Raw genomic sequence first — 72,089 nt, forward strand, 5'->3', positions numbered from 1 at the left:
CTTTGAACTAAAATCTTAAAAGGTCCTGCAGAAAAACTATGTCCAGGAAATTTAAATCAAGGAATTCTGTGATGGCACAAGATCATCATGAGTAGAGGGGCATTTGTGATCATTTAAACCTGCGTCTTTGAAATATGGCAGCATAAATTTTTTTGGGATTAAGATACCAATTAGTAAGAGGTTACAAATGGTGAGTTTTTCACATACAGTGTTAAAAAACAAACAAACAAAAAACCTATTAGTTACTTGTCCAAATGTAAATATCACATCCAACCTAATAAAAGAGCAATATGAAAATTAACATTCACTTACACACAAGCCACACCCAACAGCCAATCAGAGCAAGTATGCAAATTAGCTCCAACCAAGATGGCTAAGGACACAGGGAGCATGACAGAGGCTTGAGTTTCCCCAACAATAGTGGAAACCAAACTTCTGCAGCCCTGACCAGCCTAGGCCTCCTCTTCAGGCTACTAAGTTTCAATTCCAGAAGGTAAACAAATCCAAACAGAAATGGCTGCCTGCGACAGAGCAAGAAGGGGGCTTGGCTCTGCTCCAGGATACAAAGTTTCAATTGTAGAAGGTAAATAAATTACAGATGCCAGGGCCTCTGCTTGGGTCACTGGGGTTGTGGCTGGCCTGAAAACCACCACAGGCCCCTCGCCCAGGCCACCCCACACCCGAAGAAAAGCCCTAGCCTGATCCAGGATGCCCTACAGGGCAAACAAGCTGGCCCCCACCCATGTACCAGGCCTCTATCCTATCTAATAAAGAGTAATATGCAGATTGACCATCACTCTAACACACAAGATGGCTGCCCCCATGTGGTCAAAGATCTTGCTCCCCTGTGGACACAAGATGGCCACCACAAGATGGCCAGCAGGGGAGGGCAGTTGGGAGGGCAAGGGAGGGCAGTTGTGGGCCATCAGGCAAGCAGGGGAGGGCAGTTTGGAGGCACCATGTCTGCAAGAAAGGGCAGTTGGAGGTGATCAATCCTGCAGTGGAGGGCAATTAAGGGTGACCAGGCCTGCAGAGGAGGGAAGTTTGGGGCAAACAGGCTGGCAGGGGAGCAGTTAGACATCAATCAGGCTGGCATGGGAATGGTTAGGGAGTGATCAGGCTGGGAGGCAGAAGCGGTTAGAGGCAATCAGGAAGGCAGGCAGGTGAGTAGTTGGGAGCCAGCAGTCCTGGATTGTGAGAGGGATATCCAACTGCCCATTTAGGTGTCTAAAAGGGCAGTTGGACATCCTTCCAGGGGTCCCCAGATTGAAGAGGGTGCAGGCTGGGCTGAGGGACATCCCCCACTGGCCCTGTGCATGAATTTTGTGCACAGGGCCTTTAGTGTTTTATATAAAGACTAGAGGCCCGGTGCATGAAATCCATGCATGGAGAGGTGGGTCCCTCAACCCAACCTGCACCTTTTCCAATCTGGGAGCCCTCAGGGTAGCCCTCTCCAATCCGGGAGCCCTAGTGGCTTAGGCCCACCCTCCATGACTCTCTGCTTTTTACAGGGCCGGCTTGCCCCGTGCCCACTGCCCAGAAGCTCTCCACTGCCCAGAGGCTCTCTGGGGCTGGGGTGGGACCCTTGACTCATCACCTTGGCAACAATGCAAATGTCCAGTCCCAGCCACTCTGCATGTGTGGGCGCTGTCCAGAGGCCCTCCGCAGCCAGGGCAGAACGCTTGCCTCCTTGCCTCGGCAACGAAGCAATCATTCTTCCAGGCAGCTCCCGCTGCCCGCTATCAAAGGCCACCCCTTCAGCACTGGGGAACTTCAATAGGGCTATGGGCACCACCATCTTTGCAATGGAGTGATGGTTAATTTGCATATTACCCTTTTATTAGATAGGATTTCAGTGCCCATATTTTCCTGTGAAGTAGATGATTGATCAACTTTGCATGCAAAAAAAAATGACTAGATTTGCTTTGTAGCTAACTTCTTTAAATGGAGAATATGTTCTTCAGGGCATCACCATAAAGCCCAAATCTATTTTATACACTCATTTCATTTCAGTATTCTGTGAATAGCCAAGTTTGTGGACTCTGATGTGAAGTGTACCCACACAACAAAATTTCATTAAATTTAAACAAATTAAAATAATTGCTAGCCTGGTGTGGCTGAGTTGGTTGAGTATTGTCCCATGCACTGAAAGGTTGCCAGTTTGATTCCCAGTCAGGGCACATGCTCCAGTTGTGGTAGGAGGCAGCCCAGGAATGTTTAGCTCTCATATTGACGTTTCTCTCTCTCTCTGACAAAAAAAAGTCTTTAAAAAGAATTGTCATATTTCCCAAATACAAGCACTTATTTCACTGGGTTTCAGATAGTTGAGTATAGAATGGTATGCAAGAGACTTTTAAAGTGCTCTCTTTACTGCCTGACACATTTATTGTTATAATGCAATTATATTATAGTCTATTATATAATAGTATATTAATGCTGTTATGGGCCTCATTATTTTTCTCCATTTCATTGCAATATGATATTAGTGACTTATGTACCATAGCATATCAAATTTGCCCTCTATTTCTGACAAAACTGATGACTCACTTCACCTTTTCCAAATATACTGTTCTCTTTATTTGGACTGCTTAATCATGCATCTTTCCCATAACTATGAAAATACTGCATGCCACTCAAGAGTCAGCCTAAATGTGACTATTTCATGCCATTTCACAGAAGCATCTATCCCAATAGTTTATTTGCTCTTAACTGAACCAACCCTGAAATGTCCGTTTATTTTTTGACACATTTAATAATGTGAACTTTTAAAATTCCCAAAATGGTCTTTAAGCTTTTAGAGAGAGAGGGTCTTCTTTAAGACTACATTTTTAAAGAAGTTTAGGATCGTAACCAGTTTGACAGGAACAGAGATTTCTTGTGCTCACTCTGCTCCTACACATGCATGGCCTTCCCCAGGATCAACAATCCCCACAGAATGTATACAAGTTACAACCATTAGACCAACACTGATACCTCATAATCACCCCATGTCCTTAGTTTACTGTGATTTATTATTTATATCGTATATTCTGTGCACTTGGACAATAACATGTATCCTTCATTATAGTCTCATACAGAGTGGTTTCACTGCCTGGAAAATCCCATGTTCTGCCTATTCTTACTCCAACTGATACAAACCCCAGGAACCAATGAACTTGTAGTTTTGGCTTTTCTAAATGTTATATTATTTATAACATAGAATAATGTAGTACTCATTTTTCAGATTGCTTTCTTTCACTTAGTAATTTGAATCCAATTTGAATCTAGCATTATTCCATTCATTTGCATGGCTTAATAGTTCATTATTTCTTGATAGTTCATTTCTCTATAGTCTGATTTGAAGCTGAATAATGCTATTCCTCAATTTTGTCTTTCTCTTTTAATACTGTGTTTCCTAATCTGGATCTTTTGTCTCTCAAATTAGCCATATAATCACTTTATCAATATGTACACAATAATTTTCTGGGATTTTCATCGAGATTGCATTGAATCTATAGACCAAGTTGGGAATAACTGACATCTTGGCAATATTGAGTCTTCCTATGTATGCATATGGAATATCTCTCCATTTAGTCACCTCTTCTTTGATTTTACTCATCAGAGTTCTATAGTTATCTTTATATAAGTATTATATTTATTTTGTTAGGTTTAGATCTAAGTATTATTGAGTAGACCTCATGTTTTATGTATTTTACAACAATAAAAATAAATAACAAAGCCAGAAACTGATTTCTGAGAAATGGGAAAAGGCTTGTAGTTGTTTTTATTGCTTTGCATTCAATGGAGAACACAACTTAGAGGAAAATAATACGAACCTTTATTTGTCTCTGTAAGAAAAAAATAGACATTTACTTACACATATAAGACCAAAAAAGTAACAGATTTCTTAGTCAGCAATTATACTAATAACTAATACTTACTGAATATTTACCATTTTTCATACCCTCTTCTAAGTGTTTTACATGTACTTTCAACTCATAATTTGGAAATATTATTTTCTCCAATTCAGCTATGTAGAAATTCATGTCCTCTCTAGGTTTAAAAAGCTTGTTCAAGGTCACACAAGTGACAAATGGCTGATGTCTTGTTCCAGAATTGATGTTGTTAATGACTTCACTATCCTGCCTTTTGTAGTTTTTAAATTTTCAGTTTGAAACTATTTATACTGAATAAAAGTAACACATCATAGGTTCAGTTGATCAAAAGAGACCCTGGGAGATTACTGTTACACATCACGAGAGTTGATGGAAATTAAGTGATATATTGGTTTCTAAAGATGGCTCTCTAAAAAAAAAAATACTCTACTTCTAGAAACCAATCTGCAATGCATTACAAAAGATAAAAAGCCTAAAAGTATGCTATGTAATGTTAATGAACAAACACCAACTGCTGTAATATTTCCCAGGGATATTTTTTCAATATATTGGATTTTTCTTCCTTTCAGAAAGTGCTCCGCTTTCAAATGCTCTATGTTTTACTTTCCTATTATTTTTTATCCTCACCAAAGGATATGCTTAGAGAGAGAAATGGAGGGAGAGAGGGCAGGAAGAAGGAAGAGAGAAAATGCTCTTTGCACTTGCCCTGATCAAGGATTGAACCAGAGCCCAAAACCCAGGGAGGCATCCAGACTGGAAATCAAACCTGCAACCCTTCAGTCCACAGGATGACACTCAACTAACGGAGCCATTGGGCCTGGTGTCCTCTACATTTTAATCTGGTGCCTCAATCATATTTAGTTATAATTCCCCCCCCACACCGGCCTAAATCTAAATTTTCAAACACTAAGTGAAAGAAAACACATGCTCTACTATCCCTGAAATACTTACTGAATTCTTAAGTTATTATTAAATTATGGTCTTCAGTCTAATCAAATAGTATATTCACCTGTATTTACCTTGTTTAAGGAGAATAGGAAGGCAGAAGTGTATGATGGCCCTTTAAAATTGAATTATTTCTTTCATATTTTGTGACAGGACCAAGAATTCCTATTTTGAATCAGAATTCCTCCCTCTCTGAGTCAAGCTTTTTCATCAAAGATATAAAACCAAAGAAAATATTCAAGTAACTTACCATGTGCAACTTTATATATAAATAGGCTTTTGATGAATGTTTTTAAGGCCTAAAAGGAAACTGTCATTCTTTAATTCCAAGGAAATTCTGTCCACATTATAGGGAGTAAAGGGACTTCCCTACTTCTGCAAAGGAAGCCTAGCCAGCAGTATGAGCCAGCATTCACTGAGAAGCTTGTATGTATCAGTTCATGTAAATAGTTATCATGTAGAAACTGAGGTAGTATTGCAATAATTTTTAAGATGAAGAAATTGAGGTACAAAGTATTCAAAAAAAAGTGTTCATCACACATCTGAGAAATGGAGCAACCAAGATTTGGCTAACTGGTCTAGCTTGGTTTGTTAAAAAGCGTGGAGCGAAAGTAGGTTAACAGTGGTGACTACACCAAATACAGTTTATTATTGTATTATTATTTATCATTGTATTATTTTCCATATGAACAACTCTAAGCCTACTTTTGCCCCACTCTGCATTATTTATCTATTACAATTATTTGAAGAGGAAAGGACTAAGCATATTTCTTATTTTATAATTCAATCTATTTGAATTTATCTGCAATCCAAGAGGCAAATGAAGAGAAATTTTGAAATCGTATTAAGGATAGTCATGAGGCAGATATTATAAGAGATTATATGCATTATTGATTTTAAGTTTTAAAATAATTATAATATTTAATGCCTTGTATTCATGAGGCTCTGACTGGTAAATACTCTAATAATAACTGTACATATACAAAAAAGTATTGAATACCTACATTAATCCATACAATAATAACATATTTACAAGGCCCACCAAGGCCACTGCACTGCCCAATGCCTCAAGTCTTCACACTTTATATGTAATATAATCTCTAAATAATTAGAATAGATGATGGGTTTCATTACTAATAAATATTAGGGAAAATAGTATGAATAACTGTAGTAAACCATAATGTTGGAATTATAGTTTGTTTGCATGCCCTCCCTTTATGAAATTCCACTCATAATTTGTTACATTAATATTTCAAAATCCTCAGCAAGAAAGCAGCAAACAGCTATAAGAACACATTTAAATTCTAATCAATTTAAATTTTTATTGCAGACTTTTTATTTCAAGTTATAGATCTTAGTCTCTGTGTGAGTTTCAGGGTTTTAGAAGCTTACATAAACTAACTTATTAATGGTTATATAACTGATAATTTCTATTTCTCTTGTTGTTTTCCTCACTCTACACCATTAACAAATGTTTACAATGCCCCAGAGTTATAATGCCAATTTGTTGTATTGACATTTTTGTTTTGTTTGTTTAATTGACAAAACTTCTCAACACATAATGAAAATCAAGAAAGTTTATATTTGGATTACAAAATATTTAAACATGGCATAAAAATATATCTAAATATTACCATTAGTTCATAGAACTATGTATACTGTTATACAGTTATATCTTAAAGCACATTTATTATACTTCATATAGTTTTATACAGACATGTAACCACTATAAACACACTCATTTTTCCACACACAAAAAACATATAACTACCCCAAATTCTTAACTTTAAGAAATGTTCATTATAGAAGTAGATAAAAAATAAAGTTTCTGTTTTGAAGAGTTCTTAAACAAAACCAAAAAAATTTGTCAGTAAAGTAGTAATATTTCTAAAATTGATCATCATATTAATATTATAAGTAGTTAAAAGTAATAATCATAATTATTATTAACAATTTATGGGATTCTGTTTGCTTTATTGAGTGTTTACTAGGCTGAAAAAATATTCCTAAAGTTATTTTGTTGAGAAGATACATAACTATCATTCATGACAAATACTATAAGTTTTTTTTTATAAATGCCAGAATGTTATCATGGCTTCTTTTCAACTTTTGTTATTGAAGTATGCTCATATTAATTACATTTTTATAATAGTATTTGGTTATCAAAATACTAGGGGCCCAGTGCATGAATCCATGTATCTTGAAAAGAACTATGGGCCACGAGGCTGCAGTAAGCACAGAGACAGGTCTCAGCCCATCCTCTGTGCCCCTCTCGGTCCCTCCCACCACAGCTCCCCACCCCCCCATCCCATGTCTGCCAGCTCCTGCTGCTGCTACTCCAAAGCATTGATAGCACCAACCCCACTCACTCCTGCTGATGGTGTGGAGCAATTGGGGCCAGCGCCAGCAGTGGATGTGAACAGGGCTGGTGCTTTCAGCAAGTGCAAGTGGTGGCTGCTGCCCTGATCGCCCCTCAGGAGCAGAGGGAAATGAAGAAACCCTCAGGAGTGATCATAGCTGGGAGCTGCTGCTCACATCTGCTGCTGGTGCTGAGCAATTGGGGCTGGTGCTAGGTGCAGGCAGAGTGTGCAAGCAGGGCCCTCATCAGCAGCAGATGAAGTGCCCAGTGGGTCCACAGCATGCAGGAGCAAATAATTTTCAGTAACCACCAGAGGCTCATCCCAATGACAGCAATTGGCACCCCACCTTAGTTTGGCACCCCTGCTAACCTGCTCCACCATCCCATTGCAACCAATGCCTGCCATGTTCCACACTCTGCCACTTGCTGCTGGTACATGCCATGTTTAGTGCACGCCCCCTCGTGGTCAGTGCACATCATAGTGACTGGTGGTTTAGTTGTTCTGCCATTCAGTGTATTTGCATATTAGGGTTCTGTATATATATATATATATATATATATATATATATATATATATATATATACATATATATATGAAATTAAAAATCTGTTCTCAAAATGTATTTTTACTAATCTGTACAAAACAGTGAATATATTTTATTTAAAATTTTTGTCTGTAAAGTGTGTTAGAGCACAAATTTTCAAATTATAGTAACTCATCTGTACCCAAATCCAGGATAAACACTAGAATTCTGATGTAAAATACAACTTGAATTATGCAATTGAGATAGAAATGGTCACTTAGGCTTTTTAGTCTCTCTCCCTGAAAGCAGTAGAACCAATTTAATCAAATAGTGCAAAGAGAGTGACAGTTGAAAAGCACATCAATCTCAGTAGGTCAGGCATGACCTGAAAGACAAATTCTATCCCAATGAGTTAAAAGCACAATGCCAAAGGCAAAGGCAAACAGAAAAACTTGCTTTGCATGCCCGCTCTCTCAGAATAAAAATAAGGACAGCAGGAGTCATCTACTGGAAACAAGTGCTAGTGGGAGGGGAAGAGTGTCAGGTCAGTAGACAAAGCAGTAGAAACCCTTTATCTAACTTTAAGCCAAGATCTGAATCATTTAGATTTTAAAAGACCTTGAGAAATATTTAAAATAAAGTAAAATTTAGATACAGTGCTTTAAAGTTGTTGAGATTTTTAGATTTTTGTGGGTAACTTTTAAAATTCCATTAGAAAATTATTGAAAAATATATCGCTGAAATGAATAAGTTAAATTTTTTTGTCCAATTCATAACTTCTTACTATACTGTAACTCTTTGTAATACTGTCATTGCTAGACATAACAGCTTATTTTCAGATAATCATCATATATAAAAATACTCTATTTTTAAACTTTCAGTTATATTTAGTATACAAAAAGTTGGAAATATTTAATATACACATTTGATAATTTTGGACATTGTATACATTCATTACCATCACCAAAAACAAGGTAATAAAGATATCAATCACTTTCAAAATGTTATGTTCTGTTTGTGTGTGTGTGTGTGTGTGTGTGTGTGTGTTAAGAATGATTTGCATGAGATATACTTTTAAACAGGTTAAGAGCATCACAGCATCTTGTTAAGTATGGATTCTGTATTGTCCAGTAATTTTCAGATCTTTATAAACACAACTTTATATCCATTGAGAAACTCCAATTGCATCCTTTCATCCCTTGGTAACTACCATTCTATTCTCTGCTTCAATGAGTTTGACTCATTTTGATAGAAAATCATACAACACTTATCCTTCTGTGACAGACTTTTTGGTAGAAAATCATACATTTATCCTTCTGTGACAGACTTATTTCACTTAGCAAAATGTCATGCATGTCCACCCATGATGTCACAAAGCAAAAATTTCTGTATTTTTAAAAGCTGAGTAATATTCCACTGTATGTACGTATCCCATTTTCACATATCTATGGACATAGGGATTGCTTTTTTTTTTTTTTTTGATTTGGCTATTGGAAAAAAAAATGCTGCAATGAACATGGGGATTCAAAAATATCTCTTCAAAATTATGATTTAAATTATTTTGGATATATACCAGAGTGGCAGCACTACCCAGGTGCCTGATATAAATGCACAGCACTGTGAGATAAGAATTTAAGAAATTGCATAATTTCCTCTAACCCCCTGCCTCTAGGTATAATCATTCTTACACCTATACCATCTCATTAGCTTTGTCATCCCTGCCTTCTGACTCAAATAAATACAAATTATATATTTTTATTTTAACCTGCAGAATGCCAACATTATAAGAAACAAAGTAGGTTCTAACTTTTGACTTTAAGGGATAGAAACTAATAAAGTCATCTAAAGAAAAATAAATGATCAACAAAACAGATAAATATTAAAGATACCATTAGCTTATTTGAAATTGAAATATTATGAAATAATCTAGTAAACTTTAATTTCATCTTTTAGTCATAAATGCATAAATATTTAATCAAATGTGGAAACTAGATATTATATTCTAAATATCTTGAAGTTGCAACTTCTTAATAACATAGAAATGTCTAAATATGACAACTGTAAATAATTTTTCCAAAAATAATTAATTTTGGGACTTGATTAATATACAGGGCAGGAGCTACATACATATAATTTCCACATGTTTTTTTTTTCCCTCCAAGTGGCAGCAATAAAGGAAAATGTTAGTCAACATATTATTTTAGTTTTCTGAAATGGTGTGTTACTTAAGAATCTCAAATATGTCAAATTCTATGAGAAAAATAATTGACAAAAGTCAATGACATGAAGCAATGGAAAAAATAGTTTGATAATTATATTTCCAAGCCTTTATACCAGTAAAGAGGCAATAAGCAGTGATATTATAATTATGTATTCTAGAGTAAAACATATTTATGTTTTAATACACTTATACCATTTTTACTAACTGTATAATTTTGGGCATGTTATTTAATATCTGAGTTTCCGATAAGTATATAATAAAGGTATTACAAATATTTAGTATTAATTGAGTATATATTACATCCCAGAAAATACCTTTATAATTAGGTACAAACATTATCCCCATTTTATAAATGAGGAAACTGAGATATATCAAATAATTAAAAATCTGTCTTCCCAGCCAATGTGGTTCAGTTGTTGAGCATGAACCTATGAATTAGGACGTCACAGTTTGATTCCTGCTCAGGGCACATGCCAGGGTTGTGGGCTCCATCCCCAGTGTGGGGGAGTTGCCAGGGGAAGCCAATTAATGATTCTCTTTCATTATCAATGTTTCTCTCTCTGTCTGTCTCCCTCTCATCCTTCCTCTCTGAAATCAATAAAAAATATATTTTTAAAAATTATCTAAGATCACACAGGTTTTAAAAGTGGCAGAGCTGTGATCCATTCTCAGCTGGTTTGACTCCAAAGTTCATGCTCTAAAGGAAATGTAGCTGAAATAATTAAATAAGATAAAGGAATAATTAAATGAGATAATGCATCTAAGTTACATATACCAGTAGTAACTACCATATTTTCCGGCATATAAGACAACCCCCCTACTTTTACAGTTAAAACATAGGTTTAGGCCTATATTCGCTGTATAAACTACCACCCACTTCCGAGGCAACACCAGTTCTTTTTTTAATAGACTGCCTCTCTGACTTTGGCCAATATGAGCAGGCTTTTTTTCGGTTCAAAAGTTGTCTTATACACCGGAAAATATGGGTACTCAATGAATAATTCACTTGCATATTCTTTTTGTTGTTGGCAATTGGAATTCTGCATTGTTATTTCTAATATGCATGTCATTTTTTTATTTCAATGATGTATTATTGAGGCTTCAAGTTCCTGTATCTCTTAAAGCACCTGACATTTACATTGTAAAAGTTGCTTGACATAACTGTGCCCATTTTTAGGACTTGATTCTGCCCCTTTCCTTTGTGATAATTGTGGATTCTCTTAGACAAAGGTGTCAAATGGGCTTTTGCCAAAGTTGGACTCAGTTAAGTGTAGGAAGTAGGAAAAAAAAAAAAAAGAGTAGAGGTAAGGACTAGAGAGGAGGGCAAAGTTGTGTGCTATTCAGGAGACCAACAGACAGAACTGGAGATGATTTGGATATGAAAATAAGCAAGATCAAGTGAGGCCTTTGAGATGTCCTTATATAGGACTTCTAGGATGAGCATTAGGTTTCTGGCAAATGGCTATTTTAATTTCAAACATCTTTAATATTTTGTTGCTACTGTATATAAATAGAAAGAGTTTGGAAGCTACAAGATTGAACTTTTGGAAATGCTGAAATAAATATGAAACTTTAAGGGTAACTAGCAGATAAGTTACAGAATATTTTTACTGGACCAAAACTGTTACCACTCCACTTCTCCAAACAAAAGGCTTCTTATCACAGCTTATTTAAGGACAGTTTATCCCAATTGATGTGCTCAGAAACTAGAGAATAATGTGAGTGCGATTTTAACTGTCTCCAAATGTGGAGTTCAGACAGGTCTGCAGTGGGATGCTGCAGAGTGACACACTTCCGGTTATAGAAAAACAAATACATTGTAATCAAAAATCAGCATGAGAAAAAAAAATGGCATAGGCCTAAGTTTATGGTCATAATGTAGGCTGAGTAAGATACAATCTTTAAAAGAACACATAGCACAAACTACAGATTAGTGACAGAGAGTTATAAGGCATTTTCAAAATGCTGGAGATTTTATTATTTTTTCACATGCATTTTTCCCCAAGGGTTGTCAATCACCTTTCATAGCAGTGAAACTCTTAAAAAGTAACTGCAGGCAGAGTTACTGCCTCATTAGAAAGGCAAGGAAGAGATATTTAAAGAGTTTATTTTCTCCAAAGACAAGTTTGAGATGAGGAAGATCTGAAAGGATAAAGCAAACATTTTTAAATTATATTTTAGACTCTAGGATGAAATAAGGATCCGAATGTATTATATGAATGCATATGTTCTTTCCACTATCTGCTTCACACCTATTTATCCTTGGTGTGAGATTATGTTTATTTCTCTAATACAGAACTGATTGGGTGTGAATTCCAGCTTCCTAGCTATGTATTCACCTTTCATAAGTCTCTCCGTGGCAATAGAACATATTTGTTTGGGCCTAAGGGTTTTCTAAGTGCTATGAAGTTTTAAGAAAAGAAGTATGCCTGCAAATCAAAGTGTTTTTCTGTTTTTCTTTTTGTTTCCTTCATCCAATTGGTACCTAACCAACTTTAAAATGCCACCAGAGTTATTTTGTAAGGTTTCCTTGCCAGCATGATGACAAAGAAGAAGGGAGGGAAGAGAGATATAAAATGAAAACTTCAGACCAATCTCAATTTTTTTTCATATTTTCAAATACATAAGGTTAGGTTAGACTTAAAATATTTGTATATGCTTATATGCAGTGAGGAGCTGGTGCATTACTTTAATATTTCTGCATAATAAATTACCACATTCATTCGCAAAGCTTAAAATAAGATCCATTTTTTATTTCACATTGTTTATGGGTCAGGTCTCAGCCCAAGTTACCTGGTTCTCGTTGGTGTCAGCTGGGCTGCATTCATAGAAGCTGGATGAATCCTACTTCAAGTTTATTTAGGTGATTGGCACACTTCATTTTTTGTAGCTATGTGATTAAGGGCCTGGCTTTTTTTAAAAACTTAAATCTTCATTATGGAAAGTATTACATATGTCCCCTTTTCCTCTCCATTGACTCCTTCTAGCCTGCTTCTGTCCCCTTCCCCAGACCTTTACCACTCTATTGTCTATGTCCGTGGGTTATGTGTATGTACATACAAGTTCTTTGGTTAATCTCCTCCCACCCACTTTCACTTTCCCTCTGAGATTCCACCACCTTCCATGCTTCTATGTCTCTGGATCTATTGTATCCATCACTTTATTTTATTTATTAGATTTTACATATGAGTGAGATCATGTGATACTTGTCTTTCTCTGACTGACTTATTTCGCTTAAGTCAAATTGACAAATTGTAACGTGCCCAAAAAATAGCTTGTGCACAGATATTTTACTAATGTTGTATTATGACTTTGATAGTATGTTCTAAAGAATCTAAATAAACTTACTATAAGCATCCACAATTATTGCTTTATTATGTTAGAATTAAATAAGTAATAGTAATAAGAACAAAAAGTATTATTGATCATCAATTACCACAAGTAAAATGTCAGAAAATCTCCCCTTCATGGAAAATAAATATCTGTTATTTATTGCTAATATTACTGGCTTTTATAAATGTTGTTTATGCCTTTGGCATGAAGCATATGCAATTTTTAAAGAATATGTATCCTTAAAAATGTATAAATACATTTAAAAAATGTTTATTAACTCTACAAGTGACTTTGACTATTTTTTTTCCTAGAGTAGTGAATGTGCCTGTCATTTTAAATAAAGAAGAAACACTTTCTCCTTTGATTATTACAGGCATAGAAAGGAGCTCAGAAAAATGAAAATCTAGTGAAGTAGCCACGCCTTAATGAGTATTGTAACTTAGTTTTCTGCTATTGTAACTAAGTGATGTGGCAGATTAGAGATATTAAGCTGGTTTTGCTCTGCTGCAATTGAGACAGAACCATATTTTACTGAAATGTAAGGGTTGGGATATGTAATATCACAAAACTGCCTCATAAAACTGCATATTTTATATTTCTATCAACGTACTTCTCACATTTGGTGTGTTTTTCTATGGTATTCTATTTTTATTTATTTATTTATTTATTTATTTTTTAATATATTTTATTGATATTTATAGAGAGGAAAGGAGAGAGACAGAGAGCTAGAAACGTCAATGAGAGAGTAACATTGGCCAGCTGCCTCTTGCACACCCCCTACTGGGGATGTGCCCGCAACCAACGTACATGCCCCTGACCAGAATCGAACCCGGGACCTTTCAGTCCGCAGACCGATGCTCTACCACTGAGCCAAACCGGTTTCGGCTCTATTATTATTTTTTATAAAATTGTTCACACAGCTGTACCTTTTATAAAAACACAGGCAACTGGAAACATTTTTTTCTCATTGTGTGGTAACTAGTTTTATGTAATTGATTCAACCTAGTATTCACACTTCCATATTCCATTTACTTCTTTATTCAGTGTGTCATGACAATATTAACTCAAGATAATATCTAAATTTAGTTTGAATACAAAATACAGAAAGCTAGGAGAAATATGGGGTCATGTTATGAAATTGTTAGAAGAAAGCAAATTAAATTCAAAGGAAAGTATTATATAATATATTAATAATACACCATAATGTTAAATATCACTCTAACCTTTAGTTTCACAATTGTGATAAACAGATTAATCAGATCCCAAAAAAGAGATTAAATTCTTAAAATTTACTGAAAAAATATTTTTTCAAGTATTTTTAAAAAAGATACATTTTATCATCACATAGAACTACATAAAGGGAAATAGTCCCATACTACGACAAAATTAAATGAATAAAACTATGCAACTATAATTAATATATATTGACATAACATTAAAGGAGTTTTAGGGATAAAATATGCAGGTTTAGGGAGTTTTAAGAATAAAGAGGGTTCATGGGGGAGGAGGACTTAGGTGAGGTCTTGGAACTGTCAGAGGCATATAGTCACAGAGACAAAAAAAAAAAAAAAGAGGTGCCACAGAATAAGGGGAGAGGAAGACATCTATCCACAGAAGATAGGGAAAAGCCACAGGGTATGTGGAGAAAGAGGAAACACACTTTCGTGGAGGCTAGAGAAACGTGGACAAATGGGAGAAAGAGGAGAATGGATTTTCATAGGAGATAGAGAATTCTACCACTGAAGAGGAAGAAGGAGGGGGTCACCACATGGGGTTTGGGCTTTGAAGCTGATATCGTGACCAATTAGAAGGGAGATCAAGAGACAAATAACTGCAGCCTTTATAAACCTTAGCAAAGGGGGCATAATGGGTTACCCCCTGGATCCCCCTCCCTATGTGGGAGTCTGAATTTGCTTCCAATAAATTTCCACTCTTTTTACCTACCACTTTTTGTCCCTGGCTTCATTCCTTGAATCCATCTGGGCAAGGATCTGGGAAAGAAGTCATCCTTGCATCCTGCTCAGGCAAACAACCCCAATTAATATTATGTAGAACATGATGGCCACCTTTTCCCTTACCTATTGCTCCGTAATAGTTTTCTTTAAAACACAGTCATGTTACTTTTTTTCCACATGATTGTGGGTGAGGAAATTGGCCAGTGAGAGATTCCTCTCCAGGAAGCACTGGCAGGGGTGCTATCTTAATTATAGTCAGTTGTAACTGAGCTGGTCTGGACTTTTAAGAAAGCTTCCACTGACTTCCTGCTTTTTTTGGAAGGGACATCTGCAAGGCTGAGCTTAGCTGAGTCCTTCTCCTTTTCAAGTCATCTCAGGGCTCTTCCAAGTGCTCTAAGAAGGTAGACCTCCTCCTTACATGAAGGCTTAGAGCACATGTGTCAAACACAAGGCCCGCAGGCCAAATCCGTCCCGCCAGGCCTTGCAATGTGGCCCGCACCGCGCTGTCATCACTGCACTCCGCTGAGTTTCCATCACAATGACAGTTTATGACTGTTCAGTAAACCATTCGGCCTGCGATTTAGGCTGGATTTTAGATTTTGGCCCCTTCTCTGATTGAGTTCGACACCCCTAGCTTAGAGCTCCAAAAGGAAGGAAGCAGAAGATGCCAATGTTTCAAGATGAAGCCAGAGGAGAAACCAAGATGGTGGTGTAGATGAACATCTGGCCTGCTGCTCGCACAATTTTAAAAATTAAAACTAATAAAAAGGACATCTATCATCCAAAACCATGGGAAGGCTGGCTGAAAGAGAGGGGAACACAAGAGCTGAAACTCTGAGGAGCCTAGGTACAGAGGCACGTGAATTTGGCTGGTGGGGAATAGGGCTGGTGATGGCGACTGGGCGTGGAGCGGCTTTTCTTTTCAACCCAAAAGGAAACAAGCTCTCTATCACTTTGAAATCCAGTTTCTGGGGTCACGTGGGGGACCCAGATGCCTACAGGGAGAAGCTGGTCTGTCAGCCATCGGGTCGAAGTGAAGGCAACTCTAGCAGAGGTGCGTGCAGTAATCATTGTTTACTGTGCTGGATCACAGCGAAGCAGGGATTTGGAAACATGGAAGGGCAGGGATGGCAGACCTCACCCCACCCCGAGGCCCCGCCCCACCCTGAGACCCTGCCCTGAGGCCCTGCCCACAGATTCTATAGACCCGCACAGGCAGCACACAGCTGCTTTTATATATGAATGGCCTGTATTGAGGCAGCTTAACCAGATATAAACTGCAGCTCCAGCCAAAAAAAAATCGCCAAGTCCCAAGCAAACAGGAAAAAACTGTAGTTCTCCCTGTAGCTCTTGCAGGGTGGCTTCAGACAGTAGCTGAACTGAATCCCATTGGAGATCCAGAAGCCAGTGTTTCTAGTGGTCCATTTCAACCACTCACACCCATAAGTGACCCATTCGGGAGAAGGACTCAGTGAGCACCAAAGCCCCACTGAAACAAACCGTGTCTCCAGTGCAGCAGTTCTTCCTTTATAGACACAGCGGGTCCTCACAGACAATTGGCCTGGAGATCAGTTCCTCCCAGAGTACCAACAGCAAAGAAGGCTTAATTACACCAAGCCCACAAAGGGATATACCAAAAGTGACCACCCCAGGTGATTGGGGAAGCTGATAAGTCACCTACCACACAAAGCCACTCCATCAGCACAGAAATATGTCACGAATGGGAGATGGAGGAAAGCAAACTACTGGATGACACAGAGTTCAGAATCACATGTATAAGATTACTCAAGAATCTTCTAAAAACCTTTGAGAAACTTGATGAGCCCCACCGAACTTGGTGAGACCTTCAAGGACCTTAAAGAAAATACCAAAAAAATGGAAATGGACCAGTCAGAAATTAAGCATACATTATCTGTAATAAAGAATATACAGAAACTCAACTATATATCAACGTACCCCAAGAATCAAACCAAAGATTTGGAATATAAGGAAGAAAAAATCAACCAACCAGAGAGGCAGAAAGAAAGAAGAATCCAAAAGTGTGAGGATAGTGTAAGGAACCATCAGAACTTCTTAAAATGTACCAACATCCAGATTTTTGGGATGCCAGAGGAGAGTGAGCAGGATATTGAAGGACTATTGAAAAAAATAATGATAGAAAACTTTCCCAACCTGGAAAAAGAAATAGATTTATAAGTTCAGGAAGTATACAGAACCCCAAACAAGATGAATCAAAGGAGGGACACACCAAGAAATTTCATAACTAAAATGCCAAGGGCAAAAGACAAAGAGAGAATCTTACAAGCAGCAAGAGAAAAACAGCTAGTTACCCACAAGGGAGTACCCATATGACTCTCAGCTGATTTCTCAACAGAAACTATGCAGGCCAGAAGGGAGTAGCAAGAAATATTCAAAATGATGAACAATAAGAACCTACAACCAAGATTACTCTACCCAGCAAAGCTATCATTCAGAATTGAAGGTCAGATAAAGAGCTTCACAGACAAGAAAAAAGTTAAAGGAATTCATCAACACTAAACCAGGATTACATGAAATGTTGAAGGGTATTCTTTAAGGAGAGGAAGAAGAAGAAGAAAAGTAAAGATAAAAATTATGAACAACAAAAAGACATAAAATACATACCTACCAACAAGTGAATCTAAAAATCAAGTGAATAAAAAATCTGAAGAACAAAATGGACTGGTGAACATAATAGAAACAGGGATATAGAGAGGGACTGGACTAACAATTCTCAGGGGGAAGGGGGTCTGAGGGGTGAGGGAAGAGATTGGACAAAAATCTTACACCTATGGATGTAGACAGGGAGGGGGTAAGGGCATGGAGTGGAGTTGGGAATCAGGTGGAGGAGAGTTATGGGGGATGAGGGGGGAAAGAGGAACACCTGTAATAATCTGAACAATAAAGATTTATTATAAAAAAAAAAGAAGATAAAGCCAATAACTGGCAGTGTGTCATTTTTACTACCATAATGAGAGCCATAGGGAAGCAGACTTCAGGGGGAAGAGACATTGATTTTTTTCTCTCAATGGAGGATAATTAATGAATTTGCAGCCAGTTTTAATCTGCCATGACTTGCTAGCCCATGCTACATCTTGTTTTTTTTTATTTTCAATCTTCCCTCTGCGTTTATATATTTTTATTTAAAATAGAAAGATGGTTCGAATTAAATATTTTTACATTTGTTTGGCATGTGTTCTTCAACTATTTCACATTTTTATTAAATTTTCTTGAGGTTCTCAATGATTTTGATGAAAACCAGCTCTCTGAAACACACATTTCAAAAGAAAATTGTAAATTGAGTCTTTTATTACTTTTATTTCATTTCTATGTTCATTCATGGCAACCAAAAGTACAAAAAAGAAACAAAACACATAGAAACAGACACAATGGAACAAAATCAAAAGCCCAGAAAAAAAAATGCATGCATATATATAGTCAACTAATATTTGACAAGGTAGCTAGCTAAACCTAGTCAATGGAGAAAAGACAGTCTCTTCAATAAATGGTGATGGGGGAACTGGATATTCATATGTAAAATAATGTAACTAGACCCCTATCTTTAACCATGCACAACAATGAATTCCAAATGAAGTAAAGACTTAAATGTAAGACTGGAAACCATTGAATTCTCAAAAGAAAATAGAAAAAACAAAAAACTCTTTGACATGGATATTAGAAATGATTTTATTGTATATGAAACCTAAAACACAAGCCTCAAAATTTAAAACAGACAAGCAGGACTCCATCGTACTAAAAAGCTTCTCCACAGCAAACTGAAAAGATAATATTTGCAAACCATGTATGTGACAATTAAAAATATCTAAAGCACTCATACAACTCCATAACAAAAACAAGCAAATAATAATCCAATTCAAAAATGGCTGAAGGACCCGAGTAAACATTTTCCCAAAGATGACATACAAATGGTCAACGGTACATGGAAAGATGTTCAACATCACTACTCTTCAGAAAAATACAAATCAAACTCAAAATGAAATATCATCTCAGGCCTCTTAGAATGATTATTATCAAAGGACAAAAGATAAATGCTGGAGAGGATGTGGAGAAAAAGGATCCTCATATACTATTGGTGAGAATATAAATTGGTACAGCCACTAGGAAAAACGATATGGCGGTTTCTCAAAAAAATTAAAAATAGAACTTCCTTACTATCCAGCAATTCCACATCTGGAAAGATATTCAAAGGAAATTAAAACACTATCTCAAACAGTTATCTGCACATAGTTATAACAACACTAGAGGCCCGATGCATGAAGATTCATGCAAGAATAGACCTACATCCCCTCACTGCCAGCAATAGCTTCCCTCCAGCACCTGGGACCCAGGCCTTCACTCTGTCTGCTGCCTTCCACCTTTTCTCCGGCCCTTCTGCCCTCTTGTAGTTCTCTCCACACCCAGTCCCCCATAGCAGGTGTCCCACCCCCACCTCCCAGCTGCTCTGTGCCTTCACAGACGGGCTGCCCAGAGTTCCAGAATGGCCAGAGACTGGTGGAACACCTGTGTTCCGGTTACGCCATCACCATGTTTGTCTCATCAATTTGCATATTCACTCCTTTTTTGGCTATGGGTGCCGCCATCTTTTGTTGTGGAGTGATGGTCAATTTGCATATTCTGTCTTTATTTCATAGGATTATTTACAGTAGGCAACAGATGAAAACAACCTAGTGGATAAATAAATGTGTCTGTATCTGTACATAAACAATAATTCAGCTGTAAAAAAGGATGAAATTATGTCATTCTTGACAATATCAATGGTATGTGAGGGCATTTTTCTAAGTGAAATACAAAGGAAGACAAATACTGCATGGTATAATTTATATGTACAATCTAAAACAAAATAATCAAACAGATAAAAATAAAACCTCTTACAAAAGGAGAACAGATTTGTTGTTACCACAAGCAGGGAGTGAGAAGTGGAGAAATTGGATGAAGGTTGTCAGAAGGTACTAACTTCCTATTATAAGACAAATAAGTAATGGAAATGTAATGTACAGCATGATAACTATAGTTAACACTGATGAAAAAAATAAAAATGAAATAATCAACAACCAAAAAATTAAAAAATGAAACAAAAAAAACACAAACTCAAACAAAAAACACACCAACAACCTGTAAATTAGAAGGGGCATAACTTCTTAAGAAAGCAATTGTGATAAAAATGCAAAAGTGAAAAGTGAAGTGTGAGAAATATATGTGTGTGTATTTCCATGCTGCCTTATATTTGAATGACACATAAGCATGCAGTTCTAAGAGGAAGAGATATCCAAAAATAAAAGATAAAGAGAGGAAAAGATACAAAGCAATTAGAAAAATGAATAGAATTTAGGTACTGATATTTAGGATTTTCTATTTTTTTCTCCATGTAGTTTGTTGAATAATTTTTAGTAAAACAAACAAACAAACAAACAAATAAATAAAAAATCCAGAACTTTGCCAAAAACATAGCCAGTTTTCAGATAGCTCCTCAGTGTGACAAAGCTCCACTGAAGTTGAAAGAATTAATTCAAAGAGTTACCATCACTGTGTGCTGGATTTTACAGACAGTTCACTGGCAGCTGAACTCTGCTGAAACCACACAGAGCCAATGAGACAGAAGAAACAAAAATTTAGGACAATTGTTGCCATAGACCAGAAACACATTCTTCTATGAGAATCAGGTTCACAAAAAAGAAGAAAATGGTTACAAGTTGCATTAATTTGGCAGAAAAATGGTAACTTAAAAGACTAAATGAATGAATCTTAACAGTTGACAGGTGTCTGTTTCTGGATTGCTAAGAAAGAAAAAGCAAGTATTTTTATCTTATAGCAATACTTTTAAGTATCAGAAAGCAGCATAGATTAATTGCTGTAATGACTAGAGTCTGCAAACTTCTAATCAGCTCAGAAAAAAAGTGAAGCAAGTGATGACTACCACACCATGCATGGGCTTCCTGGAATATGATTATTCTGAAGTAGGCATTAAAGAGCAGCACTTAGCCCCACCAGCCTGGCTCAGTGGTTCAGTGTGAACCTATAAAGCAGGTGGTCACAGTTCGATTCTTGGTCAGGGCACATGCCCTGGTTGCAGGCTTGATCCCCAGTGTGGGGAGAGCAGGAGGCAGCCAATCAATGATTCTCTCTCATCACTGACGTTTCTCTCTCTCTGTCCCTCTCCATTCCTGTCTGAAATCAATAAAAATATATTTAAAACAACAACAAAACAGCAGTGCTTAGAGTAATCTGGAAGGATATCCAGTAGGGAAGATAGAATTATAGAACTTTACTGCCTCCACCATAGTTTTCCATTATATGTTGGGGAATTAAAACAATATTAAATAGAAGCTAGTTTGCACAACATTAAATCAATTTGGAATTAATAACTGCTATTCAATTAATTCATAAGTATTAGCAACTATTACCAACTGTGTGATGAGACTTGCATTGGTTAAAAAGAGAGGAAAAAAAAAAAAAAGAATAAGAAAAATTCCTGCCATCAAGGAACTCACCATATAATGGGGACTATGAAAAATTAAACCAAGGAATACACTGCAAGTAAAAATGGCTATAAACATATAATAGAGGGGTGAAATAAATACTATTACAGGAGAAAGATCTGCTCTGCTACAGATTAGAGAAAGGCTAAGAACAGGTGATATTTGTGGTTTACAGCTAAATTGCAGAATCCTACAAAGTTCTAGGCACTTAATAGTGGCTCATAATTAGCATATGAATAAATGGATATATGGACAACTGCCAAATAAAAGAGTTAAGACTGGGGGGGAAAAACTTTAAAGTATTTGTACTTGTAGAAAGGAGATGTGTAGTGGAATATGCAGAGAAAGCTTTCTGACAAAGGGACAAAACATAATCCTATCTAATAAAAGGGTAATATGCAAATTAACCATCACTCCATCACAAAGATGGCAATGCCCATAGCCATAGGAGGGCGGTGCCCAATCCTTTCAGCCCCACCCTGGGGGGATGGCCACTGAGAGGGGGCAGCCAGCATGAATGGCCTGATGGATTGCTTGCTTTGCTGATGTTGTGAAGAGGTAAGTGTTCCACCCTAGCCTTTGATGGGCCTCTGGTCAGGCTGGGGCATGGAACGTTTGTGTTGTCATCCGGTGATGAGGCAAGCATTACACACCTGGCTGCAGACTGGCCTCTGGGCTGGGGAGAGCCTCTGGGCAGCAGGCCCAGAGCAGCCAGGCCCCGCAGAAAGCTACTGGTGCACAAATTCATTCATGCACAGAGCTACTAGTAAAAGCATAACAAAGAGAACAAATGAATGTATGCAGGGGATAACATTCAAGCACTGTTATATAGGCCTAAACCTATGTTTTAACTGTAAAATTAGGGGTTGCCTTATACACCGGAAAATACGGTACATAATTTTCCTAGTATTGTAGCACATTGTTGTAATTCTTCTCTTTTGTCACTAGTTATGTTTGTTAATCTTTTACTGTACCTAATTTATAAATTAAACTTATGGATAGGAACTAAAACAATTTACACAGACATGCCTTGTTCCATTGCACTTCATTTTATTTCACCTCCATGATATTGCATGTTAACAAGCTGAAGGTTTGTGGTAACCATGAGTCCAACAGGCTATTAGTGCCATTTCCCAATAGTCTTTATTCACTTTGTGCCACTGTGTCACATGTTGGTAATTCTTAAAATATTTCAGATTTTTAATTAGCATTATATTTGTATGGTGATCGGTGATCTTTGATGTTACTATTGCAATTGTTTTGGGGTGCCATGCCCTAGAGCACATGTGTCAAACACAAGGCCCGAGGGCCAAATCCGTCCCGCCAGGCCTTGCAATGTGGCCCGCACCACGCTGTCATCACTGCACTCCGCTGCATTTCCATCACAATGACAGTTTATGACTGTTCAGTAAACCATTCGGCCCGCGATTTAGGCTGGATTTTAGATTTTTGCCCCTTCTCTGATTGAGTTCGACACCCCTACCCTAGAGGATGACAAACTTAATTGGTAAAGGTATCTTCTCACTGCCACTCCCCTTTTTTTCTCCGCCGCCTTGAACCTTCCTATTCCCTGAGACACAGCAATTTTGAAATTAGGCCAACTAAAACCTTACAGTGGCCTCTAAGTGTTCAAGTGAATGGAAGAGTCACAGGTCTCTTCCTTTAAATCAAAAGCTAGAAATAATTAAGCTCAGTGAGGAAAGCCCATGAAAAGCCAAGATAAGCTGAAAGCTAGGTCTCTTGCTCCAGTTTGACAAGTTGTGAATGCAAATGAAAATTCTTAAAGGAAATTAAAAGTGAACACACAAATGATGAGAAAGTGAAACGGCCTTATTGCTGATACAGAGGAAGTTTCAGCGGTCAGAATCGAAGATCAAAGCAGCCACAACATTCCTTTCGGCCAACGCCTAATCCAGAGCAAGGCTCTAACTCTCTTTAATCCTGTGAAAGCTGGGTGAGGTTGGAAAGTCACAGAAGAAAAGGCTGAAGCTTGCAGAAGTTGGTTCATGCGGTTTTAAGGAAAGAAGCCATCTCCGTGAAATAAAAACAGCAGGTGAAGCAGCCAGTGGTGATGTAGACGCTGCACCAAGTTACCTTGATTTGCCAAGAGAATAAAGGTGGGTACACTGTACAACAGATTTTTATCAAAATGAAGCAGCCTCCTATGGGAAGAAGGTGACACCTAAGGACTTTCATGGCTGGAAAGGAGAATACCTGGTTTCACAGCTCCAAAGGACAGGCTGACTTTCTTGTTAGAAGCAAATGCACCCGATGACTTTAAGTTGAAGACAGTGTTCATTTCCCATTCTGAAAATCCTAGGCCCCTACAGCATGCTGCTCAATGTACTCTGCCTGTACTCTACAAATGGAACAACAGATGACAGCACAGCTTGTGTACAACAAGGTTTACTAAATGTTTTAACTCCACAGTTGAGACCTACTGTTCAGAAGAAAAAAAATCCCTTTCAAAATATTACTGCACATTGACAATGCACCCTGTCACCCAACAGATCTAACTGAGACTTACAATGAGATGAACGTTTTTATGCCTGCAAACACAACATCTGTTCTGCAGCCCATGAAACCAGCATTGACTTAGATCTTCAGCTCTTGTTATTTAAAAGATACATTCCATAAGGTTGTAGTTGCCATGGATAGTGGGTTCCTCTGATGGATCTGGGCAAAGTACATTGAAAACCTTCTGGAAAGGATTCACCATTCTAAGTGCAATTAAGAACATCCGTGATTCATGGGAAGAAATCAAAATATCAATATTGATAGGAGTTTGGAAGAAATTTATTTCAACCTGTATAGATGACATCAAGGAGTGGAAGAGGTAATTGCAGATGTGGTGAAAATAGCAAGAACATTAGAAACGGAGCTCGATTATTTGACTGCAATCTCATGGTGAAACTACTGGATGAGAAGTTGCTTCTTATGGGTGAGCACAGAGAGTGATTTCTTCAGATGGCGTCTACTTCTAATGATGACACTGTGAAAAGTGATGAGATAACAACTAAGAATTTTCAGGAACTTAGTTGCTAAAGCAATGGCAGGATTTGAGAGAACTGACTCCAATTTTGAAAGTACTACTTTGGGTAAAACACTATTGAACAGTGTCACATACTAAAGAGGAATCATCAGTGAGAGAAAGTGAATCAGTGTGACAAACAATAAAGTTTTTATCTTTTAAAAATATATATTTTATTTATTTTTTACAGAGAGGGAGAGAGAGGGAGAGAGAGTTAGAAACATGGATGAGAGAGAATCATCGATCAGCTGCCTCTTGCACACCCACTACTGGAGAGGTGCCTGCATCCAAGGTACATGCCCTTGACCGGAATCAAACCCGTGACCTTTCAGTCCACACGCTGAAGCTCTATCCATTGAGCCAAACCCGTCTCGGCATAAAGTTGTTATCTTAAGAAATTGCTACAGCCACCTCAGCCTTCAGCAACCACCACACTGATCAGTCAACAACCTTCAACACTGAGGTAACACTTTACACCAGAAAAAAAAAATGTTGAAGGCGCAGATGATGGGTAGTATATTTTACTGACTTTTAACAGAGAGGAAAGGAGAGGGATAGAGAGTCAGAAACATGGATGAGAGAGAAACATAGATTCAACTGCATCCCGCACACTCCTTACTGGGGATGTGCCTGCAACCAAGGTACATGACCCTGATTTGACTCGAACCTGGGACCTTTGAGTCCACAGGCTGATGCTCTATCCACTAAGCCAAACCAGTTAGGGCTTAATGTATTTTTAATGTACATTGGATTTTTTAGATATAACACTATTGAATACTTAAAGATTACAGTATACCAGTAGTGTAATATGCACTGGAAAATCTCCCCCCCTCCCCCATCTCCTTTAATGAAACATCACTTTATTGCAGTGGTCTGGAATGTAACCCACAATACTTCTGAGGTATGTCTCCATACGGTTGGGTATTATCCATGATTTGAGGCATTGAGTAGGGGATTTTATAATATAACCCCCATTGATATACCCCCACATTTTTTGGAGAAGAGTAGGGAAATGTGGCTGAGAATGTATTAAATACAGAGGCAAGATCACAGAGTTTTCTTAACCATGACTCAGATTTTTTTCTTTAGAGCAAAGCAGAGGCAGTAAAACTTTCAGTGATAAAGTAACATGATTAAATTTTCCATTTAGAACGATCCCTGTGACAGTAAAGGAGATAGTGGATTGGAAGGCTTCAAACCTGGAAGCACAGATAAGAGCTCTGGACAGTTACAATAGTTTAGGTTAATAATGAAAGCTGATTTGTCAGTGACAAAGAGTAAGGAAAAGAGGGGAGACGAGTCTGAGTTCATCTTGTCATGGGAAATGAGAAAAAGAGATGCTTTTGTATTTCTGACTTTGGAGACTGAATGAAAGGCTTGACTTGATTCAAAATACACAGAGGATAGACATCAAGACAAAATATTGGAGGTTGGAGTAGTTTCATTTTGAACATCACTATTTTCAAGTACCTGTGGATATCCCAAGTGAAAATTCATTGTAATGCCAAAAAAAAAAAAAAAAAAAAAAAAAAAAAAAGATTTGGAATTTGGGAGAGATACATTTATGGAGTTTTATAAATCTGTGACTCATAGTGTATAGTAGACATTCTGAGCAGGATGTAGAAAAGAATGAGTTACAAACAGAAAATGCAGCAGAATATAGTGTAAAAATACCAATATTTCACAGTGGCTGGAGGATAAACCCATAAAAAAAAATTGAGAATTTCAGTGTGATTATGGCATGTAAGAGGGCAGGTAACATAAAACTCATAGTAAAGGGAGTAATATTGTTGAATGACATAGAAGTGTCAAGAAAGGAAAATTATGAAAGCTATTAATTGTATTTGTATGAAATTAAAATTGCATGTGTATAGGGATTTTTAAAATATAAACAACAAATTAAGGTAACTAGGCTGAGAAGTTTGGCATTAAAAAATGAGAAAAATAATTAGATGGACAGTATTTTCTTTTATTATTGGAGAAACACATAATGATGGTGATATTGCCCCAGCAGTGTGGCTCACTTGGTTGAGCATCACCCCAGCCACTGAGAGGTCGCCAGTCTGATTCCAGGTCAGGGCATATGTTGATGTTCCATCCCCAGTGGGGGATGTGTAGGAGGTAGCAGATAGATGATTCTCTCTTTTTCTCCCTCTCCCTTCTTCTCTCTATAAAATCAATAAAAACATATTAAAAATAATGCTGATATCAGTATATTTTTAAATTACTATAGTATAACATAACATAATATACACAAAGAAATTAAACAAAGTGATAAATTATATCTAGTATGTGGCAATGTGAATTTATGTTTAATGTTATTATTTAAAATATAATTAATATCTAGTAAGCTTTTATAAGTTTTCATCCAAACAAAAACCACATTTTCAATATTTAATAATTGAGTTCACTATATTTAATTTAAGACATTAATTGAACACACACGCACACACACACACACACACACAAACACACATCACAACAGAAAATCTATTATAATTGTTTCATGAAGAAAACACATATTGACTTAAAATTAAAGACTGCCAGGAGCAAAACACTGCTGCCAAGAGTGACAAAGATAAATTGTAATAAATTCATCTCTGTAGACTTCTCATGATTGAAGTAAATGCAAATGGTTAAAATAATCTTCAATAAATGGTAATATTATTAATTCTGTATGATATTTTTATTTAATAAATACTTAAGGGACATTTTTTTTAATCTCAAAGATACATACATTGGATATATAGTTAAAGAACTATACCAAGTGTTTTCCCAAGATTAGCAAACATAATATTCTTACCATCTTTCTCATACTTTATTAAAGCCTTAGGTCAAACTTTAAAAACTCAAGAAAGGTAAACTTCAGGTGAAATACTGTCAGTAAACATAGTAAATTTAAAGTGTCATATTTTTCTGGGGGAAATAATTATTAAAATATATTTATTTTTAAGAGGAAAAAAGAAAGATTAAAAGAAATTTCCTTCTTTGCATTTCTAGAATTTTTGTAGATATTAAAAATTGCAACCCTAACTTATGGGAAATACATGGGTAGAAGAGAAAAGAATAAAAACAAAACCTAGGAGCTCCAGAAAACTGTCATTCTACCTTAGAAGGTATTCTAAAGAGGAAAAAAGAGCAATAAACTGATGAGAAAACATTTAGGGATAAGTTGCTTTTCAGGCTGCACATTCTAATCAAGGAAATATTGCAAAGATTGGCAGATGTATTCCACCCCTGGAACCATTTCATGCTCACATGCACTAAATTACATCATTTAAAAAGTTAGCCTTACCTAACCTAATTAATGTGACAGCAGAAACAAAATTCCATTATATACCATTGCTTTTTATTTTAGTTTTTAAAAAATATATATATTTTATTGATTTTGTACAGAGAGGAAGGGAGAGAGACAGAGAGTTAGAAACATCGATGAGAGAGAGTCATTGATCAGCTGCCTCTTGCGCACCCCCTACCTGGGATATGCCTGCAACCAAGGTACATGCCCTTGACCGGAATCAAACCCAGGACCCCTCAGTCCCCAAGCTGACACTCTATCCATTGAGCCAAACCGGTCTCGGCTATTTTAGTTTTTAAGAAGTTTTCTTACAGTAAATTACTTACAGTTTGGGTGGAAAGATGCATTTAAAACAAAACAAAAAACTGATTTTACATATTAAATATAAAATTTGTTTTCTAGCCATTAAGATTCTGGTGGAGTAAAGCATTTGCCCTTTTTCACCCATTTACAACATCACCCCTCTATTCTTAGTAGTCCATCAGTAAATATTTTGCAATATACAAAGTGAAAATTTCCTTTAAAAGAAAATAGTCCACTATGAAACATTTATATCAAGGTCACCTATGTGTGAAGATGTAATTAGACAGAAACTTGTGAGTCAGAGATTTATAATCATATCCTGAAACTTAGAACGCATTACTTACTCCTGATATATTATGCTCCTAAGATTTACAAAGGCTTGGCTTATCTCAAAGATTTTTTTTAAATGCATCATCTATCATGTATTTATCCTTTAGTTGTTTTTTGTTTGTTTATTTGTTGCTGTTTTTTTTTAATTGATTTCAGAGAAGAAGGGAGAGGGAGAGAAAGATGGAAACATCAATAATGAGAGAGAATCATTGATCAGCTGCCTTCTGCATGCCTTCTCCCTCCCCTTCCCTCTCCCCCCACTGGAGATCGATCATGCAACCAAGGCATGTGCCCTTGACTGGAATCGAACCCTGGACCCTTTAGTCTGCATGTCAATGGTCTATCCAATGAGCTAAACCAGCTAGGGTTATCCTTCAGTTCTTTATATCAAGATTATTTAGCCCTGAAATTAGGAAAGTTAGGATATTAAAATACCTACTTCTTCCTGCATCAACACGGCTGTATGCCCTACCACAATCCATGGTTTTGTTGTGTTCAAAATCACAGTCCTTGTATATTGTTTATCAGTGGATTGACCTGTTTTACTCAGTGGGTGAGTGCCAGCCTTCACGGGAGAGGTCTCTCTATAATCCTCAATTGGTTTTATTCTAACAATACAAAATGAGAAGGTCTTCGAATAAAACATTTTTTTAGGTACCTGGGTTCATGTCTGGGGGAAAAATAAAAAAGAAAAAGGCAAAGGTTTCCCTTGTTAAATTTTCTCTACTGGAAAAAGAAAGGTAAATAAACAGATGGATGATTACACCAATCAGACATATAGCCTGAGATCAGGAAGCTTTTTATTTTATTATTTTTTTTTTATTTATTAAATTATTATCTGTGTACATATTTTAACACTGCTCCCCCCACATACCCTCCCTCCCCAGAGTTTTGTGTCCATTAGTTGTACTTATATGCATGTATACAAGTCCTTCGGTTGATCACTTATCTCCCCCAGATCTCCCGACTCTCCCTGGTGTAATTTTACAGTCTGCCTGTTGCTTTACTGTCTTTATATCTATCTTTTGGTTTGTCAGTTTATAATGTTTTTTAATGTCCATAAATGAGTGAGGCCATGTGGTATTTCTCTTTTATTGACTGGCTTATTTCACTCAGCATAATGTTCTCTAGTTCTATCCAGGTTGCTGCAAATGATGAGAATTCCTTCTTTTTCATGGCAGCATAGTATTCCATTGTGTAGATGTACCATGGTTTTTGGATCCAATCATCTGCTGACGGGCACCTAGGCTGTTTCCAGATTCTAGCTATTGTAGATTGTGCTGCTATGAACATAGGGGTGCATATATCCTTTCTGATTGGTGTTTTTAGTTTCTTGGGATATATTCCTAGGAGTGGGATTACTGGGTCAAATGGGAGATCCATTTTCAGTTTTTTGAGGAAACTCCACACTGTTCTCCACAATGGTTACACCAGTCTGCATTCCCACCAGCAGTGCACAAGGGTTCCTTTTTCTCCACAACCTCGCCAACACTTGTCGTTTGTTGATTTGGTGATGTTGGCCATTCTTACAGGTGTGAGATGGTACCGCATTGTTGTTTTGATTTGCATCTCTTGGACAATTAGTGACTTGGAGCATGTTTTCATGTGCCTTTTGGCCTTCTTTCTGTCTTCTTTTGAAAATATTCTATTTAGGTCCATTGCCCATTTTTTAATTGGATCATTCATCTTCCCTTTACTTAGTTGTATAAGCTGTTTGTAGATGTTGAAGATTAAACCTTTATCAGTGGTAACATTTGCAAATATATTCTCCCACACAGTGGGCTTTCTTGTTGTTTTGCTGATGGTTTCTTTTGCTGTAAAAAAGCTTTTTATTTTGATGTAGTCCCATTTGTTTATTTTCTCTTTAGCTTCCATTGCCCTAGGGGCAGTATCAGTGAAGAAGTTCTTTTGGCATACGTCTGAGATTTTGTTGCCTGTGGATGCTTCTAGTATTTTTATGGTTTCCCGTCTGATGTTTAATTCCTGTATTCATTTTGAGTTTATTTTTGTGCATGGTGTAAGTTGGTGATCTAGTTTCATTCTTTTGCATGTATCTGACCAATTTTCCCAACACCATTTATTAAAGAGACTGTCTTGATTCCATTGTATATTCGTGCCTCCTTTGTCAAATATTAATTGAGCATAGTGATTTGGATTGATATCTGGGTTCTCGATTCTATTCCATTGATCTATATGTCTGTTTTTGTGCTGGTACCAGGCTGTTTGAGAACAGTGGCTTTGTAATACAGTTTGAAGTCTGGTATTGAGATCCCTCCTACTTTACTCTTCTTTCTCAGGATTGCTGTGGCTATTCGGGGTCTTTTTTCATTCCAAATGAACTTTTGGAGAGTTCTTTCTAGGTCAGTGAAATATGCCATTGGTATTTTAATAGGGAGTGCATTAAACCTATAGATTGCTTTAGGAAGAATGGACATTTTGATGATGTTGATTCTACCAATCCATGAACATGGTACATTCTTCCATCTGTTTACATCTTCCTCTATCTCTTTTTTCAGTGTCGTGTAGTTTTCCGTGTATAGGTCCTTTACTTCCTTAGTTAAGTTTATTCCTAGGTATCTTAATTTTTTTGGTGCGATGGTAAATGGAATTGCTTTTTTAGTCTCTGTTTCTATAAATTTGCTGTTGGTGTATAGAAATGCCATAGATTTCTTGGCTTTAATTTTGTATCCTGCTACATTGCCAAATACATTTATTAAGTCAATTAGTTTTTTAATGGAGTCTTTTGGGTTTTTTATATTCCAGGAATGCAAGGTTGGTACAATATCCACAAATCAATAAATGTGATACATCACATAAACAAATTGAAAGATAAAAATCATATAGTCATATCAATTGATGCAGAAAAAGCATTTGATAAAATCCAACACCCTTTCCTGATAAAAACTCTCAACAAGGTGGGAGTACAAGGATCATACCTCAACATAATAAAAGCTATATATGATAATCCCACAGCCAACATCATACTCAATGGGCAAAAACTAAAACCATTCCCTCTAAGAACAGGAACAAGACAGGGATGCCCACTCTCGCCACTCCTGTTTGACATAGTACTGGAAGTACTAGCCATTGCAATCAGACAAGAGGAGGAAATAAAAGGCATCCAAATTGGAAAAGAAGAAGTAAAGTTATCCTTATTTGCAGACGACATGATATTGTAGATCAGGAAGCTTTTTGAAGATATTAACTGAGCTAAGATGTGCAGGATCATTTCGAGTGCACAAAGGGATGGAAAGAGTGAAAGGGCACTGTGTGGTGGATGGAAACATGTGCAGAATCTTAGACATTGAATGAGGATGGTGTGATCAATTCCAAACACAAATCAAAGATCTCTTATTGCAATAATCCTTACAACAGAAATATAAACAGAGACTTTTATTGTTCCATTCAAACTTGTTTTTCCCACACACTTTCCCATATTACACCCATCATCTACCCTACAGCAAAACTCTAGAATGATTATTAATTCCTATCTTTCTCTCATATCTCATACTCAAATGCATCTCCAAGTCTATTTGTTTCTGCCTCCAAAATATATCTAGTACCCATCCACATCTCTGCATTCCCAAGTATCCATCTAAGTAAGACCACATTTATTCTTTAATTCAATAACTGCAATAACCTTCTCTCTGTCCCCCATGTATCTATTTTTATTAATCTAGGAATTATTTTTCATGCACCAGCAAGAATAATATTTTCAAAACCTAGATAAGATCATTTAAGATCAGTTAAAACTCTTAAATGACTATCCATCACAACAAAGATAAAATCTAAACTCTTGACCTTAAAATATGACCTTTGTCTTCATATCATCCCACTCACTCATTTATTATTGCACTAAACTGTCCTGTATCAGTTCTATGATTTCATCAAGTAATTGCCCTAGAACTTTGCCTTTGCATCCTGTCTCAAAGTCCTAGCACTGGTGGTGATGTCATCACTTTTTAGATCTTTAGTTCAGAGTCTCCTCTACAGTTGTACTGAAACTCAATCTCAAATAACCTACCCCCCTCATTTCTGTATTTCTGTTTTTATCCCTTACTTTGCCTGGCTGTTACATTACTTTTACTTCCTTACACACACACACACACACACACACACACACACGCACACACACACGGGACAGCTACATAAAATACTTAGGACTAAAGCTCTAATTATAAAGAGAGATGTACATTCAACTACAATGTCCAATGTCTGTATATTTTACTCCCGATCCCCATGTAAGTTTTCATGGCCATAGTGAAAATTATTTTTTACATTATTTTCCCTTTCTTGTGTGAAGATATTTTATTTTAATACAGTGGGCTGTGGAAATAAAATGTTAAGAAATTCCTCAATGTCCAATAAAAAAGCTTTAGAAAACTTTTGTAAAATAAAACCTTTGCTGCCAATATAATTTGAAATAGTTTGAAAGTATTCTGCCATGAAGAAATCGCTCTTTAAGCTAGCACACTTACAATACATGAGAATATGTCTTTCACACAAATGTCTCTAATATGTTACTGCTGAATCAATGCTGAAGTGTTACTGAATATTTCACCATGAAAAGGTGTTAATTTAAAAAGATTTCCTGAAGAGGTTTCTTTTGTTGTTGTTGTTTTGTTTGTTTGTGTGTTTGTTTTGGATGAGGGTGAAGGCAGACAGAGGAAAATGGCAAGGTACTGGAGGATAAAGTAAATGAATAAAATTACAGAATGTCTTAGAAAGGGAAGCAAGGAAATCATGAAGTGTGAAAAGAAGGTAAGTTAGCTGTGAGGACCACTATACCCTTCATTCAGAATGAGTATGTTGTGGTTGGGCACTCACATCAAACGCTATACTAGATGACTTCTCAAATCCGTGTTTTTAGTTGCAGAGTACTATGTAATTTTGTAGTTATTATCATCTGTATTCAAAGCAGGTTTTCAACTGCATCTCCCTGAATGGGAAAAAAGGTTGCTAGGTCAGAATGTTTCATCCTAATGAATAATTTATATTACACTAAATCACATGTTGAGCTGTGGAAAGTACTACTGCAGATGAATATTTTGAAGTAAGAATCCAGCTTTAAATTTTTACTTACCTCAGTTGAAGGAGGGAAAAATGTTTAGTTTCCTTCCAAAGGAATCAGGAAGCCCTTGCAAAAGATAAATTGTCTTCTATGTCAAGTGAAGGTAATTTTATTTTACTTATAAAAGGAACAATGATCCTAATGGAAACAAAAATGTTAACCATTCATGAAATCAAAAATCACATGAAATTTCTGCTGAAAGCAGAAGTCTATTTTAAACTAGACAAGCCTAATAAAATACAATTTTAGGATATATTAGATTTTCTGGATTCTCTCTGGTCTCAAACCAAAATGTGGCAACATACTTCAATGAAATTGTTAAGCCATCAAATGTCTTGCTACTACCAGGATATTAGCAAAAAGAAAACTCTCTATTTATCAATATCACTTTGCTGTTAGAGCAAAGGACTGTATTTCCTCCTCCTATTCTTTGCTCAAATATTTCAGTCATTTCAGAGTTTCAGAGAAATAAAATGCAATCACATAGGTCTGCTAGACACAGTTTCCTTCCACTACTGGCACAGTGGCATAGTAAGTTAGTAAGTATTCAACAAATACTGATATTAATTTACATATATAAATATTCATACATTAAATATACATAAATTCATATATGTATATAGTATATGTAGCATTTCCCATCATGCAGAAGTGCTTGGAAAAATAATAAATTGCTAGCATTTTCAGTGCTTACTATGAGTAATGTACTGTATTAAATTATTTTTCTCATAGCCTAATATGACCTTCAAAACAACATAACATGGGGGAGGATCTATGAGCATATGAGAAATTACAACACTATAGTTTATTAAAAAGGCCAATTTATACCAGGCCATACTGTTTGTAAACATCAGAGAGTAATTTCTATACATGTCTGATCAAGAGCCCACAGTCTTAATTTACTTCTATTTTTGTCAATCCTAAAAATAAATAGAAGGAAGAAGCAACATAAATGACTTCAAAATGGCTTCTATTGCACTCAACTATATGACAGAATGGAAAGACTCAGGCCTGCTATCAGATCCTCACTGAATTGGTTTTATTGGTTTGTATAGATCCCTGGACTTAAGGACATACTGAGAGTTTTTGTCATGAATAGGTATAGGACAATTTTTTCATAATTACAGATGCAATTAACAACTATAAGTTATGTTTTAAAATTGTTGTGATTTTAATAACAAGAATCCAAAACAGTAAGTATGATTATTAATTGTGACATATGCATGTTTTTCAGGGTCCTTATGTGAATGCTGTTGAAGATCTAGATTCTGGTACCAAATATAGGTGTACTTGAAAACTGGTTTAACTCTTCATTATCTATGTAACATTGTATAACTTATATAATGTTTCTAAGCCACAGGTTACTAAACTGTAAAATGATAATAACATTGGTTATAGTGTGTGGGTGGGAGGGTGGGGCAGGCTAAGAGAGGTCAATGGGGGAAAAGGGGAACATATGTAATAATTTCAACAATAAATATTTTTTAAAATGTCCTAAGCAAAAGTCCTTGTATTGTTCCTTATCCTAACTAAATATAAAATCATGTTTAGCCCTGATAAAAAAAGAAAATAGATGTACTTGAAGTTTAATGAGATTAAAATAATTATTTTTAAAGCAACCTATTCAATAATGTTTGAATAATGGCATCTATTTCTTACTCTGTTTCATATTTTACCATCGGTTCTGTTTTACTCTTTTCTTGATAGACTGTTTAGGTCCCTTGTTGAAAGAGGAGGCTTTTATAAACTAAGAAGCCATTGTTTCATATATAAATTTATTTTATATGGCTATTATACCCTCAAATTCTTTATCTAAACTTCTGATGAATAATATCCACAAATTAATGCTTAAAGACTGTTTTGAAATGATAAATAGTAGACTTGTAAACCTTCTGATTTCTCTTTTGTGTAGTCCAGAACTATATAAAAAAAGATGTGGAGCAGAAGAAATGTTTTACTCATTTCACTTAACTTGAACAGAATTACTGACATTCAAGATAGTCCCACTAAAATCATCCTCTTTGGCTTTCAGTGATTCATAGGCCACTTCGCTATTGGTTTCCACAATGCTAGGGCATAAAATACATATGGGCATCATGTATAATCACCGAGCCTCAGTTTCCCATAATCATTTTTAAATAGTAGCTGAGCTACTTTCTCAGGTTACTGCAACATTGTGGTCAAATATATGACAAGTCAAAATTCTTAAGTGTGTACATTTTCAAGTAGGGCAGGAAAGGGAGGAGTATCTTGCTTATCAATAATAGAATATTAAATTATGATCATCGGAAACTTTTTTTTCAGAATCACATATATGATGCCAGTGTTCAGTATGTTGGACAAAACAATGTTGCTTGAAGTGGAGACCAGTTTCAGGGTGAGAGACACTCCAACAGATTATGGAGTTCTATATAATAGAGATGTGCAGAAGTGGGACTGCTGGGAACAGTGAAGGCGAGTTGTTTCTTTGTTTAATTTGTCAGTTTCACAGCAGCAGGCTTCATAAATAGGAATGGACCCCACTTGTTTTCATGGGATCACAGGCTCTTCCTCTGGGAAATATTGGAGAGAAAAAAACAAAAAATGCAGGTTACCATGATTTCTTTGATATTGTCCTTTTTGATTGATTTTACATGGAAGGAAAGAAAACACATGTTGAGGGATGATTTTTTTCAGACTCCAAATCTCCCAGTTTACCAAGAAAACTATGGATTTAAAAAAAAACAACAACAACAACACACTAATGTTAGGTGGCATAGCAGGATTCTAAATGTTCATTTGCATAAACCTGACAACCTGCTGATGATAGCCATTAATTTCTTCTAAGTTTTAGCCTTACCTAATAATGCAAACATAAAAAGAAATGGTTGGACATAAAGTCTCTACCAATGAAAATTGTTGTGTTTTACATTTAAGTTTAGCAACAAAAATATTGAATTTTAAATCAATTGGAAATCCTGATGAAAATATTCTCATAACACACTCACACACACACACACAAACACACACACACACACACACACACACACAAAGTTGAACTAATTAGAATGTTTCAGTAAAACGGAAATTCATTTACAGACAGAATGCTCTCTCATATAAAAATTGGATCTGAATGTGCTCCTTTATGATAAATGTTTAAGGGAATTGAGGAAAGAATTCTGAAATGTTATATTGGTTAAATGAGACTTTAGCATAATGTTCCTAGTCCCTAGATACCAATAAACTTGAAATGGTGTTATTTTGTATGAAAGCAAAAGAGAAAATACAGGAGCAAATGTTTTGCTTTGTGGTTAGCAGATTTAAAATGATAAAATCACTAAGATGTAATGCACAAAAATAGTGCTTAGGGAACCACAGAATTGTATATGTTACCTGGAATGTAGCTTGAGGGACAAGCCTGTGAAATACGTAAGGTCGCACCATTTGGTATAGTGCTCTGTAAATACTTTACCTTTCCAGAAGCCATACGTTTCTTGGCAAAGGATATTCCTTATCCTCGCTTTATATTCTGCTCAGCATGAAAGCAGGCCCTCCAAATAATTTAAAGTGTATGTTTGATGGTGAACAACCACTGGTATGATGAGTAAGTGTCTACTGTAACATAGAATTTACATTCAACCTGTAGAATGTTTCCTTATAGATTGTGTTGTGTATTGGTTTGTCATGATTTGAAATCGACTTGTGTATGACTGAAGTGAAGTTGTTTTGCTCTAACGGTGAATTTGTTCACATTGAGGAAGCTGCCTCAGGATTTGGCATCTAACATCTGTTGTTGATAAGCACTGAGTAGCTCAGCTGGGGACTTATGGATAACATATGGAAGAGTGGCTATGATGTAAGGAAGCAAAGATACATGGTCTGGGCAAGCTACTCTGGTGATCTAAATAGTTCTCTGATGATCTTGAGACACTTGTTCCTGCCATGGCCAGGCAACTCTTGGTCAGCAGTTGTATTAACCCATGTCATCTTAGGAAGAGTAGGGACATGAGCTACTGCCTTGACAAGGCCGCTCCTGGCTGTGGTGTAAGCCATTTTATGTATATTGATTTTATGTCTACTAGGTAGTATGTCAGCAGCAAGGGACCTGAACCAGCAGCTGATACTTAGCTTTTAGCTGGACAGACTGACTCTGCCAAGAACTAACTCATGGAAAGTTAACCTCAACTAAATTTGAACTTATTGCTGTCATCTTTTCTTTTTCTGGAACAATAATGTAATTAATCGATCATTGGTTTGGAGTGTCATTTCTTTATTGACTTGTTAAGAAACATTGTTCTGTATACTATTGGCTTCTTAAGTGTTAGTATTATAAATTACAAGTAAAACTGTAAATATATTATTGGCAAGGACAACCTGTCTAAGCATAATTGCCCCAGACAAAATGAATTAAAATTTTATTTTAAAAATATTTTTATTGATTTTAGAGGGGGATGGGGGGGAATGGAAACATCTATGTTGAGAGAAAATCATTGATTGGCTGCCTCCTGCAAGATCCTAGTGTGGATTGATCCCACAACCCAGCATGTGCCCTTGATAGTAATCAAACCTGGGACCCTTCAGTCTGTAGACTGATGCTCTATCCACTAAGCCAAAACAGCTAGGGCTGAAAATTTCTTATTTGTATAGTTAATAATTTACATTATGAGATGAAAGTAATATTTCTAAGTAAATAGATTTCCCATATGATTGGAATGTAGAATGAAATAATCAATAACATGTTTCTCTTTGGATTTGGATAGATTTTTTAGGCCACATTTTTTTGCATTTTCTTTTTCTAAAGTGGCACACATCACATCAGAGGTTAATTGAATGAAATTGTTAAGTATTTCTCAAAAAACTACTTCAAAGTGCAGCAACTAATTGCAAAATTTGATACAGTGTGGCTTCTTTAAAATATGTTTCATGTGTATAATTTTTTTCCATCACCTTGTAAATAATTTTTATGGCTTCAAGCTAATTCTGTAAATTCTGGGGAGTGAGGGGGTGGGGAGAGAAGCTCCTAAAATAACACTGGAAATCCCAACATGGCCACTTAAGTAAAATGAGTCAAGGGCTTAGCTACTCACAAGTTACAGAAATATCTTGCTTCAGAATTCACAGAAATCTATTTTTTCTAACTAAGAGAATTTGTTTAAAAACTGTGTCTGACACACTGTTATATATTTTCATAGGGATTAACATATTTATATTGAAAAAGTTTGCATTAACAATCTCACCCCTACTCTTTTTCCCACTTGAATTGTTCATTGCCTGACTGTTGATCATTTTATTACTACATGTTCAATTTTTAATGTACTAATAAAAACTCACTTCAAGCTATCTTAAAGAACATAAAAGAGGAAGAGGAATGTTTCATTTGTACCACTATTTGAAGCTTTCCAATATTCCTACTAGTTTTAGCTCCTCTTCACTTCCAATCTGACACCTAGTATATATAGCACCTCCACTATTTGCTTCATTTAATTTTTCAATTGTTTGGCCTTCTTCTGCTTCTTGTCTTAATTATTCTTGTTTCCCTGACATTTCCTTTTTTAATAACACCCTAGATATTTATTACTATGCAACATCAACAATAGGTTTTCAGAAGTTAATGCAAATATCAACTTTGTCTTGTGATTATGAACAGAAAATCTGTCCTATAGTACTTGTATGGTAGCAGAGCAGTTATTCTTAAATTATTTAAGTGTGAAAGAAGACTTTTTAATGCCACTTCAATGAAGCAACTCTGACTTTAGGAACCTTTGCCACACCAGAGAAATAGGAAATTCTTATAGAAATTTCCTCAACCCATTGTAAGTCATACAAATGAAGAAAGGATTCTTCAGAGACTCATAGATAAAACGCTCCTAGAAAATGGAATATAAACTAAGTAATTACTCATTCTTAGGGACTGCTATTTCTTCCTTTTCACTGTCTTCTGTAGTAACTCAAAAGAAGAAAAAACTCCTCCAACAAAGTGTACTTTTTGTTTACCTTTTTACTTTGTCCAATCACTAACTCATTCATTCATTCAATACCTATTGAGCACTTCTGTGTCAAGTATAATTTGTATGCTTTGGGAATAGAGCAATAAATGAAACAAAGTTGGCTATCCTGTCAAGGGAGTGAGTCCATAGAAATGACTAGTAGGAGGAGCTAAGTGGGATGAAGCAAAATAAAACAAAGGAAGGAAGTAGCAAAAATTATTTGGGTAGTGTGGGGTGGCTTCCTCAGTAGGCTGATCCTGGAGCTGAAGCCTGAATTAATTTAAGGAGCAACCTAAGTACCCATATGTGTGATGAGCATTAACAGATGAGGTACCTTCTAAGATTTAGGCAAGAGCATGCCTGATGCACTTCAGAAAGAACAAGCATTACTGAGGCTATATTCTAAGGAGGCAATTATAATAAACTCTACAAAAAACAACTATAACGATAGATAAAATCAACAGACACAAACATTCCAGTGTGCTGGAAATGGCTTGAATTCACATAATAATAAAAGTATTTATTCTGGAACAAAATGCTGAACTTGCAGTAAAAACATGAAATTTGCAGCTTTTCCCCCTAGGCATGCTCCCATCAACCCCTATCTTCTAACTCCATTTAGAAGACATAAAGTTTCTACAGGAGGGGGAGGGTCAATGCTGAGTCCTGGCTTCTATCTGTCACGGAGCAACGAATCTCACTCAGTTTTGAGCATTGGCCAATGCAATGGCATTGTCTGTGCACTTAGAGGTGCATCAGTGGGGAAGGTCACCAGCTCTACCTGAGGTTCCTTTCTTGGTTGAGGCAAACATACATGACTTAAGGTGATATGCCTGCATAGAGGTGACCAAAGAGGGCTAAAGTTTACCTAACACTCATGGCTAACCCTGAAGCTGTGCTTATACTCACTGAGGAGCAGCAACAAAGACCTGAGAAATGTGCAAGCCAGGGCAACCATAAAAAACCCCAAGTGCACTTTCCTACCCACTGAGGGACCCATCAGATAGATAGAGGGTGACTTCCTGATTTAAGATGCTTGAGAACAACTCTGCCCAATCACTAGAGGACCACTAAGTTACACAAAGACAAGTACAAACCCTGAGAGAACAGGTTTAAAAAAAAACAAAAACAAAAACAAAAAACTAAGGAGAAACATAAGCTGCTAAACATTGCAGGAAAAACTGATTTCACAGACCTAGCCCAGGCAGGCTACTAAATAAGAAAACAGCAAGCAAAACACACAACACACACACATACACAACAAACAAACAAACAACAAACAAAACAGCAACAGTGACCTTCAGAGGGGGAAAAAATCAACATTAAAAACTCTGCATTTCAGAAGATACCATCAAGTACCATATTTATCCTTAGTTTCTTCTGCTAAACTAAGAAGTTGCTCCCATAAATCTTTTTTTTTCTAATATATTTTATTGATTTTTTACAGAGAGGAAGGGAGAGAGATAGCTAGAAATGTCGATGAGAGAGAAACATCGACCAACTGCCTCCTGCACACCCCCTTACTGGGGATGTGCCCTAGAACAAGGTACATGCCCTTGACCGGAATCTAACCCGGGACCTTTCAGTCAGCAGCCGACTCTCTACCGCTGAGCCAAACCGGTTTCAGCTATAAATCTTAAAGGAGTCTTGTCATTCCTTCTGCCACTTCTGTATGAAGTGACCTGTGTGGAACTAGGCAGTCAGTGCAAGTCTTATCAGTGGAATAAAATCTCATTTGAGTTTTGCCCAAGAACTATTGAAGTCTGTTCTCTCATTTGGCTAAGATATGTTTGGGATTGCTAACAAAACTTCTGTCTTTTTCATTTATGCATTTTTTATTTTATTCAAATAATATCTGAAAGTTAGGTAATACAGCACCAAAGTAGGCAGTAACTGGGAGTCTTCTAATAATGGAATAGGCATTAAATAAAACTGTCCACGAGACTTTAAAAGAAATATTATGAACTAACCAAAAGTATGTTTTTTATTATCATCATCATCCACAAGTTTTAAGCAATGTCAGTGATAAAATGCTTATTAAAAACTAGTGGCCCAGTACATGGATTCCTGCATTTTGAAAGGAAATTAATTAGAAGAAAGATCCATGTGGTAATTACGTTACTGCAAAAAAATTACATGTCAAAATAATATATATATAATATAGCATTATAAAATTAAAACATGTGTATGATTGGCTCCAGTGAGAGATTTATATGTATCACACATGTGCGTGAGGTTTGTTTTTAAATTGCCAGTGTGTGTCATATGTACCAGCCAGTTGGTCTGTAGGACCATCTCAAAATAGTATATATAATACAGTATTATAAAGTTAAAACACACGTGCAATTGGCACCAGAGAGAGCTTTATATGTATTATGCATGAATGAGTCAACATGTATTTTTTAATTGCCAGTGCTCAGGCTGATGCTCTAACCACACTGGTCAGTGTGGTTCCCTCTGGTTGGTCGGTCAGACAGTTGGACAAACATATGGTCTGTCACTTAGCCATATATATATGCCTGAGCACTAAAGGGTTTTGGGTTCCATTCCCAGTCAAGGGCATGTACCTGGGTTGCAAATTCCCTTCTAGACCCTGGTCAGGGTAGGTGTGGGAAGCAAATTACCAATGTGTCCCTCTCACATGGATATTTCTCTCTCTCACACTTTCTCCCTCTCCCACCTTATAGTCTCTAAAAATCAATGGAAAAAAATATCCCTGGGTGAGGATTAACCAGAAAATAAAAATAAATAAATTAATAAAATTAATAAAATAAAATAAAATAAAATAAAATAAAATAAAATAAAATAAAATAAAACAATTCTCTTCAAATACCTACAGACAGAAACAGTTTTGCCAGTATCCTACAATAGTTTTGGCCCAGTGTGACCTGTTTTGGGCTACTAATCTTCAGAACTGTAAGATAATAAATAAACTATTTTCAAAAGATTTTTAATTGATTTTTGGAGAGAAAGGAAAGGAAAGGAGAGAAAGAGAAACATGAATGTGAGAAGAAAAACCTCCAAAGGCTGCCTTCCATATACCCCCTCCTGGGAATCAAGGTGTCAATTGGGCATATGCCCTGACTTGGAATCAATTAAACTGGTAGCTCTATCCACTGAGCTACCCTACCAGGGCATAAAAAAGTTACTTTAGGGCTCTAAATTTATCAGAATTTATTATGTTAGCCTTGGGAAAACCCGAAAGTATTTGTCAAAGGGTACAAAGTTTCAGTTACACACCATGAGTAAGTCCCAGAAATCCAGTGCATGTCTACAGTTAGCAATAGTGAATTGCACACTTAAATTTCTTCAAAGAAAGGAGAACTTATATTGTTCTTATCACAAAAATAAATAAATAAAGAAAGTGGGAGAAAACTCTGGAGGTAATGGATATGTTTATGGAATTGATCGATGGTTTCACAGATGTATGCAGTTGATCCTTAAGAAACAGAGGGAGTTAGGTACAATGATCCACTGGGCAGATAAAAACCTACATATACCTTTGACCTCCTCCAAAACTAACTAATAATAGCCTACTGCTGACAGGAAGCCCTACCAATAACAGCAACCGTGGATTGATACTTACTTTCACGTTGTATGTATATTATATACTGTTATCTTATAATAAACTAAGCTCGTGAAAATATGTTATTAAGAAAAATCATGAGAAAAGACTTTTACTGTATTGTACATGTGTACTGAAAAAAATCCACATGTAAATGGACCTGTGCAGTTTAAATTGATGTTGTTCAAAAATCAGCTGTAATTATCTCCAAACTCATCAGGTGGTATACATTAAATATGTGCAGTGTTTTGAAATCATACCTCAATAAAGAAGTACTTCCAAATGTATTGGTACATTTAATTCCCATAATAGAGAAGTTGAGTACTTTCCATCCTGCTGTTTAGACACAGTGACTTCTCTTGCCTTCTAACTACAGTCTGTCACCCAGTTTTGCTCTTATGGACAACTCGATAGTGTTTTCCTTGAGAGGGAATATTTTATCTTTCATGTCTGGCTAATGTTGACTCTAAAGATTGTTGGATGTCAAACCATTTTATGAGGATTTGTAATATGTTCCCCAATTGAACAATTTACAGTTTGTATAAAAACATCTTTATTTTCATTGTAAAGCAAGCACATCACTGCATAGCTATTTAGCAAAATCAGAATAAGAATGAATATGGTCAAAACTGAAAATAAAATAATATACTCATCAGCTTAATAGTATCTATAAAATTTCTCTCAATTTCAAACCAACATAACTTCAGGAAATAAAATACAAGAAAGTATTTCCGTTATGTGAAGTAATAGAGTAATAGAAAAACATCAAATTATCTAAAAAGTTTTGATATTTCATTGTCAATTTACAAATATTATTGTTATTCCTTACAGACTCTAGCCTTTTTCTGCCTTATAATGTATGTAACAAATATTTATTATGTGCCTACCAGATGAGAGTCAGAGGGTGGTAATTCTTGAGATCAAATCACTGACATCAATGAGCTGATGATAAGGATGTATAGCTACAATAATTGAAAAGAAGAAAGTAACTGAAACCAGTTTGGCTCGGTGTATAGAGGGTCGGCCTGTGGACTGAAAAGTCCCGGGTTCCATTCCGGTCAAGGGCATGTACCTTGGTTGCGGGCACATCCCTAGTGGGGGGTGTGCAGGAGACAGCTGATCAATGTATCTCTCCCATCGATGATTCTAACTATCTCTCACTTGTCCTCTCTGTAAAGAAGTCAATAAAAATATATAGATTTTAAAATAGTAAAAAGTAAATAAAATAAAATAAAATAAAATAAAATAAAATAAAAAGAAGACAGCCTTGGCCAGGGTTTCAAAGTGATTAGAGTGTCAGCCTGTGCAGTGAAGGGTCATCAGTTAGATCATTCCATGTCAAGGGCATGTACCTGGGTTCCAGGAGACAACCAATCAATGTGTCTAACATCAATGTTTCTCTCTCTCTCTCTCTCTCTCTCTCTCTCTCTCTCTCTCTCTCTCTCTCTCTCTCTCTTTCTCTCTCTCTCTCTCTCTCTCTCTCTCTCTCTCTCTCTCTCTCTCTCTCTCCTTTCCTACTTCCTCCCACTTTTCCACTCTCTCTAAAAAATCAATGGAAAAAATATATTGATGTGAGGATTAACAAAAATAATTTTAAAAAATGAGTAAACAAAGGAAACTCTAAATAAAACAACAAAACTGAGCTAATGCAAAATAAATGCTGGGAAGGAAATGCACAGAGAAAATGCAAAGTAGAAAAACCTTACCAAAATTGGTGGAGGGAAGATGGTTAGGGACTATTCCTGAGGGGTTATGGTTCATCAGTCTTCTCAAGGTAAATATGAAAACAGGGGAATAGTTTAGGTGACATGTGTTTCTGATGAAGAAAACAGCTCATTCAAGCCATTGGATTGAAGTGATGAACAACCACAATTCTCTTAAAGTGTTGGGAGCACTGAGGATAAATGAGGAAATTCCAAAAGGGAAGCAGGTGACATAAGCAGAAGTGGAATAGTGAATAACTATAGCATCCCTCTGTACAGATGTCAACCACTCCATCTGACCATTTGGTACTCTTGTACCGTTTAAAAACACCGTCTAGCCGAAGCCGGTTTGGCTCAGTGGATAGAGCGCTGGCCTGCGGACAGAAAGGTCCCGAGTTTGATTCTGGTCAAGGGCACATACCTTGTTTGCTGGCTCATCCCCAGTGGGGGGTGTGCAAGAGGCAGCTGGTCAATGTTTCTCTCTCATCGACGTTTCTAACTCTCTATCCCTCTCAATTCCTCTCTGTGTAAAATCAATAAAATATATTAAAAAAATAAAAATAAAAACACCTTCTAATGTTCCACCTAACAATTATCTCCTGGGAAAAAAATAAGAATATTAGAATATTATTCCTTCTTAATTTATCTGACTCCCTCATTATGATATGAAAGAAATGTTGGTAGATTTTTCTAGGAAATTTATTAAAAGATATTGGCCATTCAAGTATTCCATCCAAGGAAAGTAAATGAAAATTTTGTGTTTTTCATTTTCATTGTTGCACTCTTGATAAACAGTGCTTGTTAAACTAAATTTGCTGTCCTATACAGACATGTAGAGTTACTACTGCTGTGTATTCTCTGAACACAGAGGAGTCCATTGGAAAAATATGGAACAATAAGAAGTATGTATCGCCCTAGCTGGTTTGAATCAATGGATAGAGCATCAGCCTGTGGACTGAAGGGTCCCAAGTTCAATTCCTATCAACACATGCCTGGGTTGCCAACTCAGTTCCCAGTGGGGGGCATGCTGGAAGCAGCTGACCAATGATTCTCTTTCATCATTGATGTTTCTATCTCTCTCTCCCCTTTTCCTTCCTCTCTGAAATTAATAAAAAATATATTTTAAAAAAGAAGTAGGAATACACCACAGCCCTGTCTTACAACTTTAGAAGCAATTCAATAGTTTTAAATAAGGTTGATTATGTGTATAACCTATGAATTATACTCAGAATATGACCTACAAGCACTGGCATGTGTGTACAAAGATACAATATACCCACAACATATATTGCAATAAAATATATTTTATACCAATCTAAATCTTCAGTCTCACTATAGTACATAGATATTTTTATTTTGACTTTATGTAGATTAAAACCCTATATAGCTTTAAAGCTTTGTACAGACATCATTACATAAACTATGACAAAAACAATTTACAAGATACTATATAACTCAGAAATAGCACATTCAGTTTTGAAGTTGTCTTAAAGATCTGATAACTGGAAACCCCTAGAAGTTGTCATTGTTACAAAAACGTTGTCATGGTTACAAAGTAATGAGGAGCTTGTCCAACCAAGTAATAAAGCACAAGTGGATGATGTTTGTGTATAAGAGAAAATAAAGTCACTAAGTAAATTCATTACTATAAAAATGTTGATAGAGTATTGAGAATAAAAAAACCATAAAATATACCCATTGAAGTTCATTCTCTTTTGTTTAAGATGAGATTTTAATTTATAACAAGTAAAATATTCTCTAATCCTTACAATGTTTTATCTATGTTGATGACTCTAATCTAACCACAGCCTAAAGGCATATATTACCCTCTGACTTCAGTAAATTATAATTTAAATACTCTCTAAAGAGCATTAATCCAATGTTATCTTACATAGACATATCTTACCTAATAAAAGAATAATATGCAAATTGACTGTCACTCCAACACACAAGATGGCCACTCTCATGTGGACACAAGATGGCCACAACAAGATGACTTGCAAGGGGAGGGCAATAGTGTGCAATCAGGCCAGCAGGGGAGGGCAGTTGAGGGGGACCAGGCCAATTGGGGAGGGCAATTGGGGCAACCAGGCCTACAGGGGAGAGAAGTTGAGGGGGACCAGCCCTGCAGGGTAAGGCAGTGTAACAGGACCAGGCTTGCAGGAGTGGGCAGTTAGGGAAACCAGGCTGACAGGGGAGGGTGGTTAGGGGTGTTCAGGTTGGCAGCCCAGGGCAGTTAGGGGCAATTGAGCTGGCAGGGGAGTAGTTAGGCATCAATCAGGCTTGCAGAGGAGTGGTTTGGGGAGATCAGGCTGGCAGGCAGAAGCGATTAGGGGCAATCAGTCAGGTAGGCAGGTAAGCAGTTGGGAGCCAGCAGTCCCAGATTGGAGAGGGTGCAGGCTGGGCAGAGGGACACCCCCCCATGAGTATGGATTTTGTGCACTGGACATCTAGTTCCTTCATAAAAGAAAATGGTATGTATATGTATTCACACATATAAACATCCATTTATTTTTTCACATATTTGTATTTATCTCAGAGAGGAAGGGAGAGGGAAAGACATAGAAACGTCAATGTTGAGAGAGAATTATTAACCAGCTGCCTCCTGCGCACCCCACACTGGGGATCAAGTCCACAACCCAGGCATGTGACCAGACCAGGAATCAAACTGTGACCTCCTGGCTCATAGCTCTGAAGCTCAACCACTGAGCCTTGCACTCAGTGCTCCATTTATTTTCTTATATTCCCCCCCCCTCTCTTGCATTCCAGGTAGTGTCACAGTATCATTTATATGCTACCAGTCATTGAAGCCTAAAATTCCAGAATTGTCTTTCACTCTTTCCTCGCTCATTTCAAATTCAGATGGATATTTATCTACAAGTCCAGATTTTCTGTTTCTTATATTCAACCCTGCCATGACAACCCTAGAGCAGACCCTCATTATTTATCCCCAAAATACCGTAATTATTCTTCATTTATAAAATATCCTTGCTGACTTCCACTGAATGGAAGGGTCCCTGGAACTGTTTCTGGTTTAAACCACCCCTAAGTAAATCTATGTTTCTCAGCTTCTGCAAAATTCTGCAGAAATGTTGTTGGCATTGTTATAATTAACTAGAGGCCCAGTGCATGAAAACTCATGCCCCGGAGGGGTTCCCTCAGCCCAGCCTCCTCACTCTCACAGCCCAGGAGCCCTCAGGGGCGGGAGGTGACCTGGCAATCAGGGGAAGGTGATGCCCCATCACACCTCTGCTATTGCCACTTTGCCTGCAGTGCAAGCCTTGGCTGGCCCTGGTTATCTAAGCCTTGGGTGGTCCTGGGCAGCTGGACAGTGGCCATCAAGTCTTGCCTGTGTCACAGGCCAGCCCTGGGGGTTGGGAGGCTAAAAGGGATGGGGGACTCCAGAGGCAAGTGTGTGGCAAGGCTGCCCCAGTAGGGCTGAGGGGACTGGGTGCTGCTATCTTGTGGGTAAGGGCACCACTATCTTTGAGGGTAGGCCAGTCAATTAGCTTATTCCCTCCTTTTTCACTGTGGGTGCCACCATATTTGCAATGTCCTGAGGCTCAGTTCTAATATTCCTTCTTTATTAGATATGATAATATTTTGATTGATGACCCTATTGACACTCCATTCAAAAAGATATCATGAAGAGTCAAATTTGAACTTTAATTAATTTTTTATTTCATTCTTCTATACTTATTTCTTCACACAAGATATTCTCTGTATTTGAATGCATGAAATGCAGAAGATGGCCACTATCTTCAAAGATCACGACTTATCTATTTTTAAATCTACTTTATTACTTTACCTAATTTTTAGATCTCAATGAAGTACTTCCAGGGGCTTAGCCAGTGCTCAAAATAGTATCTCATCTAAACTACCATATATATATATATATATATATATATATATATATATATATATATATATAATTTATATGCAGGGTGTCCCAAAAACATATATACATATATTCTTTACTAGCTGGTAGCTTAGTTTTTTCATCCAGACTAAGCTTTGAGCAAAGGAAATTCATCATAAAATGCTACTGGAAGTTTGAAAATGCAGTTGAAGTACAATCATTCAAAATTACCCTGTGACCCCAAAATGTATACACAACTAATAATTCACTTAAATCTGTGTATACACTTTAACAGTTAATAACTCACTTATTTGTTGTATATACACTTCAACAGCTAATAAGTCACTTAATTTTCACTCCTGATTTGAAATAATGGGTGAAGCCAGACTAATTTTGTGTGTGTGTGTGTGTGTGTGTGTGTGTGTGTGTGTTTACTTTATATGGAAATACATAAAAGATAAATTTTACAGTGAAAAACTGGCAACAGTTGACATTGAGGGCACACAAATACCATGAAATGATTATTGATGTTTGCAATTCCATTGCTTTGCATTATCAGCAGTGCCTGGACTAGAATTGTTATCTGTTTGAAAACAAGCATTGACAAAAAAAAATCTGTTTGTTTCAATAGATTCGTTTAGATTTTGAAAAGTTATGTTAATAACTTTTGTATGTTAATAAACAATGACTTTATAATCATTCAAACTATGTATATATTTTTGGGACACCCTATATTTTACCTATAGTGTATTTTCTGTGTATACATGTGTACACATATATGTGTGTATATGTACATAAATATATATCATCTTAAATTGTTAGAATACTAATCCTCTGAATGCAGGGGCAGATTTTTTTGCATTAGTTCTCCTGCCTAATAGAGTTCTTTGCACTTGTCAATTGAGGTAAATTCAAAGATTAAATGATCCTACTGTTTTCTGTCTTTGTTGGTAACTAGAGTTAAAATGTATAATCAGATAAGCATGGGCCTAAATACTATAGATCCAGCTGAAACTTCTGCAAGTCAATTGCTTTTACTGTGAAAGTAGATGCATACATTTTACTGTTGCATTAGTTTTTATTTCCTCATTTCTATGTCTCTAGTGTAAACTATATTAAGAGAAAAGTGAAGGTGAAACATATTATTCTATATAATAAAAGCCTAATATGCAAATTGTCCCTTGGGCAGTCATTTAATCAGTAGTCCTATGGCTCGTTATGTTGTGTGCTGACCACCAGGGAGCAGCACAGAACATGGCAGGCATTGGTAGATGCAGCTCTGGGAGCCCTGGAGGTGCTGCAGGCCTCCATGAATCCCCACAATGGTGATCCCATGGGCTAAGCCAATGCTCAAACCAGTGGTAGTGGCAGAGGGAGGGACCACCACCCAGCTCCCAGGTAATGAGGGAGCTGGGTGAGGGTCATGGCCCCAATTGATTGCCCCAACAGGCAAAATGGTGAAGCAGGTTAGGGGGCAATGCCAGGCCAAGGAGGAGTGCCAGGCAGGGCTGCAGGACTGCAAGGCTGTGGGTGCGACCTGGGCCCGATCATCACAGGCCACCCCGAGGTTCCCCAGCCATGCACGAATTCATGCACTGGGCCTCTAGTATTTATATATAAAGCATAGTTTAAAGTAACTTAATGAACACAGAGAATGCCAAAGACCTGCACCTCATTCTCAGAGCTTAGACTTTAGCACTGCCAAACAATTGCTAAAACTTGGAAAACATTCTGGATATTGATATTCAATATTTTTAACCTTTTGTCAGTAGGTAATGAATTAACTCAGCTCCAAGGCTGTTCCAGTTGACAGTGAGAGCTGCTTTAACTCATTTCTCACTGCAGGGAGAAGAATCAGATCCAGGGAGAACAGCCAATAGAAGAAAGAAAATGAATTAAAAATAAAATTAGTGCACTAGTACTTTAGCACTGTTGGGCGTTCCAGAATCGCAGAGATAATTAACATTCTTGATATAAAATATTGATATTATGCCATATTAAAGCAGTATCACAGTAAGACTTGACAGTGTTTAATGTTTCATAGCAGACTTCTAGCTGGGCATAGAACTTTTCACAAGCAAAGGAATGTAATTTTAGATTAAAAAATATTAAAACCCTCGGGATGGAATGCAATGAACTATTTCTTCCCTTCTATCTTTACTATGTGACTGTACTGCTATGCAATGAGACTGCCTCATTTTAAATCACTGCTTGCCAATAGTTTGTAAACTTGAATTAGTTTCTTGACCTTCATGCTTCATTCTTTGAAGCAATAAGTAGTATAAATCACCACATTGCCTAAATAAGTTAACTTATCAGGGATTGCAAAATTATGACTTTCTAATTCTTTAAAAAGTTCTGCATGTACTTTAAAACTCCCCTACACTATCTAGTAGTAGGGTTTTGATAACTCTATATTTTAGTAAATACAAAACGTATAGAAAAATTCTTAATTTTTCTCATTAAGTATTAATTTTCATCAGTGTCCTGGCAAACTATATAATAAAAGGCCAATATGGAAATTGTCCCCTCTGCCAGGAGTTTGACCAGCGGGTAGGCTGGCCAACTGCCTATGTCCCCTCTCCCTGGTCAGGTTGGCTGGACCCACCCATGCACAAATTCATGCACTGGACCTCTAATATATATTATGAGTGCCCAGCTTATTATGCATTTAGAGATAATAATAATAATCTGGCCACTCATCTATCTATCTATCTATCTATCTATCTATCTATCTAATAACTCTGGGGTTTTTATATACTTGATGTTTTAATATATTTTAATAATCATCTTTTCAAATCATACATAATTCTAACTCATTGAAATAGGATATCTCTAAACTGGTTCCTGTACCTTTTGAGTGGAGTCCAAAATTCTATTGCAGCTTTCATTCTTTATATTCAACAATATTTCCCAACATTATCTCCTTCACAGAACCTATAATTTTTTTTTCCTCTGAGGATCCCCATTAGATCTACTAATGAAAGACATCTATACTAATAATAGAGGAATATGCAAATTGTCCAGGATGCCGTCACAGTAACAGTAATGGCCAAACAGCAGGCTCCATGGGGTGACCAGGCTGGCAGGGGGGTTAGTGAGGAACAAGCAAACAACTGAACAGCAGACTGCATCGGGCAACCAGGTTGGCAGGGAGGTTAGTGATGGTCGACCAAACAACTGAACAGAAGACTGTGAGAGGTGACCAGCTGGCAGGAGGGAAGTTGGGGGTGGCCAGGCAGCAGGGGGGGAGGGGAGGCAATAAGGGGTGACCAGGCTGGAGGGAGGGCAGTAAGGGGTGATCAGACTGGATGGGGTGGTAGTGGGTGTGACCAGGCCAGTGGTGGGGGGCAGTTTCATTAACCAGGCTAATGGAAGGAGGCAGTTGGGGACAACCATGCCAGCAGTGGGGGCAGTTAGGAGCGATGAGGTCAGCAGGAAGAGGTGGTTAGGGGTAATCAGGATGGCAGGGGGTAGTAGTTAGGGTCAATCAGGCAGGCAGACAGGTGAGCAGTTAGGAGCTGGCAGTCACAGATTGTAAGAGGGATGTCCCAGATTGGAGAGGGTGCAAGCTGGGCTGAGGGGGGACCCCCCCCCACCATGCATGAATTTCATACACTGGGCCTCTAGTTTAATAAATAAATTATGTTAGAATTGCTAGTGCCCTTATATCTTTTCAAAGAATAGTGTTAGAAAATCTATATTGCATTGCCTTATTCAATTCAAATATAAATTTTAAATTATTTTATCTTTTCTTTAAAAAAGCTATTTCTTATACTAATCCTATATAATGAAAAGGTAATATGCAAATGGTCATCATGCCCTCACACTCTCGAGCCCTTGCTCCCTAGTATCCTTGCACGGGGCTGGGGAACCTAAGGCTGGGCCGGGGGACCTGAGACCATGCCCTCTGCTTGGTGAGGATTGACGGGGGCATGAAGATGAATCCCCTGTCCAGTGCAGGGCCGGGGGACCTGAGGCTGCACCCTCTGCCCTGTGGGTCTTGATGGGGGTGGGGCCGGCCAGGTCTGGGTCCCACGTGATTTCAAGGCACATGTGGGTTGGTGGGGAATTGATTTTGGGTCCTGTGGTGTGCCCCAGACTCGGATAGGAAGGAGATTTCCATATGCATTTTACTAATTTTCTTTCACCTCTGACACTTCTATTATAAGGGGCAAATAGCAATATTAAAATATTTCCTAGAATTAATTCCCTTTTATTTTACATTAATTTTCTGCACTGGGCCACTAGTATTAACATAATTACCATATTTTTCGGACCCCCCAGAAGTGGGGGGGGAAGTCCCTGCGTCTTATGGTCCAAATATAGCCTACACATATACTTTAAAAAAAAAGTTTTTTTACTTGCCTGGCTCTGTGTGGTCTCTGTGTGCTTGCCCGGCTCTAAAATGGTTCTAAATGCTGCTGTTTACTTTACAGGGTTGATTACATGTGTTTATGACTGTGATGTTGGGTTTTAATGCACATAAAATATTTTAGGACACTATTTGTTTCAGAATCTTTTTTTCTTCATTTCCCTTCTCTAAAAACTGGTGTGTCTTATGGTCCGGAGCATCTTATGGTCCGAAAAATACGGTACTTATCTTCTTTATCAGAAAGTATCAAATATTTTCATGAAATATATACATAATAACAATACCACAAATTAACATTTGAGATTTTTTTTCTTTTGCATTTATTTTGTCCTTAGATTATTACTTTGAGAATGTATAAACAATTGGACTGATTTTTCTTTTTTTTCTTTTTTTTTAAATATATTTTATTGATTTTGTACAGAGAGGAAGGGAGAGAGATAGAGAGTTAGAAACATCGATGAGAGTCATCGATCAGCTGCCTCTTGCACACCCCCTACTGGGGATATGCCCGCAACCAAGATACATGCCCTTGACCGGAATCGAACCCGGGACCCTTCAGTCCCCAAGCCGACGCTCTATCCATTGAGCCAAACCGGTCCCGGCTGGACTGATTTTTCTTTTATGAGGTTATATCACTAGGATTATATAGAATTTAGGTGTTTGTTGTTGTTGTTGTTGTTTTCAAATTATTTTGCTTAAGAGATTTTCCCTCTTTTTTTCATTTTTCTTACATATAACATTTACTTATTCAAATATCAAAGTTATATTATAGGTACATTCACAGGAATTCTTTTCATTCCTGTCCCTTCTGTTCTGTTTCTCCCTCCCCTTATAAGTAATAACTATTTTTAGTAGTTCTGCTTGGTATTCATTTGATTTTTGCATGAGGTGTGTGTGCTCATTTTTTCCACTTTCTTATTAAAAGGTAACATAATATTGTATATTCTGTTCTGTGTCTTGTTCCCTGCCCCTGCCCCCACCCCCACCCATTTAACACTATATTTTGGTAATCACTCCATAGTAGTGTGTAGGGCTCTTGCTCATATGGTTTTACAATGGCATAGTACTATATTTTAAAGTGTAGTTACTGTACTTAGGTAATTTCCCTAGAAGTCATCATAATCCTTTTTCTAGTAGTTGTGGCATTTTGTATTTTCATCAGCTATACATTAGACATATTGTAAAAGGAGATACTTTGCCACTCTCACAAATGAGAAATCATGTTTTCATTTTGACTTTCCCTTATGATATGCAAAATTGTTTCTTTTTATATTTTATGGAGCTATTTATTTTTCTGTAATAAATGTCATATTTTATCAGTTTACTTACTGTCTGCTTTTTAGTCTTCAAAGCTTTAATTTTTGGGATGTCTTTTGTTTGTTTGTTTGTGTTTTTTTGTTGGTGTTTTTTTTGTTATTGCTGTTATTGTTAATCTTTACCCAAAATATTTTTTTCTATTGATTTTTAGAGTGAATGGAAGGAAAGATGGGGAGGAGAGAGAGAAAAAGAGAGAAACACTGCTATAGAGTAGTCACATCAATCAGTTACCTCTTGCACACACCCTGACAGGGCTAAGGATCTAACCTACAACCCAGGTACGTGCCCTTGAGAGGGAATGGAACCCATGACCCTTTGGTGTATGGGCCAATGCTCTAAACACTGAATCTCATAGGCCAAGGCTAGAAATGTCTTATAAATTAATTTATTATAAATTAGCCTTTGTTTATGATATAAGCTTGGTATATATTTTTCCCATTGTCAATCGTCTTTTGACTTTGCTTTTTAGTTTTTGTTTTTTTTAACCATTCATTTATTATTTATAATGAAGTACCACTTAATTATATTTTAATTATTCTTTATTTACTTATTTATTCACTTGCTACATAGTATTGTACAGCTCTCTCTTAAAATATGGGAAAATCATCATAAATAATGATGAATATTTGCTGTAAGAAACAAATTTGAAATAGATTTACTAGTATATATATTAAAATTCCATATTTAGAGATGTGCATAGAATATATAAATAGGAGCTTATTTCATACCTTATAATATGTATTACATGATAATTTTTATACACTCTAAAAATTAACATTTACATTGATTCCATTTATTTTTTCACAATAAATAAATGTGTAATTGGTATCTGCAATAGTCATATTGCTTATATTGCAGTACTATTTAGATTAAACTGGTAAATTATTAACATGATATTATGAAGGAATCGGTACTGTGTTTAACATTTTGCCAAAAATTAATAAAATAGGTTTTTGCCCCTATGGTAGAAAAAAAATAGCTCTAGATTAAAGGCTATCTGAAATATCCTAAAATGTTTAAAAGCAAGCCTTGAGAAGAACTGAGTTCAAATAATTTACCAGGATCCAGAGTAAATCCCAACCATATTTAAAGAAATGAACCAAAATTCACCAATCAGCAACATAGTATTAATGTCTAGTGTCCAATAAAATATTATTTGGTACACAAAAAAGCAATAAAAATTTATAACAAAAAGAAGTCAATAAAAAAGGTCCAAAAAAGAACAGATTATGAATTGGCATGCAAGAAAGGTAGACAAAAACATAAATGTATTTAAAGATATAAAAAGATTTAATCCAAATATTTGAGAAAATGAAAATATACTGAAAAGATGTTACATAAACTACCATAAAATCAAAATCCAATAATGCAAAAAAGATATCATATCATGAGTTATGTTATATGAAATTTGTTTATGATGTACTTATTTTAATAGAGTTCATGATTTTATTTTCTTAGGTTTATTTTTTAAATTGAATTTTCTCCTTATCAATAATAGAATCCCTTCTCTACTTTAAATAGCATATTTTCTACAAAGTAGAAATTTTTCAGTACAGCCAGCAACCATTCATATAATCTTTTGCTCTATTGAGACAAATATCCTATTTACCATTTATGTAAAGTAGTTTTGTGTTTATATTTGACTACTTAATTATTATTTTAAGTATGACTAAAGTACAGGATGCTATAGAGATTTCAGATATTACTAAACTAATTTCTGATCTAAATAGATACCATACATAAAAATCTCTGAGTTAGAGTTGCTTCAAGATGGCAGGTACCTGCTGAAATACCTCTAATTCATTGCATCATATTCTCTTATTTGCTTCTCTTCTTGTAAATATCTGTTAGCTTAAAATGTGGTACCTTCCCTGACAAATGATGCCTATTTCTGACCTTAAACTACAAGAGAGAAGATTACTAAATTCATAAAAATACTTATTTTACCTCTTCTTCCCTCTCATCCACTGTTGTTCAATTATTATATATTTTTTTCAATCATCCTACAAATATGTTTCTGCCTTAACTTCTGGTATACCTTGAGTGAATTTCCCATTAAATATTAAATATTCTTCAGATTGCATGCATACAAAAAGTAATAATAAATGTGTAAGCAACATTTGCTCTTCCTATATGAAAATAAAAATAGAAAAGGATGTCTAAAAGTAGCTTTTTCCCCCCCTACAATTAGTTCCCTTTTCCTTAAAAGCAATTGCATTGGCATTTCAAAAAGATGTGTTAACTCAATCAAAGGAAAATAGGTTCAAGCTAATGAGACCGATTTTATTATTTAGATTTATTCTGGTTTGAAGGCCTAAACTGGAAAGAAGGAAAGTGGGTGAAAGCATCAATGAGGAGATGAAAGAGAAAAAAAAATATGTGCAGTTATATTGGTAAAAGAACTTGGCACTTATACTCCCTAATTCTTACATTTTAGGAGACTTCATCTAAACCACCCTTCTATTTGTTCCACCCGTGTCTTTAATCCATATTGCTGTCCTTAATCTTCATCTTTTTTCAATATATTAATGGCATAATTCTCAGAATTGTCGATAAGAGAATTAAGATCATATTTCTGGAACAAAAATTAAATCTGTCAGTAAGATCAGGAGCATGAATTTCTAGACAAATTAGCTCAGTAACTATTTATGCTTATGAATAATCTTTTAGGCAAATCTGTCCAGACTATAAAGTCTTGACCATAAGCCTTCAAATCAATCGCCATGGACAACTGTGTTATTTAAATCTAAGTTTATGTTAATGAAAATTAAATACAGTTTTCTATTTCATTTCTCAGATGCACTAGTTACATTATCACTGGTCAATAATAGCCACATGTGGCTAGTAACGACCATATTGGAAAAAATAGGTAATAGAATATTTGCATCATTGCAGGAAGTTCTATAAAACAGGGAAGATCTATAACACATAATTGTTAAAGTGGAAATAATGGAAGTGGGTTTTAGGAATGGAAACGAATAATGTCTTTTAGATTTCCCAAATGTTACCTCTAAATAAATTTTTCTTAAATCACTCTTAATATGAGGTAGCATAGTATGATTATGTCAACTATTTGCACAAAAATAGACTGCTTAGGATCAAACTGGACTTTCACTCTTTACTGAATGAATGCATTTTGCCATTTTACTTTATCATGTTATTTCTCAGTTTTCTCACTGAAATATGGGAACATAATAAAAACTATGGCATAGGGTTGATTTAATTTAATGCATGTAAAATACTTCCCAGAACATAGCAATTTCTTAAAAGGTATTATCTATACTTATTGTTCATCTTTTTCTATATTTAATGTATATGGTAAATTAGAATAATGACTAATTCTCACTTTTAAGCCAATGATACGAACTATTCAACTTTACCAATTAGATTTATGGACCACTGTGCATATTAGACCAGTGCTGTACATAGAAATTTGAAACATTATAATCTGTTTGAAAATTATAAACCTTAAGTGTTATAAACTATTTCTCTTATTCATTTATATATAGATTGTGCCAAAGAGAAAAGTGATGGAAGTCTTCCAGCCTTTATTCCACCCACACAGTACATTCATCTAGCCAGACCCTGAGAGAAAGGAGTACAATGGTCCTTGCATTCATGTATTCACTATTAGTTTGTTTTTAAAATAACTATTTCAATTAAAATTCAACTGCAAAGAAAAATAGGGCATTTATTTCAAGGACTTATAAAAAAAATCAATCCTCATGGTCTTTGAAGTATTTCAGACAGCCATTGAAAGTCTAGATCCGAAGCAGCGAGAGTTGTTCTCACGTCTCTTAGCTGCTCATTAGTTTGATGTATTTCTTACAAGACACCATTACTGCCAGGCTGCTGATCGATTATGGTGCATCACTTGACCTCATTATTAGAAGACTCTAATTATTTTGGGTAGATATTAAGAATTGTATTCTCAGAAGGCTAATGCTAGGAAGGATTTTTTCTCTAAATTGTATTTAAACCTCTCTAAGATTATTTTTATATAAATATAATTAGAAAATATGTAACATAATAGGAAAAAAATTCATATTTGACATAAAAGCATGTCTAATAAATTTTCTGGAATGTGTCCCTAAGGACTAAAAATATTATTCTATAAAATGTATAATTCTATTTTATTAATAAAAAGAATATTGGAACTGATTTGACTGTGTTCAAATTAAGAAATTCATAAATCTGGATCATGGACAAATAAGAATCCAAAAAAAAAGAGTATAATTAAAAACAAGACACAAATAATTCTGTCATTTCATTTTTTTATGTAAAAGGCTTGTTTTCCACACACTCATGGAGTTCTCAAATATCAACGTTGCTCTGAGCAAAGAAAAGATAATCTTTTCATTTCCTCTTAGTTCCAGAAAGATATACTCTTTAAGAAAATTAATACTTAAATATTACTATTTTCATATGAAACAGTGAATGAATACTAGTACATAAAATAGAAACACACATTATGGTCACGTCAAAGCTCTTGATTTCTTACTTTATTTTATTTTTTCCCTTTTTAAAGTCAAATTTATTGAAGTGACATTGCTAATAAAAGTATACAGGTTTCAGATATATACAATTCTACAATATGTTATCTGTGCATTGTATTATGTACAGTACTTACCACTCCAACTCAAATATCCTTCCATTATCCCCTTTTCCTTCTTCTACCTCCCGTGCCCCTCCTTTCCTCTTGTAATCACCACATAGTTTTCTGTGTTCATGAGTCCCCACCTCTTATTATTATTATTTTTTAAAATAAATCTTTATTGTTCAGATTATTACAAATGTGTTCCTCTTCTCCACCCCCCCTCCCCTCAATTACTCCCCTCCACCAGATTCCCATCTCACCATCTGCTCTTTCTCCATCCCCCATTGTCCTCATCCGTAGGTGCACAGTCTTTGTTCAGTCTCTTCCCGCACCCCCACTCCCCTTTCCCCTGAGAATCGTCAGTCCACTCCCCTTCCATATCTCTGGTTCTATTATATTCACAAGTTAATATTGTTCATCAGATTTTTAAATTCCCTTGGTTTTTAGTTTCACTTGTTGATAGTTACATATTTGTTGTTCATAAATTTTTATCTTTATCTTCTTCCTCTTCCTAAATAATCCCCTTCAGCAATTCATATAATTCTGGTTTGGGGGTGATGAACTCCTTTAGCTTTTTTTTATTTGTGAAGCTCTTTATCTGGCCTTCAATTCTGAGTGATAGCTTTGCTGGGTAGAGTATTTTTGGCTGTAGGTTCTTGCTATTCATCACCTTGAATATTTCTTGCCATTCCCGTCTGGCCTGCATGGTTTCTGTTGAGAAATCAGCTGACAATCATATGGGTGCTCCTTGCTTTTCTCTTGCTGCTTTTAATATTCTCTCTTTGTCTTTTGTTCTTGGAATTTTAATTATGATGTGTCTTGGTATGGTCCTCTTTGGATTCCTTTTATTTGGGGTTCTGAGTGCTTCCTGGATTGTAAGTCTATTTCTTTCCCCAGGTGGGGGACGTTTTCTGTCACTATTTCTTCCAGTATTCTTTCAGTATCTTGCTCTCTCTCTTCTGGGATCCCCATAATTCTGATGTTGTTTAGCTTGAAGTTGTCTCAGAGGTTTCTTACACTATCTTCAATTTTCTGGATTCTCTTATCATCTTGCTTCTGCAGAGGAGTGTCCTCTGGCTCTTTGTTTCTAAATCTTTGTCTTGATTCTTGCAATCTTCCAGTCTGTTTTTAGGACTCTGTATAATATTTTTTTTTCAGACAATGTTTTCTTTATTTATAGTTGACCCCTTTTTATTTCTAGTTGATCCCTTTTCAAAACTACAGTTATAAGGCTTTTCAAGAATATCCTAAAAACGGCCAATAAAATAAATGAGACCTCTGAGGATATGAAAAGGGATCAACTAGTCCCCACCTCTTAATCCTTTCATCCTTCTTACCTGGATCCCAGCCTCCTCCCCTCAAATAAGAGTCAGAAAAAGATAAGTACTATATGGTTTCACTTACATGTGCAATCTCCACGAACAAAGTAAACTGACAAAGTGGAGACAAATACATGGATACAGGGAAGAGACTGTTTTTTCACATTTTAAAAGCAAAATATGTACCATGGAGTTGCATCTTTTACCAGAGTATATTATGCCAACAAATATACTATTGTGTATACATATAATTTAGCATATTGTCTTAGTCTAATGCTTCCTCATATGCAATGTGACAAACTGCAGAAATTGTAAAGAAAAGGATCGCCAATGTGACCTACACATGGATATTCCTTTTATAAAGGAACAAAGCAATTTTTGAAAATTATAATTTTAATACATCATTAACTCTAAAGATATTCCTGCACAATATGTTTTTTAAATATGCCATTACATTTTCATGAAGTGTGGAAAAGCAGATTCATTTTCTACCTTGTTCGTAGGATTAGAACTTTTTGTGGAATAGATGCTTCATTGCAAAAATAAGATCATATATTTGGTTCAATTTCCTATGATAGTGTAAATAATATATCTACATCCTTGGAATAAGATTTAGAGGATATTAGAAAGATCCTAAGATTGTCTATTTGCCAATGTTCTAGAGGTTACGGGGGAGCAGAGTAAAGACAAATAAATGGCACTATAATACTTTTGCATTTATTAGGTTCATTTTACAAATGTAAAAGTGGAATAGAAAACAGTTAAGTAAATGTCCCACAGCTTACAAGTATGTAGACTGTATCCCTAACCACTCCCCCCAAAAATGACTTTGTAGGGAACATGGATAGTTAAGGGAAAACAAGGATGTCATAAGGCTCAAAATTATGTAGGTGATGCCAAAAAGAAAAGAAGAAACTGAGAAACCACATATAAAAGAGTGGCTAGAAAAAAAATATATAGTATCCCAGAAAACTATTTAAAAATATACTAGAAGGGACTTTACCAATTAAAGACGTTGTAATAAACCTTGACATAGAGCAGAAAATCTGTTTTCAGGGAAGTCAGACTCTGAGAAGGAGAAAGGAAAAGGCTGCAATGACCACACATTGCTTTTTATTAATTCACTCAGGAGAGAAATTAGGGAGAGAGAAACCATGAGAGCAGTGCTAATGTGCATCCCTCCCACACTGAAGGAAACATCAGGGGTGGGGAATGAGTCTTCTTCTAATACGTGCTACATTAAACTGCAACTTCCTTGACTACTAAACCCCATGACTAACTGGATGTTCACTTCTTGTATGGTTTTACATTTGTGTCATAGAGATCTTCCTCTATGTCTACGTGGTGCTAAACAGAGTTAGTACACATGTTTTTCCTCATGGGGGATTCTTGTCCATTGTGAAACTTAGTTTGGCTTCTTCATGCCATTTATACAAGCCACCACATATTGTTGACATGCACTGTGTTAAAGGACTGTATGTAAGTTTTCTTGGGAATTTGCTGACACACATCACACATTTTTTTGTCTGTGTCCCACAAACATATTCTTTACATTTGTCTTAATCAGGGTTTAAGCAATGGTAAGACACAGAGGAACAAGTAATGTAGTTCAGAATATATTATGTCTAGTAATAATTAATGTCGTTTTCTAATACCTTTTTTAAATCAAATTTATTTAAACAATACAACAAAATTTAATCAACAATATAGTTGCCGTTGTTTTCTACTACTTGTGCCCAACGCTCAGGAAGCATTTTAATCCCTCTGTTGTAAAATTCTTGTGATTTTGATGCAAAAAATTCGGTCAATGCATTTTTGAGGCATTCTTCATTATTAATTTTTTTCCAAGAAGAAAGTTTTGGAAAGAATGAAACAAATGATAATCGGAAGGGGCAATATCAGGAGAATATGCAGGTTGAGGGAGAACTTCCCATTCCAACTGGCGCAGTTTTTCAGCAGTGATTCTTGCAGTATGAGGTCGTGCGTTATCGTGGTGAAGAATTACGCCCTTCCGATTAATCAGCGCGGGTTCTTTTTCTCTTAAAGCTTGGCTAACCTTTCCAATTGGGCACTATACACTGCACTTGTAATGGTTTGGGTAGATGGTAAAAGTTCATAATGAAGAATTCCTTTAAAATTCCACCAAACACACAACATCACTTTTTTCGCATGCAAGTCAGGTTTTGGCGTGGGCTACAGAGCCTCATTTTTGTCCAACCATTGAGGCCGCCTTTTCAAATTAACATACAGCACCCATTCTTCATCTCCGGTAACATTTTGCTCTAAAAATGGCAAACGGTTTTGACGAGAGAGGAGCGAACTGCAAATTGTGACTCTGATTACGGTTGTTGTCGGTCAACTCATGAGGAACCCATTTTCCAAACTTTTGGACTTTGCCAAGTGCACGCAATTGATTGGAAATTGTTTTTTGTGAACAATTTAAAGTTGTCGCAAGCTCTTGTTGGGTAATTTGAGGATTTTGCACCAAAAGAGCTTGAAGAGCTTCTTGATCAAAATTGGACACACGGCCTCGACCACTCTTGTCACCTAACAAAAAATTTCCCTCGCGAAATTTCTCAAACCAACGCTGGCATTTTCTGGCGCTAACTGCATCTTGACCAAGAGCACTACAGATGTTTTTTGCAGCCTCACTTGCTTTTCTTCCTAATTGGAACTCGTAAAGCATGCAGTGCCGAATATGCTCTTCATCCGCCATCTTCTTAGCCCTAGTTTTGCAACAAAAAACAAACCAAACACAAACTTTTTCAAGCAAAACTTGTTAATTGCACTTCACACGTTCTGTAGATACCACGTGTTTGAAGGTTATGTCAATACAAGTCAACGCCAAGCAAGATTTTAAACGAATGTTTAAAAACGACATTAATTATTACTAGACCCGATAGATGCACTCAGGGTGTATATAGACTTAGGAATGCAAATGAAGCTTTTGAATAAAGGTAACCAAGCAGAGATATGATTACAAAAATAAAATAATCAAACTTGTAGATAATATTAGTTGAAATTAAAAGTGGTCAGAATAGAGAGAAACATTTATACCCTGTTGAAGTAAACAATAAGATGCTGAGTATTCACTGGAGAGAGATGTGTTAGACTATCAGTAGTATACTAATTTGACAAAAATTGGTATATTAAGGCATCTAAGACCAGTAAGATATGTTAGGAACCTTACCTCAAAGACTGGTTTTCAAAGACTTAAAAATATACCTATTGTAGCTTTAAACCGAACCAAAATCAGAGCAATAAAAATGATTTACTGCTGAGCCCAATGTTTATTGAAGTAGTATAATGACTTAATTAAAGCAATGATCAGACTGGAGTTGGGAAAAGCTAGATGTAATACAATTCTTAAGAATAATTTTTAGAATATCATACCTAAGTACAGTATAGCACATATTGAATAATATTCATATGTGTAAATATTTAAATTTTAAAACTGAGAATTATTTTTAAGAAGTACTATCAATTCCTCTAATTTTACTCTTATTCATCGATTCATGGTTTCATTTATTTAACAAATGTTTAAAGAGATATTACTAAATTCCAGGAACTATGCTAGATACAAAATCTTTAGCAGCAAAAGCCATGGAGCACATTACTGTTTGTAGGTTATTACAAACTGTTTCCTCTGAAAGTCCCAAGTATTAATTTAAGGTTCATGTTATCATATTACATTATGATATCAACATCTTCAGCAATCATCTAAATAATGTTACTTAAATTTCCTCAATTCTTTTAAGATTTTACTATAAAAGAAATATTCTTTCATAGTTCTTGGTGTTTTAATAACCAAGCACACTATCTTTCAATAGCTAATGTTCTTAGTGCCTTGAAGTTCCTTCCTACTATGACTTTGTCTTCCAATTTACCTCATCTCCTAAAATAATGAGAATGATGATATCCTAGACTTTCAAACTACTGATAACTTTTCATAATCTAAATTTCAAATGCCCTAATTTCTAATTATCACCATCTTTTTCCCCCCCTTTTCTTTCATGTCAACACCACACTTGATTCCCAATAATTTCTCATTTCCTCTAGACATGCCATCCTTTCTCAGCACTGTTTCTTTGGGTTTTCATTTCCCGTTGATTTACGCCACATTCCATTGTCCACCATTGCAACCATTTTCTTGCATACAACTTCAAGTTATTCTCTTCCTTCTTGGAAACAAAAAAGTACAAGTTTCAAATATTTAAGCATATGATTAAGGAGATTAATGTGTCTGGAAGAAGATATAAAGCCATACTAATTCAGCTCACTTTAGATTAATGATATTTCATCTCACACGGTCTACCAAAACTACCTGGAATCATGCCATCTTTTACTAATGTTCCCGTTCTGCTTGAAGGTTATTCCATGCCCTCATGTCTGTCTTCAAAATTTCAATTCACCCTCTTTCCTTTTCATTCTGACTTAATGTTTTCGTTTTGTAGGGAATATAAAAGCAATGAGAAAAGTGTTCTGAGAACTCTTACTGCCCTATGAAACATTTCTTCCTCTGTTGCTGTATTGTTGTCATCCAGACTAAAACTAAGGATGTTATGATTGTGCTTATAGTTAATGCCAACTTTCCACATTCACCAGAAACCATACTCGCTTACTGACTTCAATATATGGACCCAGATATCAGTTCCTCTTCTGTTCTTATCAGCTTATCATTTCTACTCCTTCACTACCATTATCATACAGATATAGAGAAATATCTCACTGTTTACAAACAGAACTATAAACAAATCGCTTCATTTTGATCTGTTGATTTTTCCCCCTCTTTTCCTTTCTAGCAAAATAACAACTCAAAAGCATTGTTGATAATGTTTCCCTTGACTTATTTTCTTCAACACTTGACACAGACTATTACTCTTTCTTTTTAGAAAAACATTGTTACCTAATATAGAGGACAGCATTTGGTTCTCTTGCTATCTTCCTAGCCAGTCCTTCTCCATTTCACTTACTGGTTCATTATTATTTCTCCAGCTTCTATAATTTACGGTGCCTCAGGGATCATTCTTTAAGTTTTATATTCTTTATCTGAGCTCATATTTTAAATAATCATATCTAGTCCTATAAATTTAAATCACTATTGTACTAAAATCTTTTTATTAATATCTCTCTAAGGAGAAAAATTAAATTGAATTTACATTGTCCCTAATGACAGAAATTAAGTATTAAAGTATAAAAATTTTTCATATAGGTTTGAGCTATGGGAAGGCCACAGACCATTGCACTATCAAAGATTTTTCCACTCTCCAAGAACCAGTTTTTAATTTATCTCTCTAATTTTTTCTTACTTTCCATTCACCCTACTTCATTTTCCAAGCAGTAAATTTAAAAAAAAACCTAAGTCAGATAATAACTCTAAAATTTCTAATAGGATGCCATAAAACTTATATGAAAGTCCATAAACTAGCCTGTAAAAACTTACATGATTTGAACTTGAATTGCCTTTCTGATCTCAACTTTAACTTCTGAACCTATTACCCTGGTTTAGCTCTATTATCCTTCTTGATAGTCTTTAAATAAAAGAAGAATTTCTCCATTCAAAGACACCCAAAAGTACTCTTCTTTTACCTGAACTTCCTCATATATCTCCCTAATTTCCTCAACTCTCTTTGTTCCCTCTCCCCGAAATCATTTTGTAAATTCTTCACTTACTGCCCTATTTAAATCAGCATTACACCCACCCCAGTATTCCCTCTTACACTGTTTTAATCTTTTCTCTATAATTTTAACACCATCTGACATGTCTTATTTGTCTGATTAGTTGATATTTATGTCCTCTTTCATGAATTTAATACTCATGCTATCAAATATATTATTTTGTTCACTGTTATATGTATCCCTAGCAGGATGCAGATGACCTTACAAAATAGGATCCTAGTCCTGTATAATAAAAGCTAATATGCAAATTGACCAAACAGCAGAACAACCAGTCACTAAATCATGTACTGACCACCAGGGGGCAGATGCTCAGTGCAGGAGGAGAGGTTACAGGGAGACTCACCCACCACCCCCACACCCAGTGCATAGGTTTTGTGCACTGGGCCTCTAATGTATATATACTAGGTCAACTGCAAAAGTAGATAAGGCAGATGATATAGATAATAAACAGAATGCATAAGAAATAGGTGGAAAGAAAAACAGATGAAGGAAAGAAACAGAGATGTAAAGAGAAAGAAGGAGAGGGAAGGGAGGCAGATTGGGAAAATAAATATAGACAGAACTTTCTTCCTAGAAGGAATAACTCTGCTATACAGATAGAAAATAAGTAATATATATATATATATATATATATATATATATATATATATATGATAAGCTTTTCAGAGATTTTCAAAATGAAAATGATAACTATAGTCTAATCATGAGAAATACTTCAAACAAACCCAAACTGAGGGACAAAATACATGATCAATATCCTCGAAACAGTCAAGACCATGAAAAAAAAAAAATAGACTAAGATCCTTTCAGACCAGAGGAGACAATGAAGACATGATAACTAAATGCAATATGGTAACCTGGTCTGATTCCTGGGCACTAAAGGATACTTATAGAAAAACTGTGAATAGTTTTAGATTTTTTATAAACTAACACACCAACATTAATTTCTTTGTTTTGACAGATTTACTACTTTAATAAAAAGTAATAACATTAGGAGAGACAAATTGGTTTGAGGGACATAGAGGAACTCATTGTATTACCTTTGCAACCCTTTTGTAGGTCTAAAATTAATTCTAAATAAGAATTTCATTCAAAAACCTTAAGCAGGATGATACAATGGAATGCAATGTGGTAGAGAATATTATTTACAAATAGTATCAAGGAATGTGTCTGGCTCATTATACTGGACCCCTGATGAGTGCTACCTGCAGAAAGACCAACAAGTGCAAAGATTGTGAGTTGGGCTCACAAATCACTCACAATTCTCCATGAAAAAATATATAAACTGCTTCTAGAAACACAGCAAGAACTGAAGAAAGCTTTTTCTGCTTGTTTGACAATACATGTCACTCAATTTTTAATTTTTATCTTATTCTAGACAATGAACTATAATATAAAGAACACACTGTTATTTACAATAGATTGTTCTATGCCCGACAAATAATTAGATCCTGCTATACTTTGATGTCTCCTCTTGTTTCAGTGTCATGTAACATCTAATGATAAGAAAGTGGCTCTCATTTACTTTAGATAATATAAATACTAAAGTGAAATATCATCCTTTCCAAAACTTATGCATGACTTTAGATTATCATTTCATCAGAATTAAAAACATTTATGCTTGCATACTTTTAAGGCCAAGCCCTTAACATATATGTACAGAGTTTTAATATGTCAACGAAACTGTAAGTATTTTTTATAAATGGTAAATAACATTTTCTGAGCAGCCTGAGTAGTTACGGGTGTCATGTAAGCCCTTTAGGAATCTATGAGCCCAGATCACTGTTTGAATTTCCTCAAAACATAAATACAATCTGTAAGGTGGCTTTATTGACAATCTGAGGCATTTTAACCACTCAGAGAGATCTGCCATTTAGTGTGAACTTTAATATTTCAAATATAATACTGCTGTTTATCACTTAGGCTCCAATCTGTTTACATAGAACAAAAGTAATAGTCTCATAGTCCAGTAAAATCCCATGGATTTTGGATGAGCAAGTATTAAAAACCTTACATAAAAGAAAGGTGTTTGCTTAAATTGCATAATAAACTGTAAAATCTTACTAAAATATAATAAAATATAATTTTGGGATCTAATTAATTTATTATAATTATAAATAGTTAATTTAATTACATATTTCCTGCATCATCTTTGTTACATTTAAAATTCTTCAAAAATAATTTTAAAAGTTAGAAAACAATAATAATGTAAATTATAAATATATAATAATCATGGTTGACTTATTTATAAAATGATTTAATTTTTCTCAGATTTATTTATCAGCATTTAACTATCATAGATCAAAATAATTACAGATAGGGTTTTTTAATAACTAGCTCTTGCTTTTATTTCTCATGAAATAAGGTTATACAAATAGGACATTTAAGAAATGAAACCAAACAAAAGCTACCAAAACAGTCAGAGCACAAAGATAATAGGATAATTAATAAGCAAGTAGATGCTTCTAATTCCCTGGGGGACCTATTTATCTTTTGTGAAGTAAAGTTCCAAAAAATCCTAATAGTAAAAGAAAATAATGAACTATATAAATATAATCATTAGACTATTTCTCTCAGTAAAAATCAGTGCACATAAAGGAATGCCAAGAAAATGTGTACAAGAATTAACATAGGGCATCACAGGTCACTCTCCAGTAAAGATCCATTAATACATTGACCTTGGAGGTTTTTTTCAGGGTATAAAATAACATTAACTGACTTCATCTATAAAGTGATCACTCCACAGTATGGTCTCTAAAAGTGAAATAATTATTTTAAGTGCGTGCTTATTTTGCTTTAGGATGAAACAAATCCATAAATGTTCTTGCCATAAGCATGGCCTCTTGTGCTGGGCAGATTTTTAAGACTCTCATAGAATTGGAAGGATCTATGCTAAACTGTTTCACAGAGAAAGGAATTAGGGTTCAGAGAGTTCAACAATGCTCAAGGTCACATACTACTTTCTAGAGGAGTGAGTAGACAAACTTCTAACACAATATTGCACCATTCTACATTAAATTCTAGGACTTCATGCATGTGGTAGCTTTATTCATAAGCTTCAACTTGTTATGTGTTGAAGGAAATATGAATTTTTGTCAAACTCTTCACTTTGTGTTCATATTACAGACACATACTTCTATGTTATCTGGTTTATTTAAATCCTTTTCCTCAAACTGCAATAGTACAGTTAGTCACAAAGTTAGGCTTAGTGAGTTTATTTTAAAAATGACATAATCATGCCTAAATTAAAATGCTTGAACACAATTCAGAAGTTTCCTCATGAATAAATTTGTTATCTTCAGCAATATTTATATGTGCATATAAATATTTTGTTCTTAGAAAATATATAACATATGTAAAATTTTTAGACAGTTTTCCTTAGAGATAAGGTTTTGTTAAAATTACTATAATGAAAATGAAAGCCCATGGACTATTAACAAATCACTTTAGTGATAAGAAAAGGATAATATTACCCTTTTCTTAATGTGGGTACTTTTAACACAACTTGTGAACATTTTAATGGCTGGAGTGAAAGGGTGTGTGTATCAAACCTGATATTTGATTTGACATTAACAGATCATTAACATTAATAATAAAATTTTTATACAGTGGTGCCTCACACAACGAACTTAATTCCTTCCAGGAGCAAGTTTGTTATGCGAAAAGTTCGTTATGTGAAACGCGTTTTCCCATAACAATGCATGTTAAAAAAAATAATTCGTTCTGTAGCATAAAATATGCTAAGATGACATAAAAAAAGATAATTTTTTTGTTATTATTTAGATACATCTAAAAACATAATTTTTTTTAAAAAAAACACACATTTTTTTAATTTTAAGACAGACTAAGTAGAGTCTACCGAATCTTGCACATCTTCATCCATTTTCTGCTTTTTGGCCGATGGTTTCATGAAAAACCTGTCCAAAGTCGTTTGTTTTTCTCTTTTCTCCAACATCTGCCGGAAATAACGGACAAGAGTATCAGAGTAAAGATCGTTGATCCTGTTTGCTTCAGCTGAATCTGGATAGTGGGCATTGGTAAACTCCTGAACTGCTTTCCATTTGACCAGGATGTTCTTGATGTCAGCAGTTGGGATTGGTTGATTGTTTGATTGTTGCTCCTCGTTATCAGATGACGCTTCCCTTTGAGCATTGTCCTGTTGCTGGACCAGAAGTGCTTGGAGCTCTTCAGTTGTCAGCTCTTCTTCGTGTTCCTCAATAAGCTCCTCTACATCCTCTTCCTCTACCTCTAATTCCAACCTTTGGGCCACTGTGATGATGTCCTTCACCACTTCTGTGTCATCAACTACTGCTTCTTCCTGGGTCCACGAAGGCACAAGCATCTTCCAAGCAGAAATGAGGGTCCTTTGTGACACTTCTTCCCAGGCCTTCTGTATAAGTCGTATTGCCATAAGGACATCAAATTTCTCCTTCCAAAACTTTCGGACAGTCATATTGTCTCCACCAAACTCGCATTCTTCAAACACCTTATTAAAGAGGGCTCTAGTGTAGAGTTTTTTAAAGTTCGCAATAACTTGCTGATCCATTGGCTGAAGAATGGATGTGGTGTTTGGTGGCAAATACTGCACCTTGATAAAAGGATAATTTTCCTGCAATATTTCCTCTAGGTCTTTTGGGTGAGAAGGGGCATTGTCAAGTAGTATCAGAAGGGCTTTGAGCGGCAGTTCTTTTTCCAGCAAGAATTTCTTCACGGCAGGAGCAAAGGTTTCCAGAATCCATTCGTTGAAGATAACTTGGGTCACCCAGGCTTTTTGATTGGACTTCCAATGGACGGGCAGTTTGGACTTAATAACGTTATTTTTCTTGAAAATTCTTGGATTTTCAGAGTGATAAACCAATAGAGGTTTGATCTTGAGGTCTCCACTGGCATTAGACGAAAACATAAGGGTAAGTCTGTCCTTCATGGCTTTGTGTCCCGGCAATTTCTTCTCCTCTTTTGTAATGAAGGTTCTGCTCGGCATTCTTTTCCAGAAAAGACCCGTTTCATCGGCATTGAACACTTGTTGTGGGCAGTATCCTTCATCCTTAATACATTTTTGAAAGTTAATAGAGAACTTTTCTGCTTCTTTCTTGTCAGCACTGCCAGCCTCACCATGCATAGTAACGCTGTGGATTCCACACCTTTTCTTAAATCTAAAAAACCACCCCCTGCTGGCTTTGAATTCTTCTTCATTATCTTGATTGCTGCTACTTCCAGGGACGTTTTTCTTTAGATCGTCATAAATTCTCTTGGCTTTGTGACAGATAATATCTTGGGTTGTTAAGTCACCTTTCACCTGCCTGTCCTTAATCCAAATCGCTAATAGCCTCTCCATTTCCTCGTGGATTGAAGACCTATGTTTTTCATGAAATAGTTTTGATACTCCTTTGGCTACTTTGGCTGATTTGATTGCATCCTTATTTGTCAAAATGGTGAAAATGGTGGTCTTGCTGAGACCAAACTCTTTGACGAGGTCACACTGTTTTACCCCACATTCACTCCTTCTAATTATTTCCTGTTTCATTTCAACAGAAATCACCTTCCTGCTTTTTTTAGAAGCCATGATATAAAAAAAAATATTGAGTTTAACTTAAAAGGACGACTGCCGTGATACGTGCGTGATTTAATTCGTAATGAAGAACGATTGCCACGATACGTGCTTAAGTTAAGCGCAGTGACTAACGACTGCCTGCAGTGCCTGCGCGGAAGGATGCAATACATCGGCAGCGATCGTGGAAGCTCGGGCGAAGCAGTCGTGGAAGCTCGGGCGACTTCGTTGTGTGAAACGAAGTTCGTTGTATGAATCATGAAAGGAAGTTCGTTGTGTGCAGCGTTCACTGTGCGAGGCGTTCTTTATGCGAGGCACCACTGTATATATAGCAGAAAAATCAGTCATAGGTCTTTTTAAAAAATATATTTTATTGATTTTTTAACAGAGAGGAAGTGACA

The sequence above is a fragment of the Pipistrellus kuhlii genome, unplaced genomic scaffold (assembly GCF_014108245.1).
Source record: "Pipistrellus kuhlii isolate mPipKuh1 unplaced genomic scaffold, mPipKuh1.p scaffold_m20_p_3, whole genome shotgun sequence".
NCBI classification, from domain to species: Eukaryota; Metazoa; Chordata; class Mammalia; order Chiroptera; family Vespertilionidae; genus Pipistrellus; species Pipistrellus kuhlii.